Genomic DNA, 60,948 nt, shown 5'->3' on the forward strand with positions numbered 1-60,948 from the left:
AATGCAGCGACCGAAGCTGTGTGTGTGTGTGTGTATCGCCTCCTGTGTGTTGTGGACGCGTTCGTTTCGCGATGAAATGCGACATTGTACTTCTGCGGGTGGATAGTGCTTGCCATGGTCTGGATTATCTTTCTCGAACGACGTACCACTCAACCTCGCATGGGGTATGTGCAGTGTGCCTTCCTAAAAGCCTTCTCGCTTGCGCGCCAGAGTTGCGACTTGCTGCTCGTCCCCGAAAACCGGGTGTGAGGTGAGTGCCGAATTTACGACGGGCAGGAGGAGGCAACTCATCGTCGGTCAATCGCGGTTCAGACTTGCAACGCATGTTGTGACGTTGCGTTCGTTCGAAACGCATCTCTCGATTGTTTTGAAGTTGAATAAAATGTACGCGTCAAACCCGGGCATTCGGCTCAGGGCGTTCTCTGCGATTGCACCAAAGAAGTGCCACGGGACTTTCTTTGTGGTACGTACTCACGTAAGATAAAATCCACGTCGTGTTATGGCTGTGTTGCATTCAATACAAACGGTTAAGCGTTTGTTTACACTTGTTTCGTTTGTCGTAAAATGTCTGCCGCACTCCGCTGGCAGATCAGCCGGCGAGCCGACGCTGAGCAGACGACTCATCTCTTTGCCGGAAGTGCGTGAAAAAGCCGCCCAATAGCAGGATCTCTAGCTCATGACGAACATCTGGGAATCGATGATGTAGACATGTGAAGATGGCGGCGTCCAAAAACACGAAGGAAAGGGTGAGAAAAAAGCGACAAACTTTGCAACAAAAGTGTGAGCTTTCCGCTGCGGGTAAAAGAGTAATACTTGGCACAGGTGACGTTGGCGATCCAATCTAGCGATTGCACTAGTTCATTTAGTGTGCTCAAAATGCCTTTCAGGGCCCCTTTAAACCTTTTCTGGTCGCGATGGACAAAGGACTACGTTCTTCAACTGTCATCATTCCATCGTGTAAAGTCAAAAAAGACATATCTGTTAAACACGGAGACGTCGTGCTCATCGAAGGAAGGAATCATAGCGGAAACACATCCCGGTGGTGACGGCATAGTTCGTGCCTGCAAAGTCCGAATCCCGAATGGACAGTTCCTGACCCGTCCTGTTCAAAAGTTGTACCCTCTCGAGCTCGCCAAGAGCCCCGGGGAGGATGTCATATAAGTAGAGGATGATGAAGTGCGCGCGGCGCAGTAGCACTGAAATCAAGAAACAGGAAGGGCGCTTCTTCCCAGTTCTGGTACGCCGTGGGCGTCTTGGCTCTTCCTGGTCCCTTCTTCAACACACCAACTGTGACCAATTTATCCCCTCAAGCTTCTTAATCTCATCTGCCCATCTAGCTGTCTGCCACCCCGTGCAGCGCTTGCCTTCTCTAAGGATCCACTCTGTTACCCTTAATGACCAGCGGTTATCTTGCCTTCGCATTACATGCCCTGCCAACGTCCATTTCTTCTTCTTAATCTCTGCTAATATGTCCAATAACACGTGTTTGTTCCCTGACCCACTCCACTCTCCTCTTGTCCCTTAATGTTACACCTATCAGTTTACGCTCCATTGCCCGCTGAGTCGTTCTCAATTTAAGTTGAACCCTCTTAGTGAGCCTCCAAGTTTCTGCCCCGTAGGTGAGTACCTGTAAGATGCAGCGGTCATACACGTTCTTCTTCAGCGACAATGGTAGGCTGCTATTCATTATCTAAGAATGCCGGCCATATGCACCCCACCCCATTCTCATCCTTTTAATTATCTCTGCCTCATGGTTGGGATCTGGGGTCACAACTTGGCCTAAGGAGATATATTCGCTTACCACTTCCACTGCCTCGCCACCTATCTCAAACCGCTGTGCTGTCCCGAGGTTATTGATCATTACTTTAGTTTTCTGCATAATATTTTCAGGCCCACGGTTCTACTCTGTTCGCCCAGTGCGGACAGCATGCTTTGCAATTCGTCCCCCGAGTTACTTAGCAAGGCAATGTCATCAGCAAATCTGAGGTTACCGAGGTATTCTCCATTAGCCCTTACTCCCACCTGTTCCCAATCCAACGTTCTGAATGCTTCTTCTAAACATTCTGTGAGTAACATTAGAGAGATTGTGTCTCATTGTCTGACACCCTTCCTTATAGGCATTTTACTGCTCTCCTTGTGGAGGATGATGGTAGCTGTGGACACATTGTAGATAATCTCTAGTATCTTCACTTCTAAGCCTGTAGCATTGACCATCACCTGCTGTGGAATTTCTGTATTTGCTCCCCCCTTATGTAATACCCCGCAGGGGGCCCTTAAGGGTATAATAAATGATGATGATGCTAAAGCTCATCTACCCCTTGGTTCCGTAATGCCTGAATGACTACTAGGGTTTCGACAGATCAAATGCTTTCTCATAATCTATGAAGGCTATATATACGGGTTCAGTGTACTCAGCGCACTTCTGTATCACCTGATTGATTGTGTGAATATGGTCCATTGTTGAATAACCTTTACGGAACCCTGCTTGTTCTTGAGGCTGACTGATATCTAAGATTGCAGAAATTTAGTTAGCGATTACCTTGGTAAATACCTTGCAGACGACTGACCGTAAGGTGATCGGCCTGAAATTTTTGAAGTGCTTCATGTCGCCTTTCTTATGGATTTGGATGATGTTCACGTTCTTCCAAGATTCCGGTACCATTGCGGTCATTAGGCATTGCGTGTACAGGTTTGCCAGTTTTTCAAGTACAATTTTTCCGCCATCCTTCAAGAGGGCTGCTGTTATCTGATCCTCACCAGGTGCTTTGACCCATTTCATTTCTTTCAAAGCCTTCCTTAATTCTTCGGTTGTTACTGGTGGGATGTCTATCTCCTCTGAGCTACTGTCTCGTTCGGCATTATCCTGAATGTCCCGGCTACTGTGCAGATCTAGGTAGAGCTCCTCATCCACTGTGACTATTTTATCCCTATTTGTGATGACATTGCCTTGCTTATCTTTAAGTGCATTCATCTGATTTTTCCCCACGCCAAGACGCCTCTTCACAGATTTCAGCCTACCTCCGTTGTTTACAGCGTATTTGATCCTCTCCGTATTATACTTCCGTATGTCAGCTGTCTTACGCTTATTAACTTCCAAAGCGCCGATAGTTCTATTCTGTCAGCTCCGGTGGAGATTGTCATGGTTTGCCGTTTTCTAATTAGATCTTTCGTCTCCTGGGAAAGCTTACCAGTATCCTGCCTAGCCATCGTGCCCCCGACTTCTACTGCGCATTCCGTGTAATACGTGTAAGGTTGTCGCTGGCTTCCTGTATTGTAAGCTCGGCTTACTCATTAAGAGCTGAATATCGGTTCTGCAGCGCTATCGTGAATTCTTCTGCTTTACGTCTTACTGTTAGCTCATTTATCGGATTCTTTTGTGCTAGCTTGTGGCGGTCCCTCCTCAAATCTAGCCTAATTCCAGATGTTACCATACGGTGGTCACTGCACCTTACCCTTCCGAGTACTCCCACATCCTGCATGGCGCCAGGGTTATGACATATTATGAGGCCTATTTCATGTTTATGCTGCCCATTCGGGCTCCTTCAGGTCCACTTCCAACTCACCCGTTTACAGAAGAAGGTATTCATTATGCGTAGGTTATTCCGTTCTGCAAGCTCAACTAGTAGGTCACCCCTGCTATTTCTACAGCCCAGACCATAGTTCCCAACTGCCTTGCCTCCAGCCTGATTCTTGCCTACTTTAGCATTCAGGTCCCCCATAACTACGGTATACTGTGTTTTTACTTTGGCCATTGCCAATTCCACATCTTCATAGAAGCGTTCCACTACTTGGTCGTCGTGGCTGGATGTGGGCGTGTAGCCCTGCACCACCTTGAGCGTGTACCTCTTATTGAGCCTAATTACAAGACCTGCTGCTGTTTCGTTAATGCTATAGTGTTGTTCTATGTTGCCAGCTATGCTTTTATTGACTAGAGGTCCCACTCCCAGTTCTCTTCTATCCCCTAAGCCCGGTCACATCACACGTGTCCATTTTTCAGCACCGTAAAGGCTTCGCCTGCCCTCCTAGCCTCGCTAAGCACTATTACATCCCATTTAATGCCCTCTAATTAAAAAAAAAAACACCCCGAGACTCGCTTCGCTAGATAAGGTTCACGCGTTAAACGTTGCCAGGTTCAGATTCCATTGGCGGCCTGTCTAGATCCAGAAATTCTTAGCATCCTCTGCTGCGTCACAGGTCTGACCGCCGCCGTGGTCAGTTGCTTTACAGCCGCCGGAAACTGAGGGTATGGGTTAACTGGCGTATTCATAGGAGGCTGTGGCCGTTACTGCACCAGGGTGGCCAATCCTGCTCTGGTGAGGGAGTGCATTACCGGCAATGGTCGCCGGAGTCAGGCCGGCCCCACCCCAAGCTCCTTTGTGCAATACCATCAATACATGATTTCTTTTTTTTTAATCTGGTGGGAATTGTGCGTCACCGGGATTTGAACCACGGTCCTTCTGCACGCGAGGCGGATGCTCTACCTCTACGCCATCGCTGCATCTTTTGAGTTGCTTTGCACGTTGCAATAAATGCTGCCATTGGTGTTTTGCCCTTGTCGCCTCGAGCCTTGGTCTGCCTCCGCAAACAACGGACCCGTTCACAGCGGGTGCTCGCAAGGCACGTTTGCTTAGCGCGGAGTGCTGCGGGGTGGAGATTAGCAGTGTGTGAAATGTAGAATTCCACATCTGGCTCCCCAACGTAAGGCCTTGTTTGCGGAGAGGGGCAGGAGGCAAGGCGGCATCCTTTGTTCTGGCTTCGGACGATCCGAGCATAGACAACAGACTTCAGGCCCGACTGATTGGAGCGAGTTATTAGCAGAGGCCACCTTTTCTGAGAGTGGGCGAAATATTTGTTGCTGCGGCGTTTTTAATTTTTAAGTGCATAGTGTGTAGCGATCGTACATATGGCAAGACATCGCTGCCAGTTAACAGGTGGTCTCCGAATGTTTCTCGGGACGTTATTGCTTATAGAAACGAGGGTTTTCGAGTTTGCATCCACGCGAGGCCAGGGAGCCCGCGCTGTTGCGTCAGCCAGAATTGAGTGAGTACCGAAGCTGCAATTTGGGTACAAGTTTTCTTTTATGTTTTTCAACTCCGGGAGTCGATGCTCTGGGAGCCATCTGGCCGGGCCAAACGTGTGCCACAAAAGGCTAGCTGGTACTGCAGCCTGCACGGGCGCTCCGATACCGCTGATTGCGGTAGGCGCCGCTCGCTGATAAGCTGCTTGTGTTGCAGTGAGCGTGTAGGAACCTAAACAAAGCATATGTCTTCTCACGGCTGCACGGATGGCCACGTTTTTGGATGCGGGTCATTTGCCGAAGTGGGTGACCAGAAGGCTTTCACAGCCGGTCCTCCCGGAGAAGGCATGACCTTGGGGACAATGTAAGGGGCGCACGGCGCGCTCCCCCTTGTTTCTTGATCACCTCGCGCAAAAAAAAACAATCTCTCCACCTCAGGAAAGACAGTTTCTTTCACCGCTCGCTGCTTGAAAAACTTCTTTCCGCAGCGTAGCTGTTTTTGTTGTCACGCCACGTGGGTTACGAGACTGAAGGGGTGCCTCAACCCTTCACTAACGGAGAAGCTTTCGCGGGAAAAACTTGGCGCCGGCTAATTGTAACCTAATAGAAGTTGTTGTTGGGCTAGTTGGTTCATGTTTACAAGTGGAAATTTGAGCGCAAACATTCGACAAAGACACAGAAAGACAAGACGGGGCGTCGCAGGAGCCCTCTTGTTCGGCTCGATAGACCACGTTGTATTCACGTGAACTAACCACCAGTGGGTTCACGTCGGCTGTGCTGTTCTGTCGTCGGCTGTCTCACCACTGAGAAAAAGCCGAGCACATCCATCGTCGCTGCCCATACAAGAGACTCGGACTGTGTGGTTTTTACGTCGACGCACCTCGCAGTCTCACTCACGAACGACCACGTGAGATCGACGTCTGCCTATCTCAAACCTCCCGTGCTTTAGCCCAACTCAACCCTTCGCCGTCGACCTACCCATACCAATCGCCGAACCTCCGTAGCAATGCTGACTTGGCATGTAGAAGGTCCCCAGCCCACGCAGGGGAAACTAAAAGCAGCAGCTTCTGCAGGTAAGTTGCCGAATGGCGGAAAAACGAAAACCCTCCAACGATGCAAGGACGCACCCGAACACCGTGGTTCGCGACATGCCCTCATCCCGACGACCGGATTTAACCATGACGTGACTACCAAACACGACGATCGCTACACGATGCTATGCGTACCCGACATAACATAGGCTGCTCGTAAGACGAAGGCGCGTAGTGCGAGATCATCAACACGGACAAGCCGAGTTTCAACGCCCCGATGCGCCGGGAACTCGAGGAAGGTGACGTCCAACGCTCAATTATCCATCGACTGCTTTGAGATAGTCGTCATTGTATACACGGGAGCCGACTACTGAGTAATGAGGGGATCATTAGCGTCTAAGCTGAAGAATGTTACGACCAGACAGGACAGTCCACACGTACGCACGGAAGCGGTCATCTAGTAATGCCAAGTGGAAGGTTGATATCACCTGTCACCCTAGACGGTGTCCTGTACCCTGCCCCGTTCATCATTTTGCATAACTGCTCCTGCGACAAAATTCTCGGAAGGGACTTTTTGAAGCATAATGGCGCAATATTGGATCAGAAGACTAAGTCCATAACTTTTTCTTCGAGAACTCCATGACGCTGGAACCCAACCCCAAACACCATGCAGCTGTAAGGATCACCAATGATCGTGTCACCTTGTCACCCCAAGTAAGCCTAATTATCACCATCTACTGCAAAGATGCCATCTTTACCGTCGATGCTATCGTAGAGAGTTACCAAAGTTTGCTTCTCGATAGGAGAGTCTGCCTCGCAAGCGGCACTGCTCGCTTTAAGCAAAGCAAATCCCGGGTTTTGGTGTCAAATTTTACAGAGGAGTTCCAGCATATAAACAAGGGCGCTGCAGTAGCGTTCCTAAAAAAACACAACTCAAGTTACGTGATCGCGCTGAGCGACTTTCGACGCACACCCGAAGACGCCTTCAGGCTTCCGCATCCTTGCGACGTAAACCCGGCGCTGCTGCAAGAAAAGCGGAACAAATTATTGGCGTTGCTGTGTCGGAACAGCTAGTGTTCTTCATGGAACTGAAAATTAAGTCAGACACCTCTAGCGAAGCACTGCATAACAACTGAAGATATAGCCCGACCTACTCAACAGTTACCGTACCGCTTCTCTTCACATGAGTGCGACGCCATTCGGCCACAATGCTCAGCAACAACTATACAAAATCCCCTAGGCTGCACCGGTCGTACTCGTGAAGAAAGAAGTCGGTACGTTAAGTTCCTGCATTGACCACCGACGACTGAACAAAATAATCAAAACGGATGTGTACCCTGCCAGGAACTGACGACGCCATCAACCACCACGGCCACATGAAGTACTTCTCATCTACAGATCTGAAGACGTGCTGCTTGCAAAGTGAATTGGACGAGAGAGACCGACAAGACGGCTTTCATAATTCCGCATGGCCGCTACGAGTTCAAGGTGATGCCGTTTGTGCTATGCACGGAGCTAGCAACATTTCAAAGAGCCATGGACACTGTGCTTGGTGGCCTGAAGTGGCACACCTGCGTCGTATTCCTCGACGACGTTGTGGTATTCGCGTGGACTTTCGATGAACATCTTGCAAGGTTGGAGTCTGTTGTCGAGACAATTCGCGGGTCAGGCTTAACAATGAATATAGAAAGGTGCCGCTTCCCGTACAAAGAATTCAAGTGTTTGGGTCACGTCTTTAACACCGCGGGTGTCTTGCCACAACCGGCGAAAACTTCAGCCATAACGAACTTTCCAATACCGAAAGAGAGGGGAGCGTATGAAGATTTTTCGGACTGTGCGTGTACTACCTGCGCTTCGTCACAAACTTCACATTCATTAAAGAGCCACTCCCACGCTTGACGAAAGATAGCCCCCCTTTCCGTTGGTAAAATGCGCAAGAGGAATCACTTTGCGAGCTGCAACAACGCTTATAAAGCCCGCCCGGCTCACTCATTTTGACGAAAACACCGAAACGGAAATGCAGACAGACGCCAGTGATTTAGGCCTGGGTGCCCTCCTTGTCCAAAAGGAAACAGGTTGCGAAAAAATAATCGCTTATGCGAGGCGTGCTCTGTCGAAGGAAGGGAAAACCTACTCAGCATTTGAGAAATAGTGAATGTGAATTATGTGGACCATTTCAAAATTTCGGCTGTACGTGTATGGTAGACCGTTAGAGGTTGTGATTGACCACCATGCGCTGTGTCTGCTCGCCCCGCCAATTTTGAAGGACCGCTATGGTCGTCTTGGGAGGTAGAGCTTGCGCCTCCAAGAATTGGGCGCTCCAATGGTCAAGATATCCCGCAGAGAACACTCCGTCGCCCCCTCCCTCTCTCGCGTTCTCTTCGAACCACCATGACAAGACTCCGATGAAAACAGCGCGTGTTTTCGGAGTAGTGACAGAGAGCGTTCTTGCCGCCCAGCAGCGTACCCCCATCAAGTTACGCGTCATCATCGAGTACCTCCTACGGCGCAACGTGGCCGTGCCAAGGGCCTTTAAACACAACTTAAGAGCATTCAGCCTCAAGAACTCCGTCCTTGTGAACAATTTCCGCACCGGAACAATAAACAGTTGTCTTTTATCATCCGCGCAGACCTTTCTGGCGAAATTTCGAAAGCGTGCCATAACAATCTGTCTTCCCGACATCTCGGCACAGCTCGCAATTGTTGAAAAAATGAACCAGAAGTACTATTGGCCCTGCCTTACAACTGATGTGTTATACTACCTACGGACCTGCCATGACTGCCAGTGACGAAAAACGCCGCCGATGAGACCCACGGCACTTCTGTAGCCGATCACCGTCTCATCAAGGTCTTTTAACAATGTAGAATAGACCTTCTGGGCTCGTTTCCTACGTCATAATTCGAGAACAAGTGGATTATCGTAGAGGCAGACTACATAACGCGCTACGCTGAGGCCACCGCCCTTCCAAGGGCCATGGCACAAGAAGTCGCAAAGTTGTTCATGAACCAAGTTGTGCTGCGGCATGGTGCCCCAAAGGCGTAATCACGGACTGCGGAACAGTATTTACTGCGGAGCTAAAGCAAAAAATCTTACGCTACAGGAACACGGATACCCGACGATCGACGGTGTACCACACGCAAACGAACAGACTAACGGAACTTCAAAATAAGACAATCGCGGATATGCTGTCAATGTACGTCAACGTTTCGCATAGGACTCGAGACAAAGTTCGCCCGTATACTTAGTTTGCCTACAACACGGCTATTAAGGAAAGTGCGCAGATGACACCGTCTGACACTTGTCTACGGAAGACGGCACAATACGATGCTTGACCCCATGCTTCCACATGTAGAAGACGACATCAATACTTACGTCCCAGGATACCTTCAGCGTGTGGAGAAAGCCCGCCAGCTCGCTCGAGTTCGTACAACGGATCAGCAGCAGGTGGTCGCCGGACGTTTCAACCTCTGACCCCGAGATGTTGAGTACCACCCAGGGGATCGTAAGTGGGTTAAAACTCCCATCCGACGACGCGGACTCAGTGAGAAGCGTCTGCGATGGTGTTTCGGAGGCCTTCGGATTCTACCACGGGTGGTCCAACTTACCTACGAGGGGATTCCGGCGGTGATTACGGAACATCACAATGACGCACACGGCCCGAAGTCGTCTACCTGTTTCGCCTAAAGTTTACTACGCAGGATGGCTGAATTTTTTTCTTTGTTCTGATTGTTGTTTTATATTAGCATCGAAGTCGATGCCCTCTGAGAGGGGGTAATGCCGCGAACCATACATTGGGCTAGTTTTTTAGGTTTTTTGTACCACCCGCAACACCGGTCTCTGTTATCTGTGTGCCAAGTGGAGCAAGTGTTCTATTGTTTATGTTTATGCCGCACGTATTGTATCCTTTGATAGGGACAGCGTTTCGCACTCACGGCAACAGCCTAGAATATTCTTTTTGATCAACAGTGATCTGTATGAAATTCTATGGGTCGAGAAACACTCGCGCCCAAAGATAAAGTCCCGCGGAGGAGACGCCTCAGCATTCTATAACCTGAAACTCGCCTGCGCACGTCACTTGATGACTGCTGCTGCGTCGCCAGTGTATTCTTTGAGTTAATTGTGGAGCACAAGTTCACTTTAATAAACGCTTTTTTTCTTCAAGCCAACGGGGTGATCTTTGGCTTCGTGACACTATTGCGCATAAGGTAATGATTGCTGTTGCCGCAAAAGAATGCCGAATCGTGGAGATACTTTCAGTGTTACGCTTTGCATTTGTGGCCTTCTTTTATGACAAAACAAAGCTAAACGATTTGATTTGATTTGGAGAGAACGTTCACTAGAAAGTGAAACAATTCCGAACAGTCGAATGCCCCAACTTGTTTTCGTGGTTGTGATAATATATGGCCAAAACATTTAGTATTTGTGTCAATTTTTGCACCAAGGAGTATCACACGGCCCACAAAAGGCGAGCACCACAATCAAGGGGGAGTGGACCTCCAGCCATTGTCCGTGTGTGTCACGTAAAATATTAGATTTCGATTTCAAAGCTATGTTGGTGAGCGTGTATCTTAAACCGTTTCATAAATGAGCATGATCTCTGCACTGTTTGCTGGTATTGAACCAAGGCACTTATATGAAGGTAAAAAAAGGTAAAATTGAGTATCTTTGATGTAAATAAGAAACTATATTCAGAAAACAATAGACCCCAGCGCAACGCAAATTACTTTTTTGCTGACCGAAAAAAATAGGCACATTAACAACATGCTCACTCGTAAGTCTCCATTCTACACAAAGCGCCAATTGTTAACCTATTTGGGGGCTACAATTCTTCCGTACCTTAGTGCATTCGTTTGTTTTCTGTTAAAAATTGCTAATTCAGAAACACGGGCGTTCGGCTTTGTTCTGCGAAATTGTAATTTTTTGGAACCAGCCGTGCTTTAAAGTCACCTTCACAAATTTTTTCTTTGCTTATGAACAAAGGCTGCCACTAGGTTTTAATGTACAAAGTATCACGCCACGCAATGAACGAATCCCAGATCAAAAGCCGAGATCGGGTACATACGATTGATGCCTAATAAGCAACAAGGATGCTTCGATTCTTGCCTCACGTTGCTGAACATGGATGCCTTCGAAATTTTAAGCAATAACACTTCCAACAATTCCCCATTACGAGTACACCGCTAAGGCAGGTAACCTAAACGAAACACTTAAAGCTTATAGCAAGTGTGGAGCTCCATGCACCCACTGCTATTTTGAATGTGGGGCTTTGATGCTGTGTCGTTTACGAGGGTGCATGCCGACAGGCGACGCGGAAGCCTTTCTGTTTGCGCCATGTGTTAAGAGCTAATGCTTGAGCTGCGATTGAAACAGGATAGACATCCTAGACAAATATTTGAGGGTGCTTTCGTTTCATCAAACACCGTCTTTAGCTGGGTACAAAAAAATCCAGCCATCTCCAGAAAGTGAATGATGGTGAGAGGGGCGAAGCTAAAATGCTTATCGGTAAAATCGTGAAACATTCGCCCACACATCATATAAGGACTCGACACGTCAAGCTTTCCACCGCTCCGTTGAGAAGCCCGTCGACGACGTCTATGTTTGTGAGGATTATGTAGGGCTTTGTTTGGGACGATGAGAATCTCCATGGGTATGTTGGCGAATTCTGTGTTTGACAATTTAGCCACCTTAGCCGTCGTCTTCTGCAAAGCGTCTTGTGTCCCGGACCCCCCGTACGTGTCTTCAACTCGCTGGCAACGAACGACAACCTCTTCTTCCTCTCCTCCTTGTTGGGCAGTGATTAACGCGTTGAAAGTTTTTACCTCTTCGGCCAATCTTTGGTTGGCAATGAGTAGGAGGATCCTGCCACAATCATCATCATTCCGCCGTGTATTGCAGCAACGAGGGACGGGACAGGGCACGAGCAAGAGAATTGAGCTCGCAGGTTACGAACGACAACTTCTTCTTTCTCTCCTCTTTTTTAGGTAGCAACGAGAGCGTAAAACGTTATTACCTCTTCACCCAATCTTTGGTTGGCCAATCCCTAGGGGGATCCTACACAATCATCATCGATGTGCCGTGTACAATGTGCCGTGTATGGCCGGGACAGGGCCGGAGCAAGAGGAGCTTCGCCCCTAAAACGTGCGTGAATTACATTTGGTACTCCAATCATAGAAAACGATTTACCGCTACTCTTGGAAAATAATTTACAAAGTGGATCGGTGTTTATTTGCTTAAAGTAGAACTGTGTCTTCCAAAATGTAGATGAGCAACCTACAGGACTGCTTGGTATTTTTACCAAAGCCGGGAGTTCTTACCAGCATTAGGGCCAGAATTTCTTGCCCTCGGGTTCATAACAACACTATTATAACCAACAGCCGGTCAGCTTCCCTGTATAAGGAATGCATCTGCCTTCAGACTCCAACCGCTCAGGCGAAATAAAAACCGATCAACTACCAAGATGACCTAGTGCATACCGAGGGATGTGTCTAGAAGCACAGGCATGCCTACTGCATAATGGAAGGATGAAATAAGTTATTTCGGAGTGACAGAATGGACTCGATGGGCGCGGAACAGTTGGGGTAGGTAGACCCTAGCATTGCTTATAACAAAATACCTAATTTTTGAAAACGTTTTATACAGAAGAAGGCAATTGTAGATGTAATAAAAGATAGGCAGTAGTATGATATAAATGTTATGATCACGCGGTAAGCATGCATAGGTTTCGCACAATGGTAGTTATGATATAATTTAGCTGAAAGCCGCAAACATACCGCAAGGTGTCATAATTATTATTGCCACGTTCGCGTAATCTTTTGAACGTTAAGAGGTGAACTGAAGAGTATTCTCTAAATGCAAGACTCCAAACATTTTATTAAGGTGGTAATCTACGTTGACCTGGAATAATCGCGCGAGATACTTCATACGTGTGTATGCAGTTCATTCTGTCGATACGTTTACGTTTTCATGATCCATATAGTTCGTTAGAAAGGGTACCTGCGTATTTTATAGTCCCTTTGGTTTTTCTGCTCGCCGACACCTATCTACAAAGAGCGACGAGGTTTTATTCCACGGGTCTCAATTCATCAAATATATAAAAAAACACTTGCGGGCAATAAATATTCATCTAACTATATATATAAACTGCTCACATTATAAATCTAAGAGCACATTTCTATGACATTTTTCTCTCCCAAATATAAATTTTTACAGTATTTGTGGGGCTAGCTGTATACGAAATTTTCTCAAGTTCGCCTATTGTCTGGGAAAATGGATAGGGAAAATGTTTGATGTAAATGACATAAGTTGAGCTAATTTGTCATGTTTTCAACAGAGTGAGTACTATTGGTAAATAAATGTCAGTGTGTTTAATTTCACTTATGATCTCTGGAAGCAGTTTTCATCGAGCATGCGTTTGATGTGTTGCGCATGGTCGCAACTGGTCAAATAAATTATTTGATTTGCTACTGTTTTCTAGATAGCGCCAAAGTATTTGCCTGATTCTCACACTTTTTGCGACAGCGTGGCCATATAGAAGTTTTTGTGTATAGAGAAGCCTTTTAAAACCATATCTGATGGGGACACAAAGAACGTACATAGTAACCGGCACTACGGTTTATCTGAATGTATCAGGCTGAACGGTAAACGAGTTAGGGTTCAACTTAACAACGAATGAAAGAAACTACGGCTTATGAGGGTACTGTTTAACAAGGTTCGATTGCATATAGATGCAAAACTAATCTCAGAAGCGGGGCAGGCATAACTAAACGGTAAAAGCCGCACTTTATAACTGATCAGAGTTAAATTCGCAGTCACCTTTGTGCGTTCTACAAATCAATCACGTTTATTGTGTAGGCCGAAATAGTTGGGAGTTTAAGGCATGCTAAGGAAGGGCGAATATCGGGAAGGTACAGGCACTGTATGTTTTGGTTTTATTTGATTGATTGTCGGCTTTAACCCGCAGACGCAACGCTGGCGATGAGGCGCGCTGTAGTGGAAGGCTCCGGAATAATTTGGACCACCTGGGGATCTTTATTGTGTGCCGAAATCTCGGACGCACGGGCGTTTTTGCTTTTTGCCACCATCAGAAAAGCGGCCGCTGCGGCCAGGAATTGAACCCGTGACCTGGTGCTCAGCCCCAGCGGCAGGGTGTACGTTTCAGTGCTACTTCGCTGAAAGCATTAAAAACTGAAGGCGTAACCGTTTTACAACAAACCCGGTCGTATTGTCAAATTATAAAAAAAAAACAGCGTGTACTTGACAACACCGTCCTGAAACGGTGATTTGGTGCAAAAAACTGTTTCAAAATGCATTTTGCTTTCGGTCGGCTGTGGATATAGTATACATTTGGTCTGCGTGAAAGCACCCATGTAGGTGCAATGACTTTCCTTTCGCTTGCACTTGAACTGTGCCAACAAATCGTGCAGCCACCTTTATAATAAGGTTAGGTAAAAACGTTTGAACACTTCTCAAGCGAGTAAGATAGCTTATCCACAACAGAAACCTGGAAATGCTGGCTGCACAATTAGTGGCTCAGTAATCAGCATTCAGGAAATTCACACTGCGGTCACCCCCCAATAAAAGAAATAACCCAAAAAAACAAGACCGAAATCCCGATTGGAATGCTGAGAGCAATTTATTTGTTACCTTTAGAAAGAAAGTGAGACATAACATGAACCTTTTGCAAAGTGTGTATGTTTTTCACGCTGCATGAAGAGTAGTTTGTTACCAAAACATAATCCCCTCGGTGTAAAGTAGTTTGTAGGACTTTAAGTGACGAAGTATTGCATCCCAAAACCTTTCGTTGTGAAAAACTTCAAGTGGGGTATGCAATCCTCTAAATGAAGCCTCACATGACCATTTCTACTGCCGTGTAAGTGAAGCTTTATACGGATTCAGTTGAGGTACGCTTGTGAACCCCTTAACATTACTGGGAAATGTTAAGGTGTAAAAGTGAGATACCTAACTGGTGGAGAATCTTCTTTGTGCTACCAGTTTTCCTAGTGCCGGATCGCACTTTCCTTCATTTGGCACGTAGATCTTGAAAAATATTCCTCGTATTCATGTACCTGAAAAAATGGTTACCGAAATAAAAACTGCCGGCGTTTTTAGTGAACAGCGAGCCATTTATCGGAACTGAGTAAGCAAGGAGAATATGGAAATTATATTACGAGTAAGTATGTGTACGGCGATATTAAAATATCCACAATTATCTACACTCGAAATAATGTGCCTGTAGTCCAGCTAACCCCAATCTGCTTCTGAACACCACGACGAGCATTAATATACAATTTTTGAGAGAACCATTGCAAAAATATTCATCCTTCCTAAAAACTGCGATACAGGTCAAAATGATTTGTTCTCAAGATATTGCCTCTCGTCCAGAGAAATACGCCTGTTAAAAAACAGCAGCAAACTCTGCTCATTTTGGAAACATTTAGTGATCTACTAACTTGAGCTGTATACAAAAAAAGTGACACCGGTATATTTGACATCACGGCACGAGCCTGAGATGTCGCTGGCATCAGCTTCGTGGTTGTGGATGCAACGAGGGGTAGTCAGGGACACGGCAGGGGCAGGGCTCGCCGTTTAGGTTCTGCGGCCACCACGGCTGGTAATGGTGGGCACTCAGCTAGCCGGAAAAGAGAGGGAATGGCCTCCGCAACCGAGACATATCGGACTGCAGAAAACGCACCTCTTGCCGCAGCGTCCTCCCGACATCGGCGTATGCCTCAGCCTTTGTTGGGTCCTCCCATCGCAGCCGCTAATTGCGCTCCCCTAACTTGGCGACCGGGTCGGAGAGAAAGAAAATCCGCTCCAGGGCGTCGAAGAGAAGGGCGCGCAGGGAAAGCAGCTCCGTGCCAAGCTCAACGGGTGGGGTTGCGGTGTCTACGAGGGCGGGGGTCGACGAAAGGGCCGGCGCTGCCGGTAAGATGCCGAGGCCATCTTTAGGCCTCACCACAGGGCTAGCCGTGGACGAAGCAGGATTGCAGGCATTGCCGATGAAGCGGTGCAGGCCTGCAAATTATATTATTATTGTTTGGTGGTCTGGGTAAGAATACAGCAAAGTATACAGCTCGCATTAGCCCACAGGTTGGTGTGCTTAGGCGGGCTGCCCCGGCACTGGGCTTGTTCTAAACAGATGTCATAACACGGTTAAAAAAAGAAATCAAGTAAACAGGCAAAGTATGAAAAGGTACCTTGAAAATATCAACATTCCTCACAAGTAGTTCAACAAATCTGCGCGTATTCTGATGCATCTGCTTGGTGCGAGAGGATGGTGTCCAGAGAGACAAGGGCTCGTATCCGTACTAAAGAAAGAGTGGGGAAAGCCTGTTGTTTCTTGCTGAGTGGTGTTGTAGGCGTCCGAATTATTTGGGTGCGAGGAGATATAAATAGCTAGCATATCTCCTGGAGTAAGGTTCAAAGGCACCGTAGGGCGCTTGGTCGGTGGGTGGAAGGCTATAGCGGCCCTGTGGATAACGCGGCATGCGGGTAGGAGGGCCTCAGTGACATCGGAGGGGAAAGCGGGGCCCTTGTTGGGAAGTTGTCAAGGCGCACCATAACAGAGCAAGAAACGGCGGAGAATTAGCGAAGCTACATCGCGTACAGTGCCGGCTAGAACGCGGCTATTTGAGAGTATCAGGTGAGTTGGTTGACTTCGGCTATATTCCAGTGGTTGCCACTTGTCATCAAAGGTAAAGGTCCGTACAAGTCAATACAAAAGAAGATGAAAAGGTTGGGCTGGGCATGGCAGCGGTCGTAACTTTCATCGTTGGCAGTCGGCACAAAAGGGAACGAACTTGCGTGAAAAGAATCCCAGATTGTACAGCGTAAGTGGCGAGGAATGACAAGCAACCACTTGCCGCTGTCGGAAAGGTGACCACGGCTGCACAGCAGTTTATCACGAATGGCGACGTGCCGGTTTTGACGGCGGAGGTCTCCTGGTTCAGTAATCGCCGCCGAGGTTGAAAATAGTGCCAAAATTGAAAAAAATCATGGGTCTTCGCGCTGCTGAGCTGGCATGTAGGCAAATTGAAGGGGCTCGCTAACACTGCAGTGGAGAGAGAAGAAGAGCAACGGTAACAGGTGAGCGGCAGAGCACATCGACATCCGCGTGCTTGCAGGCGGGACGGTATATCGCATGGATATCGTATTCATAGAATCGAAGGGCCAAACGGCCATGTCGTCCGGATGGATCTTTTAATGTGGAAAGCCAACAAAAACGTACTTGTCAGTCAGAACATTTAATTGATATCCGTGTAGGTAGAAGGGAAGTTTTTCGATTGCTCATAAGATGGCTAGGTGCTCTTTCTTAGACCACACTTCCTGTGACATCTATTATCACCGCTGGCGTGGTCCGTCCGGGGGATCCCCTTTTCTTCAACGGCAGTGATGACCAGGATGCTGAGGTTTGGCTCACATCCTTCCGGCGGATGAGTACACATAACTTCTGGGACGATAAACTGAAGCAGAACAACGTCAGTTGCTCCATAACTGGTGTCGCAGAGACGTGGTATAAGAACTACGGATCTCATATCAGCAGATGGTCACACTTCAAGACCGAATATCCCGACATTTACATGCGCCCAACAGTTCGGAAACTGCCATCAGAGAAGCTTTTTCACGAACGCACTCAGCTCACGACAGAAACCCCTTCCCCTTACATCGGGGACATCCTTGACTTGTATAAACGAATAAACACGTTATGACCGACGAAGGAAAAATCAAGCATTTTCCTAAAGGCATCGGCAATGATGCCTTCGATATGTTGCTCGGGAAAACCTTCGGAGTGTTTCTGAAGTCATCAGAGCTTGCCAGGGGTTCGATGAACTCCGCAGAGAGCGGGCTCGCACTCGTAAACCTGTGCAACACGACCATTCGCTTGCAGCTTGACATCCGATTATAGGTGTGTCAGCTTCGCCCGGATTCAGCGCTTCGTTCACCAAGAGGTGCCTCATCAGCTTTCTAATGTTAGCAACGTAGCGAAGCCACCTCGGTAGGATTTACCCACAACCCCCGGGATCGGTATAAACAACAAGTCGATGACGCACTTTCAAGCACTCGAGCACCCAATCAGGCGGTAGTTCTAGTGGTATACGCCGACATAACTCCGCAAACGGCGATTTCAGCGCTTTGACCTTAACCGATCCAGTACAACATGGGCCTTTCACATATACCGTGACTGTGACACGACCTTTTCCTGGAATCAAAACGGAACCCTACTTTGCGACTGCTTCAATCCTTGGGAGTCATGCTATTGCCACGGTTCAATGCGTCATGTCCCCGCGTGGCGCGCCGTATATAGCTTCTCCATTTACTAATCGTAATCCCGTGGCTGATAATCGCACATCTGCTATTCATGTGGCATTGTCGCATATGTGGCACGCTACTTCCGTCGTGGCATGAAAGGTGCACGCGACGCATACTGACCCATGAGAAGTGGGATGAGTTTCGGTCACAACTTGCAAATCTCACTGCGTAGATATGAACCGGATGTCGCTTGAGGAAGTGGGCGCACTAACTCAGTGTCAGCCTCACGAAAAGCTTGTCGTTTCGGCTTGCTGCTTCTGTGTTGTCGCTTTCGTTCGCGAATAAACACGTCCAGCTTTATACCGGAACGTCGACTATCGCCTTTCAAATATATATACAATCTTACACCGGTACGTGGGGTGCCTGAAAGCAGTGATTGCCGACATTTTGTAAAATACAACTTTTCCCAATTGCCCGGCGTCCTCGTAACAGCTTTTTGTCATGGCTCTGTTCATCAACATCCCGCCCCTGGAACCCCCCTATTCTAAGTTTTTCGGCAACTGCCCACAGTTCTCAGATTACACCGGCTTTCTCAGCTCTGGCAGTTACCCACCCACCACGTCCCTATCACCATCTCTGTATCCCTAGCCGATGACCCGCCGCAAACAAACAAAACGAGACGTCTCGTTTCTGACGTGAGCCGCGGCGGGTTTGAAAGGGACTTGAAAGTTACCCACGTGATTTCAGGAGAATGGCCATTTCCGGGCCTCAGTTAATTCCACTCATCATTTTCATAAGTAGTGGTAAGCAGCTTCCTGTTGTTTATTTTCATTACACACTTCATTACTTGCATTCTCCTGTATACAGCTACCTCTATTTTGATGGCTGATCCCACCCTGACTGCAGAGTAGATTGGCGGGTGCAAAGTACTGCAAAGGGACAAAGAAGAATATTAAGGCGATGAAGCTGTAAGGTATATTGCAAGGACAGTTGTGTGGTGGCTGAAGTGTTGCAAATAGATTGTTTCACCCTCATTCCAAGGGTCACCCAATTTGTTCTGCCAAAGCGTGGCAACACGTATACAATCGAGCAACTCGCGCACATCAAAAGTCCCTCCTATATATCCCCATGAGCACTCCTCTGAATAAGCAAGTCTGTTTACTCGTCAATGTAAAATGAACAATAAATTTCCAAACACCTGTTTTTAACTGTCAAGGTTACAGAAGCACCGACATATTCAAAGCAGCAGCCGCGTTGCCGGGGAATGTGTCTCTGAAACTTTCGTTCCGGCTACAAAATTGTTAGGATAATTTCTAGTTCTGCATTACATTTGTGGCATTGAACCAAAGTAGGGTGACCTAAATTCTTTTGCCTGACTCACAAAGTCCGTAGCTACTCTATATCTTGGAAATATAGCCGACCCAACTCGAAACATCACCATAGGGAATATGTTTACCACAGCTCTCTCAATTTTGTTTGTTTGGCAAATAGGCGGTATGAACAGTGAAGAAACGGCATCTTTCGAATTTGATCTTCCGGAAGATTATCTGCAACGTGCCTATGCTAGCATTGCAAAGGTAAGTGCTGTATATGTCAAGGCAAGTAGTAATATTCAGAAATGTTACGACTCTACGGTAAAATCACTTGTTGCTTGAAGAAGACGTATCTAATACGTTCCTGGAGCATTTTAACCAGTTAATAACAAACGAAGGAAAGTTGGTGAAGGTAACAAATCTTTTGTAGGAGTGGTCTTCTGTCTGTTTTCTTTGTGATGTAACATGCCGGGTTCTCTAGGCTGACATTTTTGCTGATATTTGAAACACTGCTGCAATGGGTGCTTCTTTGTGTCTTCTCGCTTAAGGAAGTAACCACACATAAATTTAGTGAACAAGCTTTGGATAATCTAAACTTGATTTCTAGAACTACCTAAATGCATGCAAACACCGTGCCGGAACAGTACTGTTCCGAACGGTGACCAAAAGGCGAGGGAGATAGTGGAAGCATATAAAATACGAGAAATCGCTTACTCGTTTGTTAGCACTCTGTCTTTGTGGTCTTTAGATGCAGAATGTGCATATTTTGATGAGAGGTGTACATGATAACGTAGTCCAGCGCAACTGCGTTTTTTGGGTTCATGTGCAAAGTTTTTGTTGTTGTTTTATACCTTCGATGTCTTTATATTTGTGTCTCTGCAACAAAAAAGTTTAGTTTTCGTTGAGCACTTGTCCAGGTATGTCCTCCCCTTTGTCCCGTTGTTTGTGCGCTCTGTAGATTATTCTGCATCTACTAGTCCGGTTTTCTAAGGTACTTCAGTTCAATGAATACCCTTTATCAGAGCTTACTCACAGGATACTTTGCAGAGATTAATTATGCAAGGTGCATTATATATTCAAACACGTTTGGAAGACTACAGAAGCGTGATATCTGTGTATGACTGCGTGAGCATGGTGCAACGAAAGAAATTCTTCCCCAATTCCATTTGCCAATAATACAGCTCTTCATCAATAAAAGAGATGACATAAATTTCGTAACCCAACGAGAGCAATAGTGTACGAAAAGGACTGCCTGATATCCCGCATTATACAACGGTGCATTAGCTAATGGCCTCCAGACGCTACTGTCGTCGACCCCTTGATGTATAAAATAGTTCATGTCTCCGCGCAACCACACGAACCGTTGTTTATCTACGTGGCCTCTTCTTTTTTCTCGCGTGTGGTCTTGCAGTTTAGTTAAAACACTCCTGTAGGAAGAATACGCAGATGAGGCATTTTTATTAGCCTGAATGTGTTTTTTGCCCCTGCCTAATAGCGCTAGTTTTTTAACCTGCATTTCACTGGCTCACCCATGTAATACTCTTGTCGTAATCCTAAAACAGAACTCTTGATATACGCCCTGCGGGTGATGCATTTTTCGGTACCTAGGACTGCTTTAAATTTACAAACCATCTTCCTTAACTCATGTTCTCTTGCTTGCTCTAATTGCATTTTCAGATAAATACACGCTCGACCTGCTTTGGTTCTTTTTATTTTAGTTGGCGTGCATGTGCCTGTGACTTGTGCAATTTTTGTTCCTTTGTTTGTGGTTTTAGTAGAGAACAACTTCGTTCTAATGTACTTCCTTTAATACTAATGCTTGCCTCGTTTTTCACAAAGTAAAAAAGTGAATATTGTAAACCTAAATAATTTAGATGGGTGCCATAGGAAGGCCTCCTTGGGGTATATATGTATATATATTGTTACGTGGCAGCAGGACACAGATGAGACGAACGATGGGATGGGGTGAAGTGGTCTGTGTACAGCATGAGCATGGCGGCCAGGACACAGCTCACGCAAGGGTCACCCCAGGCACTGCGTCGTCGTTGTCATCGTTGTTTGTTCAAGGAGTTGTGAGGCATCGCCAATCTAAGTCCCGCAACAATATATATATATATATATATATATATATATATATATATATATATATATATATATATATATATATATATATATATATATATATATAGATATTTATATATATTTGTTTTTTTGACATATCAAGGTACCTAATTGCAACACTTCTTTTTGATTGAAGTGCTACTTAGGTCTGTTCACCTATTTAGGAGAACCTATAGATTTTATGCTTCCCGAATTGCCAGAAATGAGCCACGCTCTAGGTGCGACCATTCCAAATTGAGGTTTTCCGGTCGTCGGGCCATACTCAGAATACCCCTTTTTGCAGGAATTGTCTGCCCATCTGAGCCCAGTTCAATATATCTCGGCCTTTTATCTTTCAATAGCGCTGTGTATATACGCTTGAAAGGTAAGCCAGGTGAAGTGTCTGCGAAAAAAAGATACAATAAAAATGCCGCATCATATACAATATTGATGAACGTCTGACAAGCAATTCAAATGCGTTTATATAATTACGAAATCGTAGATACGATTGTGCCGGCATTGTTCATGGGCTTTGTGCTGCCGATGGAGAATAGTAGTTTTCCCAAATTTATTTGAAAAATGCACTATGCAGAAATTTCGACCAAATAAATATTTTCAGAAGCAAACCATACATAACACAATAAAATATACAAAACGTGTTATTGCGCGACGTTATTCACGTTCTCAACAAAACGTGTGCCCATATTTTAAGAAAGACTAAATCTGCCCAGAAGTACCAATTGCATAATTCCGTGCAGCAGAAAAAACGGACAAGCACAGAAAGGGGTGAACGCTACAATCTGTAAATTCAAACTGAACTTTGCGAATTATCCACAAGTATAAAAGCGGATGCGGGACCCCCTCATACAGATCAGAAAACACAAACAAATCAAGGCATACAAAAGTCGCCCGCAAAAGAATTCGCACGAAGATGCTCCGTAAGATAATTGCCCGCTGTTTGTATTTCAATTCTCGGCATTTTGAATCAAGCTGAGTTGAAAGTTAGCGCTTGTTACCGGCACCTATGTCTGTTCTTCTCCGTTTTTGCGCATAAGGAAAACCGCAAACTCTTCTCAGCAGTTCCAATTAGAGCTGTTTATGTAAATGTGTGGAATGGTAGCAGAGCAACTTGGTTTCCTTTCTTTGTGACCTAACAGACGCGGAAGTTGCAACTCAGTTGCACGTAAAACCTAAAATCTGGTTCACAACCCAAATATAAATGTCTTTTATGAACGCGCTCCTGAGTGTCTGCACTTATTGAAAATTTTGCTGTTGTTTTAGCGATATTGACATAACTGCTTGTCTGAACTCTGTTATTAAGTGTTTTGTAGATTCCACTCTCGATTATCTGGATAGAAAAAGTTCAGAATCGGCGTGTGGTGATAGGTTCTTTTTATTTTCAGTTTTACGAAAGACCAACGGAGAAAATATACACGTCATTAACTTCAGAACCCGATGGAATAACAAAGATGTGCATGATTGATTTGATACAGAATACGGATTATTCTAGCCAGAAGGCAAATTTAGAGTTCAAGCGAAGTTTCAAACAACGGGTGGAAAGGTGAGTTTAATTTAAATAAAATGATGGCACACCCATATTACATTTTTATGAATGATTTCCGAGACTCGCGGCGTGTTCACTAGTACAGTGAAAAGGAAACGTTACCAGAGGTAGACAATATTATTTGTAAACTCATAGTACAATTTTGAACAAACTGCTGTCTTTGTACTCGCCCGCAGCATATAGCTTACTGGGTACCAAAAAACACGTCAGCTCCACAACAGTATAAAATCTGTGTGCTAAATATTGCCCCACTTCAAATACGCTCATTGAAAATGTTTCATAGTGACAGTGTATATCGTATTCCCTAGAAGGTTTTGAAATATTGGCGTTGCATCTTTCAGGGTGGCAGAAGGGCTGGTTGGCGTTCTAAATTTGGGGGATAAACCATGCACTTACATGACGCTTTATAACACAGGTGAGTTACCATTGGCGTTTTTACTGTACAGTTTATGTTTCAATTACCTGCACCAAAATATATTCAAGGTAGTTCAAAGTATTTTGAAATATTTATGCACAAAGTTTGGGCAGATCGTCACAAGCGTTTTGTTGCCTCTTTGAATACTCAGTGCTAAGTTGTGTATGTTATAGTAATACAGACAATTGGAGAAACTTTTTTTCCACCCTACGCAACGATACGGGTAGAATTTTTTACGGAAATAATATGGCGATTCTGTACCCCTAAAACTGCAAATCTAATAACAAAGCAATCTTTGCACCAAAAAGTAAATATCGGAGCTGTAGTGCGTGTGTCTTGATAAAACAAGACGGTGTATCGCGAAAATGAGATAAACGTGCCTTCAGAAGCTCCAGTACTACTATTGGTGTGGAAACATTCTTAACGGTATTATGCAACTTAACTCAAACGTATTCACTAGCAATGAGGCAGATATTTTATATTGGGCCATTTTCGTTAAAGTCGTTTTTGTCAGTATTATACAAGAAGAGGACCTCGTTCTGGAAACATCACAAATAAAATTGCTAGCAGTAATAAGTATTCCCTAATTTTAATGTTTAAAGAAATAATGACAGGTACCACAAGCTATATGAAGTTGTTTTGCGGCTTTTATAACGCACAGTTTTGCAGTGGAAGAAAATTGTTTCCTATTTTGTCTGTGCCACATAAAAATAATACATAGGGTATAGTCTTCGTCACGTCATTTTCTTGTTATCAACAGATGTTTTCTGAGGCACGCACCAGCTGCTTAGTTATAATGTTACACCCAGAGAGTCGCGCACACTTTAAAGTGGAGAACACGAAAAGGGAAGAATATTGCGGCAGGATTTCAAATCGTTGATCGATCTTTCATTCGGACATGTACAACTCATCCGCTTTCCATAACCACGAGTACTCTCGAACAAGTCTGCCCGTTTTCTTTTACGAATGGGGGACCTCGTAAGCAATGTTAAGATGGTTGCAAAATATTTTGTATTTGAGTATCACAGTTATAATTATGTCAAGGCTGTCTGCCAACGTTCACCTTCTGTCTTCTACTGAAAAAGATTGAGCTACCTTACCCACGGTTTAGAATATCACTTTTACCAACGTAAATTGGACGTCCGAGCATTGATACGCGTTTCCAGCACCATCCAATAATCATTTTAAAAATCCTTCCATACAAGGAGCTGTTTGTCGAACTGAGGCTAAACATCTTTTGTTCTATGAGAGCTTTGGGATCACCACGGACTGGCTAAGCAGTGCGTCAAAAATTTGAACCACCGCGAAATGAAAACATTACAAGGGTATAAAAAAGGTCTCGCAAAACTGCTCTCAAGCTTGAGGATGGAGGCTTAATCCTGGCTGGCATATAACTCAGCACGTAAAAGCAAGAACGAAACCTTGGTAGCACCTACACTGGTGCTCTGGCTCACGATTTGAATATTCCACGAGGAAATGATGTATCATATATCTATATCCATCTCTCTCAGGATATATATATATATATATATATATATATATATATATATATATATATATATATATATATATATATATATATAAAGCATTAGGTGCTGTCTTAAATATACCTTATCCAACCACTATGAATCTTCCCTCTGCTCTACCTGCTCACCTAATTCCTTTTATTTCTTCTTTTTTGGCTTCGCTTTTTCTTGTGCCCCGTACATCACTCTAACTTTACTCTTCACTTCACTTCACTCTAACCTACCCCTATATAAACCGTGCCAGCCAAGCGAGAGATTGCCCTGACTAAAACAAGTCTCTTTGCTGAAACGTTGGCAAGAATCGTGCTCTTATCTTGTTCCAAGTTTTTCTTTTATGGTGTTCTCTACCATCTTCTAAGTTATACTGCTCCCTGGAATATATATATATATATATATATATATATATATATATATATATATATATATATATATATATATATATATATATATATATATATTAAACAGAAATAATAGTTAGTAGCTAAGAAAACCTTGGAATGCAAAGGGGAGGATGTGGTCGGTCATTAAAACAGATAAAGAATTTGTCTTGATCTTTATCTTTATCTGTTTCAATGACCTACCACATCTGCTACTTTGCTTTCCTATGTTTTCGTTAATGCCAACGCTTATTTCTGTCTTATTTTCAACGAGCTCCTCATTTTCTATTCTGATTCGCTACAAGTATATATATATATATATATACATTTATGTATATATATATATATATATATATATATATATATATATTTATATAAGGTTAGTAGAGACAGAGACAAACGAGAAAGACTTAGAAAATAAAAATAAGTTTACTGACGTTTCAGGGAGAGGACTCCCTTTCTTCAGGGAGTCCTCTCCCTGAAACGTCAGTAAACTTATTTTTATTTTCTAAGTCTTTCTCGTTTGTCTCTGTCTCTACTAACCTTATTTTTCTCGCGCTCTGTGTGAGTTTTTATCTTTTCAGTCTATATATTTATATATATATAGATATATCTTTTTACACGAGCCAGATCAAAAACGCGAAACTAAAGCGAATTATAAAACAAAAACCTACCAAACCTAACTGAAAAACGGGGTGCAAGAAAATTGTTCAGATAACGCACTAAAAACGTGTCCTGGATCGTATGCTGTATAAAACATTAGCCAGACCCTGGTGTTTCACGGATCAAAATCAACAAAATTCATTTGCCCAATGACAGTTGGCTCTTGGCTGGACTGTTCAGACTCAATCGTGTGTGTTGTAGAATGTTTCTTTTTTTGCGCTTTTCGCAGCTGGTGTTTTATGAGTTAAGCCCCCAATTGACAGATCTGCTAAAGAACTCTCCCCAGATGTCAAGGACGAAGTGAACATAAGACGAAGGGATCAAAAAGAAACTGAGACCGAAATGAATTTAAACAATGGTTTCATTTGGTCTCTTTCGTCCCAAGAAAAACATATTGATTTTATTTATTATTTTTACTCCTATATTTATAATACATATTACCTAATAAATCACAACCGCTTACAAGCCCTGGCAAATCTCCTTCAAGCCACCTATGAGATAACAAAAAAATTTATTGAGGTGAAGAAGAATATATCAGCAGCCTTCTTGTGAAGTGTTTCGGAAATTTATGGCAAAGAAATGAAACACTTGATAACTTCATGAGTGACTGCCTCCTTGCCGAAAAAAATTATCCTACTGAAGAATTGAAAACGACCTGCTGATATTGCCAAGAGGGCTCTCCTGCTCTGCTTGTAAAAGTTCAGTATTCCTGTGGTACTGTTGCATATTGTGGTGCCTTTTCCAGCAAAACTTCATTGTATCATTCTTGAAAGTCAATGTCAATAATGTTTTCAAGATACTGCCGCAGTAACTTGAATGCTTAACTTCAATATCAGGCGAATCCAAACTTATCGCCCTAATAAAAAACACATTTCTGGCATAATTTGTAATTACTTGTTGCCATAAAGCTCGCCTAACTGACTTATACATCATAAAATAGCTTCAACAGTGCCTAATTTAGAAACAGCGATAAACTTCTGCTTGTTTCTCGATTTCGCTTTAGGTGAATCTCGGCTATTCAAAAAACGAGTCATAAATATTGTTACGTGACGGTCAAATATACCCGTAAACGACAAAGACACAGAAGCATCGAGAGAAACTTGTCGGTGCTTGATTCGAGAAAAGAGAAAAGAAGCTTGATCAGCCAACTTGCGAACAGTTTCTCGTTGCGCTGCTGAATTTAAAGCCATTGTAAATAATGCCCATATCGCAAATACGCTTTATTTTCATCGTAACATTGTGGTGTAGGGCAACCTTATCCCCATCCAGGCTGTCGCGTTTCAGCACCTCTCCGTTGGTCGAGTGGGTGAGTGTGGTGCGCCGTGCGCCTTCGAAGTGAATCCCGCCTTTGCTACGTTGAGATGACTAATCATGCGGGAAACGCATCCGCATTACCTATTGTCATCCTGTTGTAGCCCCGTGAACCCGGCCACTTTTGTGGCACCGACGATGTAGATGTAGATAGTTTTAGGAAGACTTACTAGCCGGTAAGCGCACATAATTGATGGGATCTCACAATCTTGCTTAAAAATGTCGAATATTACCTCGACGGAACAGTTATAAAATGGTTCCTCACCAATGAACACGAAGTCTCTATCTGAGATTACTGCAAAGGCAAGTTCCCGGAGCTTGTTGGTCAAACCCGTCGGTCATAAAGCCACTGCTCAAAACGAACTCGCGTCGCGCTCAGAGACGTCCATTGAGCCCCATGTGACCTATATTCGGTACATGCTTGCGCTTTGCCACAGGGTAGACCCAAACATGGCCGAGTCAGGGAAGGTTTATTACGAGAGAAAAGGCATTGTTGACGACGCCTTTCACCTACTCCTTTGTAAAGACTGCGTCACCGTCGATTCCGACTTGAAAGAGTGGCGCCACTTCGAACAGGTAAAGCCCATCGAATTGGTCAGCAGTTCACCTGGCTTCGAAAGACGCCTGCCTCATCGTAGTGCGAGGATATTCCGCTACGCCCGCTTGTGCCCACTACCCCAGAACACCTCATCAAGAATGTACGGGGTGAGATAGAGGCCATGATTCCAATTGCGCTATCCGTCTACAGACCTGAAACCAGCCTACCAGCCATTTCTCTTGTACAAGGTGTTCGTGACCAAATTACAAACAGGGGCCTTCTTTGTGCTTCATCTTCGAGTCATGCACCATCATTTCCCTTTCCACCGCCCATTTCTCTAGGAACAAAGTCATGCCTCCAATTTACCGACTTCGCTGTTCCTAGGAATGTAGATTCCCCACTGACGAATCGATCTGCTTTACCCGCTGCCGTACGGGCCACATTGCTCGACACTGCCGGAGCCGCCAGATGCCGCAGACTCGCCGTGGGCCACTGAATTACCGTTCTATGGACATTTCTACATCTGCCGACGATCACCGCACTCGCTTTGCCCCTCGCACTTACACGGATGACCGTGATGGCCTTTCTCTCGAGTTTCTGCCCTTTCGTTGTCGCCGCAAATACACTAGTCCCGTCAACCTTAACCCGTTGACCCTGCCTCCGACCAGCTACGGCAGTGCATCGTCAGAATACTAAGAAACGCAGCTGCCGGATGTGACGATCCGTCAACGACCCCGCCCGAAATTCTCTCTCGTCCTCGGCTACCTGGAACAGTATACTGAACGTTCAAGTTGATGGGGTTGCTGTCAGCTGCCTAATCGTTACAGGAGCGCATGTATCTATCATGAGTGCTCATCTTCACAGCTGTTTACGCAAAGGTATCAGGCCACCAACATCAGACCTTATTAGAGTCGCTGATGCAGGGATACCGGTTGCGATAACAATGTGCCCGGCTCGTGCGACTGTATCTGGTCGTCAAATGACTGTTTCACGGCGCTTGAGCGTTGCTCACGCGAGCTTTCGCTTGGCCTTGACTTTTTATCTGAGAACGCTGGCCTCATTGACTGTTCAACAGGTGTTCTTTGCTTCGGGAGATTTTACCCCATCGCGATGACGCGCCTGACGAGAGGCTTTCCTCTAAACGGCACATTCGCATGGCACCGAGAGCAATTACTTGTACGGCTGTCGTGAAGCTCACAAGTTCTCGACGGTGATTACGTAGCGTTACCAACAGTTCACGTGCTTCTGACGCACAGATTCACTTTCTCGCCGCATGTTCTTGCGCACGTTATGAAACTAGCCGCGTTGGCGGCGGTTTTTTATTAGGCCATTTCCACTGCCACCATTGGAGAATTTCAACTCATGTTGAAGCACCACGCCTGACTCCTCCGCGGCAACATGCCAAACTCTCGCAGGTGCATTCAGCTGATCTAACGCCAACGAAAGCTGAAGAACAGCGTTGTATTTTGGAGTCATACATTGACATCTTCGATTTTGGTGATCGTCCTTCGGGCCAGACATCAATCGGGCGTCATCGTATTAACACCGGGGATGCCAGCTCTGTGCACACACTTTCTTACCATGCGTCCAAGGCTGAGCAGCTCGTTAGCCAAAAAACGTGGACAATATGGTTATGCAGACATCATTCCGCCATCCTTAATTCCTTGGGCGTCAGCAGTGCACCTGGTTAAACAGAAAGATGGAACATGTCGATTCTGCGAGGACTACCGGTACCTTAACAAAATCATAGGGAAGGACGCTATCCCCTTACAAGAATCTACGATGCGAGTGATTGCTTTCGTGGTGTCGCGTACTTTGGTTCCAATGATTTCCGCTCCGGCTTCTGGCATGTCGCTGTAGACGACAAGGACCGCAAGAAGACCACTTTGATAACTCCGTACGGACTTTCCAAATTCAAAGTAATGCCATGCGCTCGCTTTATTGCTGCAGCTACATTTGGGCGAATGGTGCCATTCTCAGTCGTTCAGCTTGCTCAAGCAAACTCGCCTGCATTTTATGCTGGCACGACCTGGTGAGCGCCGCCGTAATATGCAGGCTAGTTTGCTTGAGCAAGCTGAACGACTGAGAGCGGCCGATTTTCCATCAGAAGTTGTGTCCTCTGTGGCGCAGAACCTTGTCAAGGATTTGAAAAGTGACCGCTTGCCAGGTTCAGAAAGCCAAACACAAAAAGTGCCTGTTGTGGCTGTTCCGTACGTGCATCAAGTGTCATGTGGTTGTTTTCTCGGCACCTCAGAAGCTCTCCAAGGTTCTGTGTAAGGGGAACAACCCTTGCACAAAGCCCCGCTGTGACACGAAGCACACAAGTAGGTTATGGAGTTTGCGATTGGCGTAGTCTAGAGGATCCCCCTGTTTTGCAAGAAATGCTACGTCGGTCAAACAGGCAGATGCCCTAATGTAAGGCTCAAAGTGCACCAAGCGGCTGTGAAGGCGGAGATGGGGGCTGGTCACCAGGCTGATCACTCCCAGAGGTGTAAGGATTGCACTCCAGATTTTCTGCACACGCGTATCCTGTACAGGTCTTCCTCGCAGACAGAGCGAGAAATTTTTCAGGACTTCATAATAAACAGAGAAAGAGAAAGGTGCATCAGTTCACTATTCTTGGCACTGTCTGCAAAGGAAATCGGTTTTTTGGAGATTGGGAGCAGGTTGTGCACGGGTGAGGGGTGATAGCCGAACACAGGTGTAAGTATAATTTACGCCGAGTGATATTGGCGGGCACTGTGAGTTGGCTCGGTTATATAAGCAAGTGTGATGAGTGCAATACTATTTTATTTTACTTGGTTTGTGTTCACTGCTTTTTACCCTTTCCACGCTTCATGTACATATAGCCTTTTTTTGGGTTTCTGTTGCATAACCTGAATTGAAGTTCTAGCGTGTGTTTCGTCACCTCTTTTACCTTTGTCTCTGTTTAGTATTCGCTAGTATGATGATTTCCTTACTAACCAACTCGCCCAACTTACCGCCTTAGTTGTGACTTGTCCCTTAGTGGTGCACCTATCATCATCAGTGCCATTGGTCGCTGAGTCGTCCTAAATTTAAGTTGATGACTTTCAGTGAGGCTCCAAGTATCCGCCCCGTAGGTGAGTACTGCAAAGTTGCACCTTACCGGTTCTCAACTTCGAGGCAATCTTTATAGGTTAGATTACCTTTTGTGGAAACAACCATTTGCACCTAATTCTGCATCGTCGTTATGCTTGCTAAGCTTCACTACCGGAGCGTCTGTGCGTTTGCCACCGAAGGCTTCAAAACTTTGAGTTGCAAAAATGCTCATTTGCGACCAAGAAAGTTTCAAGTGTGGTGTTTTATTAAAGTGGTTGAATATCGGTGGCGCTGAGCAGTATAGGAGTGTATACTTTTGACTGTCGTTTGCGCGCTTTTTGAGATTGAATTTATGCGTGTTTTGTTTATGTGTGTTTGGACAAGGCTGTTTGCTCCTCCAAGAGGTGAATGAAGTAAGAGTGCAGAGTTCAAACCGGGGACTGAATCTGATGTATCTATACACTTTTTGTTTTGGTCTAGGTCGTCGCCCCAAAAAGTACTCAAGGCCTTTTATGATTGAATCTTCCTTGGGCTTCTCATGTCAGGAAACATTACCATATTGTCGCGAACCAAGCATTGGTTTGTTTATTTATAGTTTGTCATTTCTGCCCGGCCGCGCCCGGCTCTCTTATCTGTGCCCCAAGCGAATTGAAGCTTCCATTCCCTATTTTTATGCCGCACGGGCTATCTCATGCAGATAAGGAGACTGTTTCGCCCTAAAATCGCTAACCTAAAATATTCTTCTGTGATCTACAATGTTCTGGATGTAAATCCGCGATTCGAGAACCACGCGCGCACAAAGATAAAAAGCCTGCCGAGCAGACGCCACCGTATTCGTTTCGCCGACACTAGACAGCACACGTCACTTTGTTGGCTGCTGCTTCGCCGCCTGTGCATTTTCTTTAGTTTTTAGGGGAGCACAAGTTCACTCCAATAAACCTATTTTTTCTTCAATCCATCTTTGTCATCTTTGGCTTCATGACATCTGGTGGAGGTTCTGGGTACATGCACTCTAAATCCTTTTCAAGTCGTCAACAGAGCCAAACTCGTGCCTGCCGCCGACAGCAAGGTGCCATGAACAACGCATCCAGGATGACCAACACAGAGAGCACTCCTGTAGTTGTGCAGCAACCCCGGGAGCCACCATCATTTCACGTGTCACCTATAGAGTTCCTGAAGAATCGCAGGAGCACCTCGGGAGGGTCTACACGTTTAACCGTTGGGATGGCGACGAAACATCCAGGCAAGTGTTTTTCTACCTTGATGACTATGCACGGATTTAGTTTGAGAACCACGAACGTACGCTGACGACCTAGTAGTTAATAAAGACCGAGCTATTGAACACGTTTACGACTCTGCTACTCAAGGAACGGGCTGAGGAGCTGCTGCAGACATGCACGTGGCATCCCAATGTAAGCGTGCTCTTGTTCGCTGAGGAGTTGAAGCGACTTGTTTGCCGTTCCGATTCAGAAATGAGCGAAGAAAAGAAACGAAAGGTTTCGATGAGAGGGGTTAGGTATGCCTTCAGCGCAACCGCCCGGAGAATGTGACCAAATTCGCGTCTGTGGCGGCCGCGTTGGAAATAAGAACAGGGCAGTACGACCATCCTATCAATGCGTTGGTTTCGGAGACGATAGGTGCCGGGGCTATTAGCTCCACCACACTGCGCAAGACAATCCGCGCAGTGTTGAGGGAGGAGCTCCGGAATTTTTTTCCGATGACGGCACAACCTCAAGTCGCTTCGCCGAATGACGTGGTCCCAAAAAAGTGTAAATTGGTTTTGGGAATTCTGTGACCCACTCCGCGGCTGTTTGTCGACCTCTCTCTGCTCCAACCCGTCGTCAAGAGGCTCCGCTGTACCACCGCCCCCTGTCGCCGCCGTCCCCACTGTCGCTCCCGTCCACTGTACCGCCCTCCACAGCCCATAACCAGACGCCAAGCCATAACCCATACCCGATGTTTGGCAAACCACCGATAGTCGGCTGCTGTGCTACCTCTGCGGGGACGCCGATCACATCTATCGTCGCTGCCCACAGAAGGGACCCGGACTGCTCGGTTTCTCTGTCAACGGACCTCGCCCTCTCCCTCACCTACGACCACGTGAGATCGGCGACTACCTATTTCGAACCAGCCGTGGCCCAGCCCGTTTCAGCCGTTTCAATTACCAACCGTAGCCAAAAAACGGTGATGTACGCGTGCTTCGACCTAAAAGACGACTTAAACGACAGCAACGAAAGTTTTACTCTGGCAGCCCTTTATTATGGAACTAATTAAACGGTAAAAATACAATATCAGTTAACCCCACAATGCCCAGCATATAAAATTTTTAGGCACTGTTTGAGAGGCCAGAGAGGACGGATGAATCCCACAAAACCGAAACCAATGCTCATAGCGTTTTTGATACACTGAGAGATTTCTTACGTGAGTAGTTCAGAAACGCCCCACCAGAGACCTGCTCACAGCTTAAAAAATACGGCGGCAAGCGGAAACTCACGCATTGGCATCCAATGGGCGCCTTATTACTCGAAAAAAAGGGTATTTCGTTCGCTCGGGAACCACTTCGCTATTTTCTTCGAAAAATGTTCCACGACCAAAATCAACCATTTTTGTGGTTTCTCAAGCCCACGCACTCTTTGAAGTGGCTTCAAATTTTCTTGTGTACAGTGGGCTTCAATGAGGGCGCAACTTTTGAACCACATTTATTACGCCATCTAAACTGTTTAAGGTGCTCCAGGCTTGGCCACATATATCTGATATACCATGCTACATTCATCGATGTCATGAATGCGTGGAATGTCTGCAGCTTGCACATCCATAAGTTGAAGGAATGGCCCTTCAAGCTGATGATCATTTCGAACCTGCAAGAAAGCCTAATCACCAGAGTAATAGCGCCAAGAGCATTGCGGACCAGATTCATTTCACATTGCGCAAAGAAGACGATGGTCACAACGAAACAACCCCAGATGACTTTTGAAGGGAGATACCTGGGGCATCTTTCAATTGTGACAAGCAAGCGACTTCAACGCAGGAGCTGCGTACCCAGTCCTAGCATGTTTAGCACAATTGTATTTACAAAACGCAACGTACCACTGCCTGAGAAAGCACCGCAACTGCTTCTTCCCATATCACAAGCTATGACCCTGTAGCTCACAAGGATGTAGCAGAAAAGGCCACTTTGTCATATATCATACCTTAAAAATATTCACTGATTTGGAATTATCAATTTCCCCTTGTACGAATGAAGTCGTAGCAGCCCTAAATAAACGAACGCACGTCTCTTGGCTTTTCATTTCCGTGTAATTATGTTTTGGTTTTGTGGGGATAAAGAAGGCAACAGAAACCAAAAAATTCCTGAGAGCTAAAACTATTCCATCTAAGCCGATTTATTCATGTTTTGTATAAAGAAAAACCTCTTCATCAACGGTCATGCTGAAAACAAAAAGAAACATTTTTATGGTGGAACATGCAAGAAATATCTTTTATGTTACGTACCGCAACAGGCTCCGATAGCAAGAATATTTAGGTGTCCAAAATAGGTAATCGAAGGTTTTGCATTTGAGTATAGGTGGAGTTATTATTTTGGGGAAGTCCTAAATGATAAGCGTATCCTATATGTTGCAGCGCACCCAATGAAAATATCTGGAATCGAGTTTTTCCTGTTCCTCAGTGAGGATAAATCCTGCGGTGTTTTTTATCACCAAGACAATTTAGGTAAGCGCAAAAACGTTTCTGTGAACTAAGGTATTAAAGGTAACAAAAATCTCTAAATACTCTAAATGTTTTGAGAGCTCATTCTTTTTCACATAATACTTCTCTTTGGAATAAGTTTGTAAATGACATTGTTGAATACACAACTGAATCTGCGTTTATTCGCTATGTGAGGTACTGTCGGTTTACGCCTGTCAAACTGATTGCTTTTGCAGTTATACTTTATGTTTTTACCCCCCCCCCCCTGCTAAAATTTCCTACAGCGCAGCAGCTTTTGTGAAAGAAATAAATAAGTAAAGAAATAAATTCTGGTATCACACAATCTTTGCTATTGGGTCCACAACACTAGTGGCATGTTGAGGTAATTGAAGCTGATAAACCCCAATTTAAAGGCTTCTTTTTGTTCGGTTAGTTTGTTGTTTGTTTTGAAAGCTTTGCCAAGCATTCTGCCTGTTACAATAGACAGACGTTTTTTATGAATTTTAGCACCTTGCTCATAAAACAGCTTCTTGAGTAAAAAATGATGATGCAAGGTTGATGTATACTGCTTGTTGCAATAAATGTCAAGCTTCCCGCTGCCCAGTGTAAATGATAGTCTTGATCTGAGCAACGAGCATTGGCTCCTTGAGAATAATTTGGACAAAAGCTAACGTTTATTTTTGTGGTTGAAATCGTAAATGAAGGTATTTATGGTTAGATGAACTGGTAGCATTCATACACGTTTTTTACCAATCACAGAATAACCTTAAGCGTACATCAAGTACCGAGTTACATATACATAAATAGCTATAGCTGTGCCTATATTTTTCAGAATTCACAAAAAAGCCACATGAAAAATAGCAAAATATCAATGGCTCAGTTGATGTTTGTGATCGCGATGCACGTCCCGTTTTGTTCAGCGAGCCTCTGGGCAGAGCCGCTAAAGTTGTAATTAGACTCGTGTCATGAGGATCACTCCCTATTAAAACTGTGTATCTTGATATTGAACAGTCGGCCGCGCCTCTTCGACTAATTTACTGGGAACAGTCACCATTATAGAATAAAAGGGGCTCCCCCTTTGCAGGGCGCACGGTCGGTTTGGCCAGGCATAAAGCAGTCTGGTTGATTGTTAGGCAACCCTCAAACAGCTTCTCCTTATGAGGAGTAAGAGTAAGGGTTAATTATAATAGTGACCCTATCGAGTATGTGAGCTGAAGTAATTGGGCCAGATTAAGTATTACTAATAAGGACCATAGACTCAGTGAGCTGAAGTGATTTGGCCCGATGAAAAACTTCCAATTACACTTCTCTCTTGCAGGTTCGAACTACACAAGCGATGACGGCCGTTCTGTATGGGAGCAATCTGTCTTGAATTTCACCTTACTGGCCGAACAGCCTCCCCTTACTGACCACCCGGAATCAATATTATTTTTAATCGCGAATTGGACAATGACGTCAGTGGAAGCTGCGGCCGGTTTGGTAAACATCAACGCATACTGCCCCCTTGGAAGCCTGTGAGCCTTGATGCTGCTCTGATATTATAGTTACGTTAATGTTTTGGTGAAATAAGTCGGGCAACTTTTTTGCAGCCGTTTCAAATGGTAGGATTATTTGCTTCTTCTGCGTGATCTGCATATTAATCTTCACTTTAGAGAAACTGCGTCTTCCCTTCGAACAAAGTATGACATATTCAGTGGTACTTTACCTAAGCTCCAACTTGTTATGCATACAGGCTCCATCATAGGCGTTCCCCACAATCCCGAACCTACATCAGCCTTGCCGCCATAACATATTCTCACGAAGACAAGGACGAAGCAGTTGTCTTGAATGAGAAACACGTTTATTGGAGCGAACTTGTGCTCCCCTAACAACTCAAAAAAATACAGAGGCGGCGAAGCAGCGGTCAACAAAGTGACTTGCACAGGCGAGTGTCGTCGAATCGAATGCCCCGGCGTCCGCACTGCAGGCTTTTTATCTTTCGTCGCGCGTGGTTCTCGAAACGTCGATTCGCATCGAGAACATAGTACATCCAAGAAGATTATTCTGGGCTGTTCACGTTAGATCGGAATGCTCTCCCTATCACAACAGATAACACATGCGGCACAGAAAGAAAGAATGGAACACGCGCTTCCCTTGGCGCACAGATAACGCAGACCGGCGCAGCCGGGCGGTAAAAGCAAACCACAAATAAACAATCCCAATGTATGGTTCGCGGCATTACCCCCCCTCTAAGAGTGCATCGACCCGATGCTAACATAAGCGACAGTCCGAACAAATGAAAATAAAAGTTCGTCATCGTCCGTAGAAAGGTTTTAGGCGAACCACGTGGACGACTTCAGGCCGCGTGCGTCGTCGTGATGTGCCGGAGTCACCATCAGGGATCACTTCGTAGGAAAGTTGGCCAACACGTCGTAGAATCTGGTAGGGTCCGAAATAGCGTCGCAGGAGCTTCTCACTGAGTCCGCGTCATCGGACGGGAGTCCAAACCCACACACGATCCCTTGGTTGGTACTCGGCGTCTCGGCGTCGGAGGTTGTAGCGGCCCGCATCCACCAGCTGCTGGTCCGTTATACGAACTCGAGCGAGCTGGCGGGCCTCCTCCGCACGTTGAAGATATCCGTGGACGTCGGCGTTGAGGTCGTCGTCTTCTACGTACGGAAGCATGGCGTCGAGCATCGTAGTCGGCCTTCTACCGTAGACAAGCTCGAACGGCGTCAGCTGCGTCGTCTCCTGGGTAGCCGTGTTGTACGCAAACGTGACATACGGGAGCACTTCGTCCCAAGTCTTGTGTTCAACGTGAACGTACATTGACAGCATACCTGCGATTGTCTTGTTCAGACGTTCCGTTAGTCCGTCCGTTTGGGGGTGGTACGCCGTCGTTCTTCGGTGATGCGTGTTGCTGTAGCGCAATACTCCTTGCATCAGCTCCGCAGTAAATGCCGTTCCGCGGTCTGTGATTAGGACTTCCGGGGCTCCATGACGCAGCACAACTTGGCTTATAAAGAACTTTGCCACTTCTTGTGCAGTCCCCCTCGGAAGAGCGGCGGTCTCTGCGTAGCGCGTCATGTAGTATGTCGCTAGGACAATCCACTTGTTCTGTAATCGTGACGTAGGGAACGGTCCTAAAAGGGCCATTCCAATCTGTAGAAATGGTCTCGATGGGACGGCGATCGGTTGTAGAAGTCCGGCGGGTCTTGTCGGCGGCGTTCTTTGTCGCTGGCAGTCACGGCAGCTCCGGACGTAGTGGGTGACGTCAGAGGTAAGGCCGGGCCAGTAGTACCTCGCCTTGATTTTTCCAATAGTGCGGACTGTGCCGAGATGACCGGAAGACGGGTCGTCGTGGCACGCTTCCAAAATTTCGTCACGAAGGTCCGCGGGGATGACGAGAAGGTAATTCGCTCTTGTTCCGGGGCTGAAATTCTTCTTCACGAGGACGGAGTTTCTCAGGCTGAATGCTGGTAAGCTGCGTTTGAAGGTCCTAGGAACGGCAACGTTGCATCCCTCGAGGTACTCCATTATGACGCGTAAGTCGGGGTCGGCACGCTGCTGGGCGGCTAGGTCGCTCTCCGTCACGATCCCGAAGAACGCGCTGTCTTCATCAGAGTCTTGTGGTGGTGGGTCGACGGGGGCGCGGGACAGGCAGTCGGCGTCGGAGTGTTTCCTGCCGGATTTATAAACGCCTGTAACGTCGAACTCCTGAAGGCGCAAGCTCCACCGCCCAAGACGGCCAGAGGGGTCCTTCAAATTGGCGAGCCAACACAGCGCATGGTGGTCTCTTACAACCTTGAATGGCCTTCCATACACGTATGGGCGAAATTTTGAAATCGCCCATATAATAGCCAGGGACTCCTTCTCAGAGGCAGAATAGTTTTTCTCCTCCTTCGACAGACCACGGCTGGCATAGGCGATTACCCTTTCGCAGCCGCTTTGCTTTTGGACAAGGACGGCACCCAAGCCTTTATCACTGGCGTCCGTGTGCATTTCCGTTACGGCATTTTCGTCGAAATGAGCGAGCACGGGTGGGCTATGCAGGCGTTTTTGCAGCTCGCAGAATGCTTTTTCTTGGTCGTTTTCCCAGCTGAAAGGGGTGCTGTCTTTCGTCATGCGCGTGAGTGGCTCTGCAATGCGTGCGAAGTTTGCGACGAAGCGCCGGTAGTATGTGCACAGCCCGAGAAATTTTCGCACGCCCTTCTTGTCTTTCGGCCAAGGGAAGTTCGCGATAGCTGAAGTTTTTGTCGGGTCAGGTAGGACTCCCGCGGCGTTGACGACGTGGCCCAAGAACTTGAGTTCCTCGTATCCGAAACGGCACTTTTCAGGCTTCAGCGTCAACCCCGACGTACGAATGGCCTCGAGTACAGACTCCAACCTTGCAAGGTGTTCGTCGAAAGTCCGGGCGAACACCACTACGTCGTCGAGGTATACGAGGCAGGTGTGCCACTTAAGGCCAGCTAGCACAGTGTCCATGACTCTTTGCAACGTCGCTGGTGCTGTGCACAGCCCAAACGGCATCACCTTGAACTCGTATAGGCCGTCTGGGGTTATAATTGCAGTCTTCTCTCGGTCTCTCTCGTCCACTTCAATTTGCCAGTAGCCGGTCTTCAGGTCCATCGATGAGAAGTACTTCGCGTGGCAGAGGTGGTCGAGGGCGTCGTCGATTCGGGGGAGGGGGTACACGTTGTGACGAATGCCCACGAGAGTGGTTGGCCATGCGAGTGAGCCAGCAGAACGAAAACGATGATGACAAAGAAGAGGAGCCGCGCGTAAGTGATCGCGGAGGCTGGAACGGCAACGGCTGGAAGCGAAGCGGCGGAACAGGGCGCAGTCCGTGGGAACTACCCCATGAGACGCCTGGGCCACCCTAGACGGGACCGCGCTGCCCTCCGCCAAGGCTCGAGAGCTCGTCTGGGCGCCGTCATCGAGGTGCTGGTGCGCCGACTGCTGACGCGCCATTCCGGCTGTTGGGCGCTGCCGTTCCTGCTGTTGGAGCGCCTAGAAACGCATCATGATCAACTGAGAGTGAGCTGACTGGCCTATTAGGCATTGCTCTCGGACCTTGTGAACTCCGAGGTTAGTTTGTGTATCTTTGAACTATACACTGTGTGTACGTGTGACCGAAACCCATCCTCTCGGTTGCGTCCCGACCTCTACTATGCTCACGTCCTGTGCTTCTCCTCCGTCCTCTTAAATATAGTCTTCGACGTGTTAAGCAGCGTTCGTCTCCTCCTGCGTGGTCCTTGGCCCATTCATAACAAAAGTGGCGAGCCTGCCAGGATACCACCCATAACATCTGCAGAACGTTGAGTGCTGTGAGAACACGTCAATGAAGACTAGTATGGATGTGGAGAAGCTAGTGGCGATCGGGACGCAGCTGGGTCTCTCAGGACTGGAACTTCGCCAGTGGATCGACGCCCAGCGGGCGGAGCAGCGTGAAGAGAGGGCAGCTGAAAGAGAGGCACTCCGTGAAGCTGCTGAACGAGAAAGAGAGGGACAGCGAGAAGCTGCCGAGATAGCAAAGGAAGCTGCCCAGATGGCCAAGGAAGCTGCCGAGAGAGAAATGCGAAACCTGAAGTTGAAGATTCGTCTTCAAGAAGGGTCACAAAGCACCAACGTCGTTACTGCCAGAACGAAACCAACCCAAATGTGCCCTTCGGGAATCCACAGAAGCTCCTGCCCCTGTTTGATGAGAGGCGCGATGACTTACACGCGTACTTGCAGCGGTTCGAGCGCGTGGCGACTGGGCAAGGGTGGCCGCAGGACAAATGGGCTGTCGGGCTGAGTATGTGCTTGTCCGGGGAAGCCCTGACCGTCATTGGCCGCATGACTGCAGAGGAGTCGCTTGACTACACCAAGGTCAAGAAAGCTTTACTCCAGCGGTTCAGATTCACGGCACAGGGGTACCAGGAGAAGTTTCGGAAAGCTCGGGCCGAAGACGGCGAGACGGGAAGGCAGTTTGCGGCGAGGCTGTCCAGCTACTTTGACCACTGGGTGGAAATGGCCAACATTCCCAAAACGTATGAAGGACTCCGCGATTTGGTGATTTCGGAGCAGTTCTACGGTTGCTGCCACCCGAAGCTCATGGTCTTCCTAAAGGAACGCGAGTGTGCCAACCTGGGTGTCCTGGCCGACGTCACGGACCGTTTCCTGGAGGCGCAAAGCCTTGCGAACTTGGGGAGCGCTCCAACTGACGCGCCAGATGTTACATGGGGTGCAGCCAACACACCGGTAAAGGCAACGCAGAAGTGCTTTGTATGCGGTCTTCCTGGACACCACGTGCGAGACTGTCGCAGAGTGATCAGGGCGCATGAAAACTGCTCTAAGTGTAACAGGCCAGGTCACAGTTCCGACAATTGTGGAAGCGGATCAGGAGACAAAGTGATCGCATGCGCCATCTACGAGCCTCCAAGGACAGCCGTGAAAGCGGAACCTCTGCAGACCACGTGCTTCAACGTGCCACCGCCCTCGCGCAGTCAGTTCAACCGAGGTAGACTACCCCAAGAGCAGCACAAAGACCACACTTTGAGGTCTTGTTACCGGAAAGGTGGCAGGAAGTCTTGGTCCGCGCGAGGTCACCGCTACACTTTCTTCGAAAGCGAGGCCCTCTTATACAGAGAGTGCCAATAAGGGAATGGGAAGACGGTGAAGCAGGTGGTAGTGCCGAATATTTTTATGGAGTCAATTCTCCAAGCCGCACATCAAATCGTCAATCCTCAACATGCGGGCATTCGCAAGACTGCTCAGAGAATTCTAGAGGAATTTTACTGGCCGGACGTGCAAAATGATGTTAAGCGGTTTGTGCACTCATGCCCATTTGCAGCAGGAGAATGACCGCCTTGAAGGTTGCAACGGCATGTACGCTAAACGAGATGGTACATAGCAAGCAACCGACTTCCACAGTTTGAGTTCGGACCTTGCATCTGCTTCCATATTCCTCAGCGTATAAAACAGCAGCGACAAGCCATCGTGCAACTGCCTCTTTCTGACTGCATGCTGTGCATGAGTGCGCTATGACCGTTACCCGTGGCAGTGACTAGTAGAATAGTTGTTGGATCCCCTAACAACTTTCTTAAGGTGGGGGTGATGTGACGAATGGCCACGAGAGTGATTGGCCATGCGAGTGAGCCAGCAGAACGACAACGACGATGACAAAGAAGAGGAGCCGCGCGTAAGTGATCGCGGAGGCTGGAACGGCAACGGCTGGAAGCGAAGCGGCGGAACAGGGCGCAGTCCGTGGGAACTACCCCGTGAGACGCCTGGGCCACCCTAGACGCGACCGCGCTACCCTCCGCCAAGGCTCGAGAGCTCGTCTGGGCGCCGTCATCGAGGTGCTGGTGCGCCGACTGCTGACACGCCATTCCGGCTGTTGGGCGCTGCCGTTCCTGCTGTTGGAGCGCCTAGAAACGCATCATGATCAACTGAGAGTGAGCTGACTGGCCTATTAGGCATTGCTCTCGGACCTTGTGAACTCCGAGGTTACTTTGTGTATCTTTGAACTGTAGACTGTGTGTACGTGTGACCGAAACACATCCTCTCTGTTACGTCCCGACCTCTACTATGCTCACGTCCTGTGCTTCTCCTCCGTCCTCTTAAGTATAGTCTTTGACGTGTTAAGCAGCGTTCGTCTCCGCATGCGTCGTCCTTGGCCCATTCATAACACACGTCCTTTTTCGTGATTCTGTTCAGTCGCCGGTAGTCAACACAAAACCTTAATGTGCCGTCTTTTTTCTTTACGAGTACGACGGGCGCAGCCCAGGGGCTTTTCAATGGCTGTATAATGTCGTCGTTGAGCATGTCGTCGACTTGAGTCCGGATGGCTTCCCGTTCGTGTGAAGAGACGCGGTACGGTGACTGTCGGGTAGGTCGGGCTCCATCTTCGGTTATTATTCGGTGCCTCGCTAGAGGGGTCTGACGTAGTTTTGCGCTCGACGAAAAACATTCGCTATAGCGACGCAGCAAAGCCAATAATTTGTTCCGTTGTTGTTGCGGTAGCGCCGGATTCACGTCGAAGGGCTGCGGCAGCTTGAAGGTTTCTACGGGGGTGCGTTCAAAGTCGGCGACCGCGATCACGTCACTTGCTTCTTGCGTTTCTTCGAGGAATGCAATTGCCGCGTCCTTGTTTAAATGCTGGTACTCCTCGGTGAAATTAGTAACCAAAATGTGGGATTGGTGTTCCTTGAAGCGCGCAATGCCTCTTGCGACAGACACACCACTGTCCAGAACCAACCTTTGGTCACTCTCCACGATAGCGTCAACATCAGGAGCAGCACCTTCACAGTAGAAGGCGATCATCAAACTTGCGCGGGGTGGCAGGGTGACATAATCATCGGCTATCCTTACAGCTGCACGGTGTTCGGGGTTCGGTTCCGGCGTCATGGAATGATGGGAGGAAAAAGTTATCGACTTGGTCTGCAGATCAATTATTGCGCCGTTGTCCGTCAAAAAGTCCATTCCGAGAATTACGTCGCGGGAGCAGTTAGGCAAGATGACGAACGCGGCAGGGTACATCGTTCCGTCTATGGTGACGCGCGATGTGCACGTTCCACTTGGCGTCACGAGGTGGCCTTCTGCTGTGCGTATATGCGGACCGTCCCATCTGGTGATAACTTTCTTCAGTTTACACGCAAATGGTCCGCTCATTACCGAATAGTCAGCTCCCGTGTCTACGAGGGCGACTACGTCAAAGCCGTCGATGGACACCTTGACGTCAGATGCAGTCTTCCTCGAGTTCCGGGTTCGTCGGGGCGTCGTATCTCTGCTTGTACGTGTTGACGGTCGGGCACTGTGCATCGTCGTTGTCGTCGTCTTCTCAACGGACGTCTTGGTCAGGTCGGCTACGCGTCGCGCCGTGTAGCTGTCGTCGTGTTCAGGAGTCTCGTCAGGGCTGGGTCGGGTCGTCGGGATGAGGGCATGTCGTGAATCACTGTCTTCGGTGCGTCCTTGCGTCGTTGGAGGGTTTCCAGTATTTCGCCTTAGAGCAACTTCACCTCCAGAAGTTGCTGCTTTTGGTTTCCCCCGCGTGGGCTGGGGCACCTTCCACGTGCGAAATTAGCATTGCTACGGTGGTTAGGCTACTGGTATGGGTAGGGCGATGGCGATCGGTGTGAGCGGGCTGGTCCTCGGTTGGTGTTGGACAGGTATTCGTCGATCTCAGTAGGGCGCTCGCCGGGTCGGGGGCGTGGGGCGTCGACGGAGAAACCACGCAGTCCGAGTCTCCTGTACGGGCAGCGACGATAGATGTGATCGGCCTCCCCGCAATGGTAGCATAGCGGACGATTATCTGGCGTTCGCCAAACGTCAGTCTTCCTCGGCGTCTGGGTTTGGGCTGTGTACGGCGGTACAGTCGACGGCGGCGAGAGTGGGGACGGCGGCGAGAGTGGACGGTGGTACGGTGGAGCTTCTTGTAAACGGGTTGGAGCAGGGCGGGGTCGACGAACAGCCGCAGAATAGGTCATCGCCTGTGGCTCGCGGGGTGCCTTGGATGGCATAGAAGTGCCCAAAGCGTGTTGAACCTCTTCGCGGATGACGTCAGTCAGGGAAGCCACTTGAGGTTGCGGCGTCGTCGGAAAAAGCTTCCGAAGCTCCTCCCTGACCACTGCTCGGATGGTCTCACGCAGTGTGTCGGAGCTTGTAGCCCCGGCACCGATCGTCTCGGAAACCATCACGTTGACCGGGTGATCGTACTGCCTCGTTCGAGCTTCCAGCGTCTTCTCCATCGCGGCCGCCTCAGACGCGAATTCGGCCACCGTCTTGGGAGGATTGCGGACAAGGCAAGCAAAAAGCTCCTGCTTTACCCCTCGCATGAGAAACCTTAGTTTCTTTTCTTCTGTCATCTCCGGATCCGCACGTCGAAACAACCTCTTCATCTCCTCAACAAAGATCACTACCCCTTCGTTGGGGTGCTGCGTTCGAGTTTTGAGTAAAAGCGCTGCGCGTTCTTTCCTGACCACGGTAGTGAAGGTCTTAGTGAACTCGCTTTTGAACTGAGCCCAGTTTGTCAAGGAGCTCTCGTGGTTCTCGAACCAAGTGCGAGCTGAATCTTCCCAGTAAAAGAAAACGTGCCGGAACGTTTCTGCGTTGTCCCACCTGTTGAATTTCCGGACGCACTCCAGTTTTTCCAACCATTCTTCTGGGTCTTCTGCGGGGGCTCCTCGGAATGATGGCGGTTCCCGTGGCTGCTGCAGAATGACAGGAGGATTGGCTTGGTTGAGCATGGTGCTGGTTGCGACGTCTTTCTTCTTCGTCTTCTCCGGTAGTAGACCGAACTCGGGTGGTAAATCTTTCACGCGGAGGCTGGCTCTTGTTGCACTGGCTTGGCGGCTTCCAGAGGTTGTAGTGGGCATGAAGGGTGTGTACCCCGCACCTCCACCAGATGTCACGAAGACAAGGATGAAGCAGTTGTCTTGAATGAGAAATACGTGTATTGGAGCGAACTTGTGCTCCCCTAACAACTAAAAAGAATACAGAGGCGGCGAACCAGCGGTCAACAAAGTGACTTGCACAGGCAAGTGTCGTCGAATCGAATGCCCCGGCGTCCGCACTGCAGGCTTTTTATCTTTCGGCGCGCGTGGTTCTCGAAACGTCGATTCGCATCGAGAACATAGTAGATCCAAGAAGATTATTCTGGCCTGTTCACGTTAGATCGGAATGGTCTCCCTATCACAACAGATAACGCATGCGGCACAGAAAGAAAGAATGGAACACACGCTTCCCTTGGCGCAGATATAACGCAGACCGGCGCAGCCGGGCGGTAAAAGCAAAATACAAATAAACAAACCCAATGTATGGTTCGCGGCAATATAAAACACGTGTTGCTGGGAGAGGAGGACGAGTGAAGTGGTAGGCCCGTTTTGACCACTATCACAAAACACACTGTGAACAATGTAATGACCACCAAAACCTTAGGTGGCCAAATAGATAATACGCACAGAGCTGATATGTTTTTGATTTACTAAAAGTTGCCATTGACACCCAACCATTAGCCCCTAGAGGCATTTCGCTTCACTGTTCTGTTTGTTTTTAGCAAAATCTAATAACAAATTTCGGAGCAAAGGCAAATATTTCATTGTGCCCAGTTTTTACATTCGAAGCCATACTGCCTACTTCCGAGGAAAATATGCTTCCACGTGTAATGGTGCTTTTGTACTCTGAATATCTTTCTCGCGAATTCTCACATTCTCACTTGGATTGAAGATTCATTGAAAGCCCAGCCATCAAACACAATTATAAATCATTACGTTTTCTATGGTAGAGAGAGACACACAGTAAAGTACTTCAATTCCCTAGCAGGTACATATAGCACTTGTTGGATCGCAGTGACGGGGTTGTTTCAAACGGTGAAAATCAAGCCTATTTTGATGGTGTTTTCCAGCCGTCGGTAGGAGACTTAGAAAGTGCTATTTTGTAGAGCGACGGAGCCCCTTGGGTAGCAAGTAGTGCTACTTATTCACTTAGGCCTTTGACGCCCAAAACTTTATTATGTTGCGTAAGAGTGTGAAATTTTTTTATGAACTTAAAGGACTTCCGACATCCTAAATATTAAGTCAGAAAAAACTTTGGTTTATTAGCACGACACTAGGAAAAACTGAGCACTAGGAAACACTGGGCACTCGCTGCCCTTATATCACTTGAACTAGAAAGCTACCTTGATCAGCGATGTATGGTTCAAATGACTACAGTAATGTAACATTTGTAGTGCTACCATTTATAATAACAACAAAATTACACGATTTCTCTTAACTGTAGCTGTGACACTGAGACCCTGGGGCTCGATAAGAGTTGACACACATAAACAATACTTTTTTTAAGCCACGTAGGTTGGTGCTGCCCTCTCTTTTCTAACTTTTAAAGGACCGGGAACCTTTGTCTGTCGATAGATGGTGTTAGGTGTCGAAAATAACCCCAAAGTGGGAGAGAAAAAATATTGTTTGAGTTGTTGCTCCTGAGCAACATTGGGAATCAAAGGTTAGGACGTAATATTTGCAATGTAAAAAGAGGTATAGTCCAATGTCATCTATTTATTACCGGGTGACTTTGTATTTTCATCTTTGCATAGTGAACCAGAATAACGAATAGAAGTCTTGAACCCTCCATAAATCCTTCTAAAATTTCTACACCTCGGTACTACAGATTAGTTTGTACAACAAACCCTTTCAAGAAACTAGTCAGGAGCGAGAGCCAACTTTAAAAACTGGCGCCCTTAAACTTTAGCTTAAAGAGCGCTTCTAAATCAGAATTACCTACCAACACCCCCAACTGCCTTTCAACTGATATCTACATCAACTATAACATACCTGAACGGCAGCTAATCTCCCAATTTATCGTTTTATAGCTAATACAGGCTTCCGAAGGCACGACCGCATTCAGAAACCTCCCGGGTTCCGAAAAAGGGGAGTTTAGAAAATACTTTCTCTATATCTGTTTTTTACGGTTACTTTGGATGTAAAGGTGACGTGACAGTTTGGACCACATACGATAGAGGAATATGTCGGCATGAGGGCCACCAACACAAGATTGGCTGAAAAATTAACCATTGAAGGAATCGTATCCAAGCTGCAAAGTACGGAATTGAAAGTTGAAAGTTTTATCTGTATATATATATATATATATATATATATATATATATATATATATATACAGGGTGTCCCAGCTATCATGCACCAAGATTTAAAAAAGGATCAAAGGCGTAACTCGAAAGAAACCAGGTGCATAATGTTTGCAGTACTGTGAAGAAGCGGACAGTATTTTTTTCTTTAATGAGACTTAATTAAGTAATTGTAATTAATTAGCTAACTCGAGAAATACTGTCCTAATCACTAAAGTGTCAATGAAACACTTGTCGGTAACGACGAGGGGCATCTAACTGCGGTATTTTCAGCGATGAACTAATTGCGTACACATTTATTCTGACTGATAAAGGAAACCCGCGAAATATGAAAAATACCACGTGACGGCGCCTCCGCGCGCACCGTAAAGCAACGCTCTCAAGCAGGCTGCCTCTGAGTTAACCAGAATGAAATAGACAAAAGAAAGAAATCGCGACCGAGTTTGTTCCTTATCTGCACACGCGTCCCGCGAATCTTGCTGCTGCTGCTCCTTCCATGCATGCTATTATCAAGGTGATGCGCTGTCTCTTCAGGCGGGTAACACGCGAAGCAGTTGCTTTCAATCAGCTTGGTTTGGGGACGCTGCTTTACGATGCGCGCGTAAGCGTCGTCACGTGGTGTTTTTCATATTTCGCGGGTTTCCTTTATCAGTCAGAATAAATGAGTACGCAATTAGTTCGTCGCTGAAAATAGCGCAGTTAGATGCCCCTCGTTGTTACCTACAAGTGCCTCATTGAAACTTTAGGGATTAGGACAGTATTTCTCGAGTTAAATAATTCATTACAATTAATTAATTAAGTCTCCTTAACGAAAAAAATACTCTCCGCTTCTTCACAGAACTGCAAACATTATGCACTAGGTTTTCTTCGAGTTACGCAATTTCTCTTTTTTTTAATCTTGGTGCATGATAGCTGGGACACCCTGTATATATTGTCAAGAAGAGAGCCGACACGCCGGTAGCCGGTTGAGGCTGTTTAATTGCAGGAGAGAAGACGATGGATAACGCAGATCTGAGCGTCGCGATCACCAAGCGCGTTTTCTGGCGCATGCACTTCCTGGGGCTCATCGTCTTCCATGACACCTCTTTGGAGCATATCCCCCTGTGTGGATTGGGCATAATCCTATATGGGCTAGCTGGTAAGGCACATACTCCGATGTATTGATGGCATGTTGCGTCTATTCCAAATGTCCAGTACCCTCGCTATAATCGCCCTCGATGCAAAATGAGCCAACCTGGCGACTTAGGGTGATGTCAAAACCAGCGGGTCGTACTAAGGCTTGGGCCTATCAACGTGGACTGTTTCACGGCCACGGCAGCGAAGATACGAGGACGGAGGAACGGGCTCAACAAGGTAGTTCACTGGCGAAGTACAGCAATGACCTTGTATGGACCTTGATATTTGGCCACCAATTTTTGTGAGAGACGGAGTGTTGGGCAGAGCACCCAAAGCCACAGATGCGAACCCGGATCAAACCTCTTAGGACCGGTAGAGTCGTGAGGACGATGCTTCTGGCGCTGTTGGTAAGCAGTTGTAAAAGAACGGGCTAGTTGTCGACATTCTTCGGCGTGCTGCGCCACTTGTGAAACCGGTGTGCATACTCTGGCATCGCGGTTGTAAAGGAGTATGTTATCCAGGGCGCAAGTCGGCTCACGTCCGTAAAGCAAGAAAAATGGGGAAAATCCCGTCGTCACCTGCGTGGCCGTGTTGTAGGCATACGTTATAAATGGGAGCACGAGGTCCCAACTGGAGTGGTCTGATGAGAAATACATTGAAGCATATCGCCCAAGGTGCGGTTGAATCGTTCCGTGAGCCCATTCTTTTGTGGGTGGTATGATGAGGTTGTCCGAGGAACGACGTGACATTCCGCGAGTAGCGCTTTCACGACTTCCAGCAAGAAGACCCGTCTTCGATCAATCAGGAGCTCCCGAGGCGCTCCGTGCCGAAGTATAAAATGACGTAGTATAAAAGTGGCGCCGTCACGAGCTCTGGATGCGGGCGGTGCAGTAGTTTGAGCATACTTTGTCAGGTGGTCCACGGCAACAATTATCCATCTGTTACCGGAAGCTGTAGAAGGCAGAGGGCCGTATAGATGGATCCCAACGCGGTCAAATGGTTTTTCCAGGCAGGGTAGTGGTTACTGTGGAGCGATTGAGCGAGCAGGTGGCGACTTGCCGCGTTGGCATTCCGGTCACAAGCGAACGTACTTCTTTACGAAGTTGTACATTCCACGCCAGTAATAACGGAGGCGGAGTCGTTCGTATGTCTTGATGACGCCAGCATGGGCGCAGCTCGGGTCGTCATAAAATGAAGCGCATATATCTGCGCGCAAATGGCGTGGAATAACCAGTAGCCACTTGCGGCCGTCCGAGAAATAACTACGGCAGTAAAGTAGCTCGTCGCGCAGTTCAAAGTGAGAAGCTTGCCGTCGCAGGGCCCTTCATACACGGGCAGTTGACGCACCGGAGAGGAAGTTGATCACGCAAGCTATCCATGAGTCCGTTTGCCGGTCAGCGCACATGTTAGTAGCACTGAGAGACCACAAGCTGCAGTCAGTAGTGGCGAGGTTAGACACGTCAGCCGGCAGAGGAGAGCGCGAGAGGGCATCCACCTCTGAGTGCTTCCAGTCTGAACGGTAGACGACGTTGATATCGTACTCTTGGAGCCAAAGAGCCCATCGACCAAGGCGACCACAAGAATCTCTGAGGGAGGCCAGCCAGTACCGTTCGTGGTGGTCGGTGACTACGTCAAATCGGCGGCGATACAATTATGAGCGAACTTTCCCAATGCCCAAATTATGGCCAAACACTCTTTTACAGTGACTGACAAGTTGTACTCAGCCTTTGGTAGTATCCGGCTCGCGTTTGCAACGACGTGCTCTGCAAAGCCAGATTTTGGTTGCTCGAGCTCGGCACCAAGCTCAACACTACTAGCACCTCTGTGGACTTCTGTTGGAGCAGACGGGTTAGTAGTAGTATAGGCGGCGATGTGAGCAGATGAGGGAGTCTCGCAAACGCCTCGTCACAGGACGCTGACCAATCCGAAATGCTGTTGTCGCTGCGGAGAAGCTTTGTTAGTTGTAAAATGATGGATGCAAAGTTTCGAATAAACCGCCGAAAATACGAGCACCCCGAAAATACGAACACAGCTCCTAAGTGCCTTTAGGGTGGTCGGTTTCGGAAACACCGCGATGGCACGAAGCTTGGTCTCGTCCGAACGAACGCCCTCCTTTCCAACGACATGACCCAAGATGGTGAGTTTGCGCGCAGAAAAGTGACACTTCTTTAGATTGAGCTGCAGTCCAGCCGCGGCGAGGCGCATCAACACTTGCTCTAGGCGAACAAGGTGTGTCTCAAAATCTGGAGCGAAAACGACTACATCGTCCAAGTAACAGAGGCACGTCTTCCATTTGAAGATGCGCAAAAGACTGTCCATCATTCTTTCGAACGTGGCTGGGGCATTGCATAGCCCGAACGCCATAACGTTAAATTCGTAGAGGCCATCAGGGGGGACGAATGCCGTCTTTGTGCGATCAGCCTCCGCACATTGGGACCTGCCAGTACCCGGATCGTAAGTCGAGGGATTAGAAAAATGCGGCCTCTGAAAACAATCAAGCTCATCATCGATGCGAGGGAGCGGGTAGACGTCTTTGCGTGTAATAGTGTTCAAATGTCGATAATCTACGCAGAATGGAAGAAAGCTACGCCAGGTATATTACTAGCTCGAACATGGTGCAAGGACGTGGTTCTCCGAAGCGAGGTTATCTACTTGGGACGAATTTCGCCAGGAGCTGCTGGAGTCATTTGCCAGCACCCACCACCGTGACCACGCGGAGGGCATTTTGAAGACTCGCCTCCAAAAACCGAACGAGACGGTGGCTATGTTTGCAGAAGACATGTCACGCCTCTTATGGAGAGCCCACCCTGAAATGTCAGAGCCAAAGAAACTACGGCATTTATTGCATGGCGTGAAGGAACAACTGTTCGCTGGCCTCGTACAAAATCCACCCCGCACACTGAAGGATTTCATTAGGTAGGCCACAGCAATTGCGCGAGCCCTGTAGGCCTGGTGCCGGCAGTATGACCGGGTTACCAGCGGTTCTCCAAGCGCTACTGCTGCAGCGACTGCCTCCAGTGACAGGTCACTGCGTGAGCTCTTGCAATCGACAGTTAGGGAGGAACTTCTGCTGCACAGGAGAGGCTCTTCGCAGCCTTCGCATGCTTCTGTCGGCGACATCGTGCGTCAGGAGATCTGTCAAGCCTTGGCCATTTTGGAGCACCGGCCGCAGCAGCTCCAACCAAGCTATGTGTCGTTTCTACGTCGTCACCCACCTGTACCGACTGTTCCAGTGCCTCAACGGGTGCACCTAACCGATTCCTGGCCTCAGGGAGTGCACACCAGCCCGCATCTTCGGCCTCGAGTGGAGAATTCAGCTGGACGACAGGTTCGAAAGTACGACGTCTGGCGCAGAAATGACAACCAGCCGCTGTGTTTTCACTGTGCCGCAGCAGGCCATATCTGCCGCCGCTGTCCATACCGCGAAATTGGGTTTTCCGGATTCGCTCCGACGGCTCCGCGCCCTAGCTTTGGGCAAAGACCCACTGCTATAGAGGAATAGCTTGCTGAGAGACGAGACATCTCGCCGAACCGTCGAATACGTTCACCGTCTCCAGCAAACGACGTTTACCCTAACCCTCGGAACTTATGTGGGATACTTCGAGGCACATCCCAAGACCTAGGCGGGGTAACTAAAAGCAGTAACCTCTGGAGGCAGGGTTGCTCGTAGCCTAACTATGAAAGACCTTCAAAACCCCTCGACATCTCCGACGGAAAAAAATACCACAAGAAGGACTTTCGCTGAAGCTGGAGGCGCAGACCTTGTAACTCGTATAGACGGGCATGAAGTGGTTTCTCTTATTGACACCGGTGCAGACTACTCTATAATTAGTCAGACTATCACCTATTGGTTAAAACAAGTGAAGATGCAGTGGTCTGGACTTCAGGTTTGATCTGCTAGAGGCCATTTATTAACTCCAGTACAGATGTGCACCGCCAGAATCACCATGGGTGACTAATTTTGCCGCAGTTTCGTGATGCTCGCGGAGTGCTGCAAGGACTTTATTTTAGGGGTGGACGTTTTAAGGGAGTACAACGCTGTGATTGGCAATAGTGAACCCGTAATTAAATTCTAGTCGAGCCACCCCCTACCAGAACTCGCACCATGCCGAGCGCTGTTACGGGTTATCGAAGAGGACGTGAACATACCACCGCGGTCCTGCATGCTGGTTTCAGTTCACTGCGACATATTTACCACTGTTGACGGCATACCAGAGCGAATCGATGAACTTTTATTCCGTCTTGGCATCGCAGTTGCTTGAGGCGTGTTGCACTTAACCGATGGCCGCGCAGCATTGATGCTCACTTACTTCAACCATGAACGCCAACATGACGCCAAAGGCATGACAGTTGCCTGTTTCGAAGACGTAGCTGATAGCGAAGACTGCTTTGCGTTAAGAGGCGCCGCACCTGGTGAAACGAGCTCCAATGGCATAATCCATGTCATCTCCTGCTTGCCTTCAAGTGAACGATGAGCACTTCTCGCGCTGCTAACGACCTTCGAGGACTGTTTCTCTTCGACATCTGCCATGCGTCAAAACTCCACTTGCAAAACATCGCATCGTTGTTGAAGATAATGTGAGGCCACTTCGTCGAAATCGCAATCGTGTCTCTGCGAAGGAACGGGACGCAATTCACAGCCAAGTAGAACACATGTTGCGCGACAATGTAATCCAGCCTACTCGATGTCCGTTGGCATCACCCATCATTCTGGTTACAAAGAAGGGCGGAACGTTGCGATTATGTTACAGAAAGCTCAATCAAGTGACAAAAAAAACGTGTACCCGTTGCCCCGAATCGATGAATCTCTCGACAGGTTTCGTCATGCCCGTTACTTTTCGTCGATAGATCTAAAGAGCGGCTATTGGCAGATCGAGGTGGATGAGCCCGACCGGGAGAAAACAGCCTTTATAACGCCGGACGGACTTCATGAATTTGAAGTGCTCACTTTCGACTTTTGTTCAGCACTGGCAACATTTCAAAAAATGATGGACACTGTTGTCTCCGGTCTCAAGTCGCAGACGTGTCTAGTATACCTTGACAACGTTATCGTGTTTTCGTCAACCTTTGCAAAACAGATGGAAAGAATATCCTGTGTACTTCGCGCCGGAAAAACAGCCGGTCTCAGACTAAAAGCGGAAAGTGTCATTTCGGGTACGAAATGACACTTCTTCTTGGGCCACATTGTCTTCTTGGGCTTCTTGGGCCACGTTGTCAGCCAGGCTGCCATCAAGCCCGATCCTGACAGAGTATCCGCCGTGTCCAAATTTACGACGCCTGCCGACAAAGGGGCGTGAAGCGATTTTAAAGCCTTTGCTCCTACCACCGGCGCTTCATCCGAAACTCTCTCACATCGCGGCTCCGGTGACAAGCCTCACCCGCAATAACGTCGCCTTCGTTTGGACCACTGAGCAGCAGGCCGCTTTCGAGAACCTGCGGTGTCGCTTACAAGTGGCGCCTGTGCTCGCCGATATTGATGAAGATGTGGCCATCACAATTCGTACAGACGCCAGCAACGTTGACATTGAAGCAGTGCTGATTCAATGGAAGTTGGCGCGGAAAGAGTTGTCGCTTAGGCAAGCCGAACACTGTCCCGCGCGGAGTCTAACTATTCAGGTACAGAGAAGGAATGCCTGGTGGTTGTGCAGGTTGTCTTGAAATTCCGGCCGTACTTCTACGGTCGCCCATATCGAGTAGTTAGCGACCACCACTCCCTTATTTGGTTGGCCAGTTTGAAAAACCCTACTGGTCACCTAGCCCGCTGGAGCCTTCGACTTGAGAAGTTTGATATGATGGTTGTCTTTAAGTCAGGGAAACATTACTCTGACGCCGACTGCCTGTCTCTAGCTCTAGTCAAATACCCTGTACGGGAAGATCATGACAACGTGGTGTTTCGTGGTGCCATCGACGCCTCAACTTCGTCCGATCAGCAAAGGGAAGACGTTGAGTTCCAGCCACTTCTAGATTTTCCGGAAGGGCGAACTACGCACAAGCCAAAGCTGTCACTACGTGGACTCCAGATTTTTTTTGAGAAAAAACATCCTCTACAAGTGAAACTTTGCCCCGAATAGAAGTGTCTTTCTGCTCGTTATTCCCGCGAGCCTTCGCCAAGAAATACAGGCCCGACACGACGACCCAACCGCTGGTCACTTAGGCTATGCATGTGCGATGTCCCGAATTAAACAGAGCTACTACCGGCCCAAACTTCCTTCGACAGTGAAGCAATGCATCCGTACCTGCTGTGACAGTCAGCGACGTAAAACACCACCGGGATGCCCAGCCGATTTTCTCCGACCTGTCAAATACCGGAAACACCGTTTCAACAAATCGGCAGGGACTTCTTGGTCCCCTTTCCTACGTCTCATGCTTATAACAAGTGGATACTTGTCGCCACCGACTATCTTACAAGATACGCCGAAACGAAAGCGCTCCAGCATTGCACAGCTCTCGACGTGGGCCACTTTTTCATCGAAAACATTGTTTTGTGCGATGGAGTTCTGGCAAGGGTGATTACAGACAGGGGTACCACATTCAATGCAGATTTGGTGTGTGCCGCCGTGAACCTCACCGGGACTTCCCACTGAAAATCGACAGCTTACCATCCGCAGACAAACAGACTGATCGAAAGGTTAAACAAAACACTGGGAGACATGCTGAGCATGTAAGTCGACGAGCAACCTAAGAGTTGGGACAAAGTTCTACCATACGTGCCTTTTGCCTACAATACAGCCAGCCAAGAAACCACGCACATGACGCCATTCGCTCTTGTGTACGGTCGCGAAGCAACCACAATGTTAGATGCCATGCTCCCTCACGACGGTGGGGGTGACGACACGACTGCGCAGGAGTTCATCCAGCGCGCGGATGAGGCGCGTAAGCTCGCAAGACATCGAAACAGGCAACAACAACTGCATGAAGCTATTGCGTACAATGCTCCCCACAGGCACGCCGCTTTCCAGCCTGGTAACAACGTGTGGGTATGGAGACCGATCAGACGAAGAGGTCTATACGAGAAGGTCATGAAGCGCTACCTCGGGCCCTACAGACTATTACAGCAACTTAGTGACGTCACGTAGGCAGTTGCTCCGGCGAACAGCGTTTCCACAATACGTCGTCGTCATCAGCCCGATATCGTCCATATACCCCGCATGAAACCATTCTTTGCCAGGACGTGACGGGTCGCAAATAAAGTTCCGCTCATTTCCGCCTTAGCATCAGGACAATGATTCTTATGGAGGGGAGGTAAACTGTCCCGTGACCACATGCATGTGAACGAACGTTTAATTTGTGACATCCAGCCAAGGCGATGACGAAGACCACGAGTGCTACCCAGAACAAATCATCATCATTGTCTTGCTTTGGCACCTCGAGTGCTTCTCGGTCAAGAGCGTTCTTCCCCACCGCTTCTTCTATTAGCTTCTTTCAGTAAATCTCATCATTATCATCACCAGCCTATCTACGCACACTGCAGGGCAAAGGCATCTCCCATTAATCCTGAATTGCCCCGGTTCTGAGCTAACTGCCACGAATTTATTCCCGCAAACGTCTTGATCTCATAAGCACATCTAACTTTCTGCCCCCCCGGTAACGCTTGCCTTCTCTAGGCATTCACTCTGTTACCCTTATTGACCAACGGTTATCCTGCCTTCGCAATGCGTTCCCTGCCCACGTCCTTTTCTTCTTCTTAATTTCTACTAAGACGTCCTTACACGCGTTTCTTCCCTGACCCACTGCGCTGTCTTCTTGTCCCTAGTGTTACACCTATCATCTTCCGCTCCATTGCCCGCTCAGTCGTTCTCAATTCAAATTGAACCCTCTTAGGGAGCCTCCAAGTTTCCGCCCTGTAGGTGAGTACCGGTAAGATGCCGCTGTTATACACTTTCTTCTTCAGGGACAATGGTAGCCTGCCATTCAATATCTTAGAATGTCTGCCCTATGAGCCCCACCCTACTCTTATCCTTCTAATTACTTCTGCCTCGTGGTTGGGATCTGGGGTCACAACTCTGCCTAAGAAGATATATTCGCTGACCACTTCCACTACCTCGCCGCCAATGTCAAACCGCTGTGCTGTGCCGACATAATTGATTATGACTAAGGTTTTCTGCTTATTATTTTCAGGCCCACGGTTCTACTCTGTTTTTTCAGCCCGAAAATTATGCTTTGCCATTCCTCCCCCGAGTCACTTACTGAGGCAACATCAGCACCAAACCTATGGTTACTGAGGTACTCTCCATTAACCCTTACTCTTACTTGTTCTCGATCCAACGTTCTCGGTACTTCTTGTAAACATGCAGTGAATAACATTGGAGAGGTTGTATCTCTTTTCCCGACACCCTTTCTTATAGGTATTTTACTGCTCTCCTTATGGAGGATGATGGTAGCTGTGGACCCATTTTAGATATCCTCTAGTAGTCTTACATAATGCTCATCTACCCCCTGGTTCCGTAATGCCTGAATGACTGCTGACGTTTCGACCGAGTCAAAGGCTTTGTCATAATCTATGAAGGCTATGTATAGGGGTTCAGTATACTCAGCGCCTTTCTCTATCACCTTATTGATGGTGTGAATATGGTCTATTGTTGACTAGCTTTTAAAGAACCCTGCTTGTTATTTAGGTTGACTGAAATCTAAGGTTGCCAAAATTCTGTTAGCGATTACCTTGGTAAGGACCTTGTAGACGACTGACAGTATGTTGATCGGCCTGTAATTTTTCAAGTCCTTCATGTGACCTTTCTTATGAATTCGGATGATGTTCGCGTTCTTCCAAGGTTCCAGTACACTTCCTGTGATTAGGCTTTCCGTATACAGGATTGCCAGTTTTTCAAGTACAATTTCTTCGCCATTCTTCAAGAGGTCTGCTTTTATCTGATCGTCACCAGGTGATTTGCCACCTTTCATTACTTGCAAAGCCTTCGTTACTTCTTCAGTCGTTATTGCTAGAATGTCTATCTCCTTTGATCTACTTTCTCGTTCGATATTATCTTGGATGTCCCGGCTACTGTACAGATCCCTATAGAACTCTTCGGCTGCTGTGACTATTTTATCTTTTTTTGTAGTGACATTGCCTTGCTTGTCCTTAAGTGCATACATGTGATTTTGACCAACGCCAGGACGCCTGTTCACTGGTTTCAGGCTGCTTCCATTCTTTACAGCGTATTCGATTCTCTCCATATTTAACTTTCGTATGTCAGCTGTCTTACGCTTCTTCATTACCTTCGAAACATCCGCTATTTCTATTTTGTCAGCTTCGGTGGAGATTGTCAAGGTTTGCCGTTTCCTAATGAGATCTTTCGTCTTCTGCGAAAGGTTACCAGTATCCTGTCCAGCCATCGTGCCTCCAACTTCTACTAAACACTGAGTGATAATGCGTGTAATGTTGTCACTGGCTTCCTGTGTCATAAACTCTGCATCCTCGGTAAGAGGTGAATATCGGTTCTGCAGCGCGCTCATGAATTAGCGTGTAAGCGAGTTTGCAAGCTTTTGCGTGCAAGCGAGTTTGAGTTTTGAAAATGTCACTTTGATGATGTCCTCGGTTTTATGCCTTCCATTTAGTGTACCCTAGTGAGCATGCTCCTAATGATACATTTATAAATATGAGACGATGCTTCAATAAATGTTAGTTCCAAGGAAGCGCTTGTCCCGCCGTCCTTCTTTATTGTCGTTGTCCAAGTCGCGCTGTATTTTGCAGTCCTAATTATACTTTTATACGGGGATCATTGCCCTTCGCAGATTCTCCACCTCAAACTTTTGAACATTGCCGCACCACGCCAAACATTTACACATATTGTCACATGACACAGAGTAGACTTGATTTTTGCCATCTCACTGTGTGGATACGCTTCATGGAGGCTACCGAGTGGGACAAAAAAGAAAATACCACCTGGGAGCGCGATAAACGTGCTTGTCGCCTTTCGCCGTGTTTCGCCGAGCTTCGGTTTGAAAATAAATTTATTTCACTTCATTCGTCCCAATGTAACTCCCTGGCGTGCTTTAAAGGTTATTAGACAGAAAAGCGAGGCGATTCTTGTAGGAAAGATTGCTAAGTTGATACAAAACGACTTGTTTGAAAAGAACATGTATAACACGTTTTACTAACGTTTAAGCAACGATACCAATTTAACAATATGGAATAATTCACACTTGGAATTTTGAATAAAACCTGTTTAAATTTTTTTGGCAGCCTTCTACCTGTAATAGAAAATACTTCATCTGTGCTTTATCCGCCGACGATATTAAAACGTAGTAAATTTCTACCCTAAAAAGTTCAGCTGTCGGGAAATTGAAATTTTAAGTTGAAGATAACGCTGTACATATTGACAATTGACATTTGATCAAGCTGGGTGCGTAATGTCTGTTACAAAATTTGCAATACACTCGTAACAAAGACAAGAAAATCCACTACTCGTGTTACGAGAGTACGCGTACAATATATAGGCAAATCTAGCCTCTAGTGTTCATTAACTTTCAGTACGTGCTCATTGACGTGTAAAGGTCGGACGGAATGTGTTTTATTGAATTGCCTTTCAATGTTTTCCACGAAAATGTTTAGCAGTGTTTTGTGACTCACGAAATATTTATGCAATCGTTTGGAGAATGAACAAATAAAGGAGATGGAAAATAAAAATTCTAGAGCAATTGCCTAGGTTTTAAATGAAATTGACATAAATTACTGATGTAGTTTGTCGCCATGAAGTGTTTGTTATGTTAGAATTGTCATTCCGCCTTCTTTACAATTTCAGACAACAAAAAAAGGGACCCTTGGTGTGAAATTCGTGTAAAGAACCCTCAGGACAACGGGACAATATGTTATAAAGAGTTTGTTAAATGCACAAACTCTGTACATGACTACGAATGGTACGAGATAAAAAATGACGACTGCACTTCAAAATAAAAATAGTAGTTCGCATTTAAAACAGGTATGTCAAAATGTACTGAACTTGAACACGTCCTATAAAAGTGCCGAACATCTTTCTATTCTCTTATATTTCTTCACAAGCTGTAGGGTTCGGCGGCTTGGCAGTTCATTTCTGTTTTGAAGTAGTCTTTTCACTCTGTTCATGGTGTGTATATTTTTTCGCTTGAGACATAGTTTTGCAATAAGTGAGGAAAACCGAAATCACATATCAGCCGATATTCGATCCCAAATGTTACTCAACTTCTTCGAACTTATATGAAATAAATTTCTGTGGTTGTTTGAGTTTATACAGAGGTACGTCTTGTTGTACAAACGCTAGCTTCAGTATCAAAGATTCCTTGATAATAAAACTTTATTTGTTAAAACCGTTTTTATCAATTGCAGAAGTGTACATACTCAATGTGTATTATTTTCCTTACCAAAATTGCGTTCTCTACATCACATAAATGCCCCGAAAAATACTGGTGACACCGAACAAAAATTTTGCTTCTGGTCAGCCCGTGATCCTCTCCACGTTTTCGGTTTTGGGTTTGTCGGAAAGTCATCGGCTCGTACCCGCGACGCGGAGCATATATCTTTATGTTGTTTCTTATGTTTGGAAAATAAACGTATTAAAATATTTCTTTGAAGAAAACCTTCCCCATTGCCTTACTAGTCGCTGACTGCTTGTCTTCCTATGTTTCTTATACAATTCTCTTATGAAAATGTAATATACCAATATATATATATATATATATATATATATGTATGTATATATACATAATTAGGAAAAGAGTGGCCCGTTGAGGAACTGGAATAAGAAAGGGCGGCATTCTGCAATGCCAAAGCAGGCATTGGGGACTGGTTCGGCTTTTTTGTTCACTATGTTTAATGAAGTTAACCTTTTTAAAATACCAAAAGAAAGAAAGGCAGAACGAAAAACATGCGTCCAGAGTGGCGACCGAACCCGCGCCTTTTGGTTTGATCTCGAATGTTAGACCAATTCGGCTTTCTGGGCGGCTGTGTTTGCTTTCACTTTTTGGGGTAAGGTACGGCATTCGTGATTGGTAAGAAATTCCAGATCAAATCGAAAGACGTGGGTTGGGTACACACTCTGGAGGCTTGTTTTTGTTCTTTTCTTTCCTTATTTCTTTCTTATGATAGTTTAAAAAGGGTAACTTTATTAACCATAGTAAAAAAAACCTATCCATTCCCGTATGCCTTTTTGGTGTTGTAGCCTGCTGGCTTTCTTTGTTTCCTCAATGAGCCCGTCATTTCCAAATTATAACATTCTGTAAAAGCCAAGCGATGGCCTCGGTTCTGGGAGACTTGATACCACGATTTCCAAAGAGGGTTTCCCTGCAGTTCTCCGCTCATGACCGGCTGTAGACGTTCGAGTCAAGCCCCAGAAGTAGGAAAAAGGTCCCAATCTCCCCTTGTTGTCAGAGCGGCGCTGGTTACCACCCTCAAGCGTTAAATGCAGTTGTA

The 60,948-nt window shown here is 46.9% G+C and overlaps 1 long non-coding RNA gene across 1 annotated transcript; it reads left to right on the forward strand.

Annotated features, from left to right (window-relative positions):
- The first annotated feature begins 19,571 nt into the window (after positions 1 to 19,571).
- LOC144141391 (uncharacterized) lies at positions 19,572 to 59,522 on the forward strand. Its single transcript, XR_013316575.1, has 5 exons — positions 19,572 to 19,875; positions 23,115 to 23,272; positions 23,617 to 23,690; positions 34,787 to 34,876; positions 59,306 to 59,522. It is a non-coding gene; the product is annotated as an uncharacterized LOC144141391 (long non-coding RNA).
- The last annotated feature ends 1,426 nt before the right edge of the window (positions 59,523 to 60,948 follow it).

The sequence above is a fragment of the Haemaphysalis longicornis genome, unplaced genomic scaffold (assembly GCF_048455015.1).
Source record: "Haemaphysalis longicornis isolate Haplotype H1 unplaced genomic scaffold, Haemaphysalis longicornis Haplotype H1 scaffold_6, whole genome shotgun sequence".
Taxonomy (NCBI): domain Eukaryota; kingdom Metazoa; phylum Arthropoda; class Arachnida; order Ixodida; family Ixodidae; genus Haemaphysalis; species Haemaphysalis longicornis.